Consider the following 71,313-nt stretch of genomic DNA (forward strand, 5'->3'; position numbering starts at 1 on the left):
ATACCCATTTTATTTCCAGTAGAAATTGCTCATTTAATTGCATTGTAAGTTTTATGGGGTATGCCCCAGGCTGCGTTCTTTATGCCAAGCTTCTCAGTATTTATATGTGGAATTGTGAGAAGGAAAAAAAAAAAAAAAAAAAAAAAAAGCGCCAAAAAAGTCATTCACGCTGCTAGACTAGGCTTCATGATACCAGCAATTCTCACTGCTTTAAATTGTATACAAGGCTTTTGGGGAATAAAACAAACGTATATATCACTGTCCAAGGTTCATCTGACAAATGCATTGTTTTTAACTTAATACTTTTGAGGTATCATCCTCTTTTTAGGAATGTAGTTACCCTTTCTTCAGTTCTAGTATACATTAAGTCTGGTAAGTGACCTACAGTACAACTTCACATCTAAGCAGCAACAAAGTTGGTTGGATGAGAGCCTTAGTACTACAAAGCCAAACCATTACTACTCAAGATGATAACATTATTTCATATAATACCGTTGTAGTGGAGTCAAAAATATTTAATTTCTTCCTTTTACTTTGCAAAAGGGATTCAGATCTAGCATTCACAGTTCTGAATCTTCCCAAAGAAATACAGAAAATGTGTAGTATAGTACAAATCTAGCATATTTGTGATGTGTGCCAAAACATACAAGATTTTAAATCTGATGCTGCTTAATCTATTTAATTAGTTAATTTAGGTATGAGGAAATAGCTTTGAATATTATGCCACACATAAACGGACAGACTAATGCTACCACCCTCTTTATTAGTAAAAGACAAATTGTACTCCTACAGCTAGCATTTAAGTTTGCAAGTCCATTAGATCTCTGTCAAAATAAGCAGAAACATTACAGGGTTTAGGAATGTAGTATCTAAAGAATCACACAAGGTAAGCTATCTTTTGTACATCTCGTAAATTAACAGATTATTTTAACAAAGAGGACTGAATTTATGGCTTGAAATATTTTACTTTGCAATGGAACTGATATATTAAAACACCATCATTGTGATTATGGAATTGTGATAATTTAGATTAGATCCATCATTCAGCAATAATGTGGATTCTTGGTCATCCAATCAGTTTTAGAAAGAAGGAATCCTTCTTTATGAAGTACCAACTGCCATGGAATGCTGTGCAAGGATTAGAAATCTGCATACAATTAGTAAAGTCTCAGATTCAAACCTCAGAACAAAATACTAATGTGGCATTGCAAGTAAAATATATTTATTACACTCTTACCCTTTAACATTTAATTAAGCTTACTCAGAGCTACATCAGCTGATTTTAAAATCAAGAGAATGAAGAAAAATATAAGTGATAAATATAAAAACAAAAGTATGATTGACAATAAAATTTTTGATTTTTTTTTAAACAGGATATAGAGGATAGCAATAAGAATTGGAGATACAATCAAAAATTGAAAATAAAGGGAAGGTAAAAAAAGAACTGGGCTGCAGTTCATCCATGAATAAAAATGAAGTAATAGACAATTTCTATCAAGACATCAGAAAGCAAACCTGCAAACAAAACTACTCCAGATTCTGGAAAATGCAGCTCTGAATCTAAATTTTGTGAAACAGGACATATCACTAATATAATGGATACAAGGTTTTGTGGAGAAGTTTTAGACTATTATATAAATATATTTCAGCAAAGTACTCAGAGAGTTTATTCTGATGTCATGCGCTCTAAGTTGATTCTAATTCTACTTGAATTATCATCAGCTACCTTATCTGTAAATACAGTCCCAGTAAAGTTCAGAGTCTGAAATTCACCAAGAATTCATATGGAAAGAAAACAAAGGGGTTTTGTTTCTTTCTGTAAACTCCCCCCCCCCCCCCCCCCCATTAAATTCATCAAGCCCCCTTTTTTAATATCATTTTCCTTTACTATATATAATTATTAAGAACAGGAAAAAAAAAAGGGTAAGGTATTCTTTCTAATTAGCTAACAGCTAATGGCTTTTTTTCCTTACTATCACCTTGACTTTCTTTTCTGAACAAAGTCTGCCTGTTGAGCAGTAATTGCTTGGGCAGTATTGCCAAAGTGACAAACAAACTGCATTAATATTTTAACATTCAGCTTAATTGCAATAGTAGCACACACATTACAACAACAACTAAAAAATCACAGTGTTTTGTTGTGTTTTGTTTGTTTGGTTTTTGTTTTTTTTTTTTTTAATGGAGAAAATATTGCTTTCCCCTTTTGATGAATGTCACAAATTACTGATAACAACATGTGGCACCAGAATAGAAATGAGCCAACAGCTGCAGAGATTTAAGTCATTTGTGCACTGCCTTTGTCTGACACCTCCCCTGCTGGAACTTATCATCTTCAGAAAATAGTAAGAAGAGAGGAATGTGGGCCTACATGTCAGCCACTTCACTATCCAACACATTAGATTTAGGGATGTAGGAAAACATCCTCAATTACCATAGCTGAAGTCACAACCAATCTGTCAGTAAAAACAAACAAATAAGCAAACAAAAAAGGTATTCAAATTCAGTGTTATGAAAACAGTGTTTTGACTGATCTTATTAGAAAGCGGCAGTTGTTTTTTTTTGTCGTTGTTTTCCAGGAAGTATGTATTATTCTATTATGTATTTATACATAATAGAATAGCATATACATATATATAATATATATATATTTTATATATATACATATATATATATATATAATACACATAGCAATTATGTATTATTCTAATTTTTCATAGTACTCATAATTCCATGTGTATTTGTGATCCAGTTCCTCTTAAAATGGTCAAAGCACTGCTGGTTGTCACAGCAAAGATAGAACACTAGCCTATTCCTCTTCCCACATCAGCATACTAGATTTAACCTTATAAGACTGAATTGTGATTTAGAAGTAACAAGGTGGCAGTCCTACAGTCTCATGTGGATTGCAAGTTTCCTATACTGTCCTCAGCAGAAGTAGGAATACTCACAGAGCTCTAGGAAGAACAGCAGTGAATGGTATACCCTCAGGAAGGCCTCAGCAAGGTCTAAGGAGACTTCTGCACGCTGGCATTCCTACAGTGGTTAATAATGTTGGTTGTTCTGGCATACTAATATAATTTATGTAAGGCAGACAAGAGAGGAACATGATCCCTGATATTATAAACTGAATGTTTGTGGGACTGTTATCGAACAAATAAGAACTGGCAGCATGTAGTAGTGACACACTTGTTCCAAACAAAACTGTGCATAATACCAAAATGTTTCCTTCTCCTATTTACCCTTCAAAGAGGAGTAATTCAGCAACAGTTGTTTTGTCCAATCATTTACTTCCAGTAAAGAAGACTGCTACTGTAGACATATAGAGTCATGGCACAGGTCATGGTAGAATGGACTAAAGTTTATGTTCTATTTTTACTGGAACACCATTGAAGTAAAACCCTAACAATGGGGTGAAATGTACAGTTATTTTTCTCCTTATGTACTGCAAAATTCCCTCAGCATCCTAAGACCGTGTATGTAAACCACTTGGCAACATACATGCTTGTGTTTTAGTGTAGATAGGATCTCAGATAGGTATTCCACACACACACACTCAGAAAGAGTTGGATTCAGAAGATGGAGTGTAGGCAAATTTTAGAATCAATATTGACAGATCTATTTCAAAGGTCAAAACAGAAAAATCCGCCTCGTGTTCACTGAAGTGAACAAAACAGAAAAAGGTTGGTGTTTCAGCAGTGCTGCAGTCATGTATAATTTAATACCCCATGACTGGCTAATAATACTCTCCTATGTGTTCCTATCACAAGTTTTGCAGTAATGGCCAAGATTTGCGGTTTCCAGCAGCCATCCTGGAACACTGCCTCATTGCTCCAGGCCTGATACAGTACTTCCACTTTTCCACTGGGATGTGTTATGTAATTGCATGTCTGCTTAAACACTTGGGAGGGTATTAAGCTTAAAAATTAAATAACATTAAAAAAAAAGGGGGGGGGGCAAGACAAAGTCTTTATTTGGGCATGGGACTACAGAACGGAAGAAAAAGTAACTTCAATTGGTTCTGTAACAAAGGGGAGGGAATAAAAACAACAGGTGTGCTGGAGGATTAGCATATGTCTGTATGGGAAGGTCACAAGAATTAGCTAATTCTCAGATAAAATAGCAGCTTTAAACATGTTTCAGAGAAATAGTCAGCTGTGTGTTTTCTATAATTATACTACAAGCACATTTCTTGAGTTTTTAATAAAATATTGTATCCTGGGAGACACCAAAATATATATTATAAAGCAAACAAACCATTTTTACCATTGGAAAATCTATAGTAAAACTACATCTAGTATTTGAAATAGTATAGCCCTCTGTTGAATAAACCTACAAACTTCTGAGTCACAGAGTCCAAGGTGATCCTTCCTCAAGTTGGTCCCACTACAGTGAAACAAACAGATCCATTTATCTGCATGTTTTATATACTAAGTCTCTGAAATTGCACCCAAAAAGAATATGGAAATGGATAATATCTGCAAGTACCTTAGGACTGCTTAGATTGTAGGCCTCATCCTTAGTCAACATAAAGTCCAAGGAATGTACATCAGATAAGAATCTGATTCCATCACTCTAAATCTTTCATCCAGATTTTTTTATACATTTTGGGGACATTGTGACATGGTTTGTTTAAATCCCTTAAAGACCACAAATTCAAACTTCAACTTTTACAAGATATTGTAAAAATATCTGGTACAAGGTATTGTAACCAAGTCCTCTGACATCTGGATAATATAGATCGATACAATACATGTCAAATGCAGATGATACAGCTACAACATAATTATGTTTACAAACATTAAAAAGGTGTTAGTGTCTATATTACATTTCAACAGGTTTCAGGGGAGGTCAAATGATACTCCACAAAAAAACAGTCATCTGTCTTTTTCCTCAAAGTAAAATGGCAACATTTAAAATGTGAATTGCTCCCATTTACATGACATCACTCCTTTAAAAGTTACAGCCTTAAAAATGAATACCTTTTAAAGTATTAGACAGTTTACCTTATGTTAGACTTCTCTTGCATAATCTGCTTATATTATTTACTATCCTCTTACTAACACATAGAAAATGATTAATTATATGTCCAATGAACTCAAGCCATGTGTGTCCCGAAGGCAGAATGTCATCATGTTATATATTGCCATAAACATTTCTACTACTCAGCATTTTCCAACTGTGTTTATTGTACATGACCTACAATATTTGGTAAACAAGTGTGTACAGCTGTTTCTGTGATGAATATTCTAGCATTACAGTGCATTTTTAAAATTTGTATCACAATTTTCCATGGAATACATCAGTTCATACATCTGAGGTCTCTGAATGTACAAATGACTAACTGTCAGCTGCAGTTTCCTCACCTCAGGCTATATTCTTTCAGTGGTTTCAATGTATTTTTCTTAATTAAGTGATTTAATCAGCCACAATGAGTAGGTTGTTTCTCGACATTCTGTAGAGTTTTATTCTACTTACCCAGCATCTTCACTGAGCTCCTGGTACTGATCAGTACAATCATTTTAAATGTAGCAAGAAAGAATTAAAAGATATGTAGCAGAAACTATAACAATGCTTATGATACTGGTTTAAATTACAACCGCCCATATTTTAGGGGATAATATTTTGTATTTAACAATATCTATTTGTAACTTAATACAAAATCTCTTTGTTAGGAAATAAAGAAGATACATAGCTTGTAAAAACATTTATGTAGACTTTAGATATATATATTTATTTTTAACAGATACGACTTAAAGTTCCAGATGCAAACATTAGAGCTTGTGGTAATACCCCTTGGAATTTAAACTAATTTTGGCAACTTTTGAAATGCATAATCTTATTCACACATGTTTCTTGCTATCCGTATGCAGAGGACTGTACATATGTTCTTACATTACAGTAATCTAATACAAATAAATGTTTCTCAGCAGCAACAGTAAATAATTATGTTAAAAAAAAAAATCAATTCTGTGTCTTTTCAAATATCTGATTTCCCAAGGAGGTGTAATAGTCAAAATTGGAGTACAACATGTAAACAGATTAAAACATAGCAACCCGTCAAAAAGCATGATCCTAGCATCCTAAGCATAGCTGGGAGAGTAAGCACAAGAAAGGAATCTTTTATGTAGCTGTTATTAAAAAAATAAAAAATAAGAAATAAACTGTCTGTGACAGTCCTTGGCCATGTAGTTGTTAGGGTAGCCACAGTGTATACCAGATAAACAGTTAAAATTATGTTTGATATAAATCACGATCTGAAGAATGTGTGCAAATTCAATTTAGGGAAAAATAAATAAATAAATAAAAGAGAGAATGGTTTTCATGTTTAGCAGCCAGAAAAAAATACATTTTGAGCTGCGCAAATCCACTGCCAGATGTAAGGCTAACTATTGGCTGAACACTGACCATGTGTTTGAGCCATGCAGATCTGAAAACCCCTCCCAGAGCCAGATCTGCATTGCAGTCAAGGAAAGAACAAGATTTATTTCCCCTGCCTTACTCTCTTGCACAGCTACATAGGCAAACAGGAAATCCATCTGCAGTTCCTCCCCTTAATAAAACATGTCCAATAATAATCGTTTAGCAGTACAACTACTGCTAACTAGTGTTTTCCAAATCATAGGAACAAAGAATGAACACTAAGGTCAAGTAAAATTATATACTACTTTCAAGAATTTTGGTCTCAAGAACAGCGGATATTACCTGCTATGTTCTTCATTTTTCTCCTTCCTCTATAAGACTTTTTCTTTCTGTAAAGAAAGCATGTACTCTTATTAAAATTCTTTCTAGATAGCTTGTATTTCTTACGTTTATGCATGCTGTGATTTTATTACATGTATTTATACCTCAAACACAGCATATTCATTTTTATTTTAACTGGAGTTTTCAACATGTAGGTGGCTATTACAACAGGATTAAAGCTGTTGAAAAAATGACATTTTTTCCCCTAATACATATGCATCTTTCTGTTTGATCTAGATTTAAAGAAAATATGTTTGCTAACACAAGAAGCCTAGCATAAACAAAGCATGTTCCTTTTAAGAGAGCCCTAAATTTACTCTAGAGCCTAGAGTAAATCAAGCATCAAGACGATGTTAGACATACATTATTTTATTGCAAGTAAGCTTCATAAATGTGATCGTTGTCACTTTAACATAACACTCTTACACTTTGTCTAGAGCATAATTGTGCTAGTAACAAAATTCCTAAGATCCAGACCATAAATGTAAATGAAATGTGCACAAAGTTACAGAGCCGGCCATGTTAAAATGGCATCTCAGTGGTCTTTCCTTCCCTGCTAGAAGTTTTATGTTTTGGTTAGTCCTCATTATCATTCCCAATAATAATTCTTATTTAATTTATGTCAGAAGGTTTCTAACAAATAAAATTTTAAGAAGAACTGAGATAAAAAAATAGACAAAGCAGTTTATGGAATAAAAGAATCTAAATACATTCAGATTTAATTAGAACCCAAAGAATGGAAAAACAATTGGGGGAAAAAATCTTTAGGACTGTATTAATTTCTACAGCAATCCCAAATGCAGGATTATTTTCCGTGCTACGTATCTGGCCCACATATAAAATATTCAAAAGAACAAGCATTTTATAATAAGATACAATTTGTAGAAAAAATTAATGCCACGTCCCTAAATAAAATCAAAATATACAAAGGGAAAGCAGTTGAGAAGTATTTCTAATTGAGGTTGTTGCTAATCGATCTGTCTCAATTCCTAGATCACAGCTCTAAGGTGTAACTCTTGAGGAATATAAGTCATGCAAAAACGACCTAAGTTCTCTGGCAGATGGAGTCTAATGGATTTAGTTGCAAGAGTTCGGTGTTATTTCTCCAATTGTTTGCTTGAGATTATTAAGCCTGTATTAGTCTGGTGGACCATCATGTGTGTTTTTCCTTCAGAAATGATGTCAATAGCCTGTCATGTATGTCATGTAGCCTGTGCTGCATACGAGCACAGGAACTGCCAACCTGTTATCAGAATTTACATGAATATATTATCCCGTCTTTGTTCAGTGAAGCTCAGCAATTTAAATGAAGCGCAGAGGTGAAAACAATTGTTTCTAAATGAAGAAGGTAACAGAAGCTGCAGTTGCTTGCACACTACTACACTACACGCATCTACAGTAACACCTATGTTTGAATATACTGTATTTCTAAAACCCAGAAAAAAAATGGAAAAAAAAAGAATAGAATAGAATAGAATAGAATAGAATAGAATAGAATAGAATAGAATAGAATAGAATAGAATAGAATAGAATAGAATAGAATAGAATAGAATAGAATAGAATAGAATAGAATGATAAATGATCTTTTGTCCTGAAAATCACTTGAACATTTTAGTACACAGCATGCAGGCCTTCTGAGCAAAATTGCAGTTGTGTCCTTTTCAACATAGGAAATTTACATATATTTAGACCAACTACATTTACAAAACCACCATCACAATACAATAATTTAATTAATAATAAGTCACTTTGTTTCTGCAATCTAAGAGGCTTATGAAAAACATACTTGGTTCACTGAATGGATTCTATTAACATTACTATTCTGGAGACTAGAACTCAAGATCAATTTCATAGTCACATTCATAATCTCTGTGTAACAATAAAAACAAACAAACAAACAAAAGAAAACCTTTGGACAATTTCACCAATAATATTTCTTTACACAAAGAATCTTTTCACAATCTAAAACCATGTAAGAGCCAAACAAAAATAAATAATTAAACAAACAATTAAAAGAGCAGGATGAAGACTGAAATTTCAGCCATGAAAATGTATGAAAGTTAAAGGCCTTTGTCACATTTTTTGAACCAGGTACAATCTACTGTTCCTATGGCTTACAAAGAGTAGATTACAAAGAGTACATTCGCAAACACTGCTAGAAAATAAATAAATAAATAATCACATCAATCATCTGCACAGATAACCAACGCTAGGTCTGCTACATAATGTGAAACTATATATAATGATGAAACTACATCAGCCAGAATAGATAGCAGTGTATTAAATGCCACATTTTCTCTGAAGGAATTGTGTGATCCAAGATATGAAGCAATATTCTTTTGGGTACCAACCAACTTAAAAACACTTTACCAGCATAAAATTGTTCGCCTGAAATCAAAAGTACAATTTTTTGTCTAAAACCTCAGACTTGTTTGTGGACAATTTTCATAAGCAACTGTGACTCTGTAAAATAAGCAACTCCTTCATGTATTGGTTTGCCTTTTATGCTAGTGTAGCTAGCACAATATTATAAAATGATTACATTATATACAGTTGATTACACACGGGGAAGGACGATCATGAACCGAAACTATAGAATTCAAATGGGATCTCCCTATGGCTGTGCAACCAAATCAGACTACAAGACAGTCAGCCTCCATGACTGATACGTAAGCGGTAAACGAGTAACATCAGACTAATGAAGGTCTTCTTCAAATTGTGAGGCAAGTCGAGTATAAACTAACAAGAATGTTTGCAACTGACAAGTATTTTAAGACACATATTGCCAGCGCTGTTGTCTGTCTCACAGTATTCAAGGCCAAGAGAACAAGGAACATAAGTGACACATACATGAATAATTTTATTTGAAATAAAAAGTTAAACTGCGCATTACACTTGGGAAGAAGAGAAGAGGATGAGAAATTGATGGTTTTACTTGTACCACAAAGATGATCTGGAGGTTGCTAAGATTTCCATGCAATGTTACTTTGTAAGAAGTCACCCATCTTCCGACAGATTTAATTCTTCAAAAACTTATTGCAACTGAGGTATGCTATAGTAGAAAGAACATTTCTAAACCTATTGTAAATATCTCTACATATTTAAAAAATCTTTTTAGAGAAGTTAAACAGGTTTCAACACTGTTGCATAAGTCAAAATAAAGGTGCTAACTTGAAAACTCCAAGACTGCATTCTCCAATTTTTCTTTGTAGTAAATGCAGGTTAACGACACAGAGACATGAAACTGCAGCTAATAGTGAACTTCCAGTGATTTATAACCCTTTCAGTCTAGTGCTTCATATGGGGGTACCCACCTAGGGGCCTTTTCCGTGAAACCACATCAGTTAGTGTGCTGATCTGTGATGCACAAAGATTCTTTGTTTTTTGTTTGTTTTTTTTTTTTTTTTTTTTTTTTTTGTATGTGTGTGTGTTTTAATGGGTTAAGTGCCAAAAGCTGGGTTAGGTCATTGTTCTGAAACAGTTGCTGAAACCGTGAGAGGATAGGCACAAACGAGACCGAAGAGGGTACATTTTTATGCCTTTGTTTTCCTCGTGTCATTTTCCAGATAAGGAAAAAACGCTTATGTTTGTGCTTAACTCTTTACTCTGTTTTATTCTCCATCAAATTGTTGAAGAAATCCCTTTCTTTTCACCTCCGTTAGTTTGTGGTGACAAAACCCATTAAAAGATACCGGCGATGCCCCTGCCCGCGGAGCTACAGAGATTAGTTGCGGTCCTCGATGCGACATAACCCACGCTAACCTAGCCCCGCTTCCCGAGGGCTCTGCACAGCCATCTTCCCACAGCACCCCCAGGACAAAAGCGACGCCAGGAGACACAAAGCCTCCCCCGGCGGGCTGGGGGCCCCTCACGGCGTCCCGGAGTCTGGCGGGGAGGCACGCCTGGGGCGCCCCGTCAGCACCGCGCCCCCCCCCCCCCCCCTTTTTTTTTTTTTTTCTTTTTTTAATCTTTTCCCTGGCGTTAAGCTCTGCGAGCCGCCTCCCTCCCTCAGGGACAGCGCCGCGACGCCCCTCCCTCACGGGCGCCTCTCTCCCGAGGCGGGGGGAGGGAGGGGCAGGGGAAGGCCGGGGGGAGGCTGTCGGGGCCGCCCTTACGTGAGGGGAAGAGGCGGTGCTCGGGCGGGCGTCGCCAGTAACGGCTGCGCGCCGGCATCTCCACCCCCTCAGCGGGCGGCGGTGAGTGCGCCAGGCCGGCTGCCGGCGTGGGACCGAGGAGAGGGCGGGCAGGCACTCGGGCGGACGCTGGCACGGTTATAGCTTTTCTTATCTCGCCTCTCCTCCCCCATCCCCACCTTTCCTCCGCGGCTGATCCTCGCTCTCCGCTTTCCCCCCCTCACGCGCTCTCCTCACGGCCGTTACGGCGGGAACGGGGCTAATGGCGCGGGCGGGGGGAGGGGAGGAGCGGCGGGAAAAAAGAAGCGGCAACGGCCGCGGCGCGCGCTGCTGCCAGCCCTGCACCCCCCCCACCCCCCCCCGTGCATTCAGCCCCTCTCCGCCCTGGTGGCGCGGAGCCCCGAGCCCGCCTTCCCGCCACGTGACCCCCCCCTTTCGCTCGGCTCCATATTGGCGCTGGCGGGTGCGTGCACAAAATGGAGGTAACCGCGGGCGGGCCGCACAGCCGCAGCCCGCCCTGCAGCAGCAGCGGTGGTGGTGGCGGTGGTGGCGGTGCACCGAGGCTGCAGCCCCGCGCCTGGGCGGGAAGGCGGGAGCGGGAGAGCTGGGGGGGGGGGGGTGTTGCTGCACGCCGCGCTGCAGAGCGGGCTCGCGTAATGGCGGCCGCGCCGCGCTCCTCGCCGCCTCCCTGCGGCGTGGCGCGGGCAGGAAGGGGGGGGAGCACGGGGGGGGGAGGCCGCGCTTCCGCCGCGAGGCCCCGCGGGCGCCCAGGCTGCGGCCGCCATTTCGTGCGCAGCTGGAGGGGGGGGGGGAGGGGGCGCTGGGCGCCGTGCCCCGCTGCACGTAGCGGCGCTGCCGCCAGCACCTGTGGGGCCCCTCACGGCCGGCAGCGGGGTGAGGCAGCCCGGATGGCTTCCCGCTGCCACGCCCGCAGCCGCACCGTGCGCGGGGGGCTCGGCGATGTCCCCGCGGCCCTGGGGGGAAGCACAAAGGAGCGGCCCCGCGCGCAGGCCTCGCCTCAGAGCTTCCCCAGCGGGAACCGAGCCAAAATCAGATCCAGGCCGGGGCAGTCGGCTGTGCCCTACCCGCGGAGAAATGCCGCAGCCACATCCCCCTCTTGCTTTCTTTCCCTCTCTTCTCAAAACCTTTTTTTTTTTTTTTTTTTTTTTTTTAAGCATTTCAAAGTAAGTTGAAATGCTCAAAGTATGGTGAGTAAAAACGGTGCGGTGTTCTTCCTGGGTTTGTGACCCGTCCTCAGGCCTTGTAGGACTGAGAGTAGAGACGTGACCGCTCACACTAGTTTCTGTTCCATTAAAAGTCGAGAAGAAACTGGATCCCTGAGCAAAACAGCTAAAAATAGCTCAGTTTTCCACGTAAGCAATTGTCTTAGTTGCTTCAGGGTTGTTGAACACTGACAAACTGGAGGGAGGATGAATTCAAAGCATTTGAACGTGCTTCAGTCAAGTTTGGTAACCCATCACATAAGTTACTAAGCTAATATATTGTTTTTTCTTCCCAGGAAATGTTCCTGTTGGTGTTGGGAATAAACTGCAAATGCACTTAGAGCTGAAAACCTATTATTTTGGCGCTTTAAATCTTACATTTGGCAAGATAAGCTATATGCACATTAGATCCAACTTTGTCTTTTTACAGAAAAGATCAATACATCTCCAGAGCATTCTCTGAATGGACAAGTAAATTTCCATCTTGGGAATGTCAGTTTCCCCTCAACCAGCACTTCTTGTCTCTCTAAGAGACAGGGTAGCATTGTAGTAACGAGGTAGTTCCTGGGAACTTTCTGTCCATTACAGCCAACAAATTTTTCTGATTGCTTTCATTTCTGTCATTTAAGTTGCAATATACAACTGCTTCAATGCTAGTTAACTTCAATTGATATTTGAATATTTTAAATCAAAGCGAAAAACAATATGTTGTTGTTAAAAATCATAAAAATGCTGGTATTTACAGTTGTTTAAGCTTCCTGCGAAACAAAGTGGGAACAAAGCTGCACAGGGCTGTGTACTGCTTTAGCTGATGGTACTCATCAGTAATGAAACAGCTCTTTTTTGTGCATCATGGCCTTCAGATGCCATCATGGCAGAGACCATGCCTACAAGCTTTATGGTGGCCAGTATGGAGCCCCACTGGGGAAAGCAGCAGGTGATGAAATCAGAGAGTGTTTGCATACTTTTCATTACTTAAAAAAGGGTATCTAGGCCTAGCCCTTCCCCCCCTAATAATTCCAAAAGATTTATTTCACCATACAGCAACATTTTTTTTTAAAGCCCTTGACTGCTGTGTGATTTGAGGAAGTGAGCAGTTCAGGAGGTATTAGGATACTAAGTCCTTCAGCTAAGTCAACCTAAGTTTTATTTGAAGGATTTCAAGAGCAGGTTAATACGGCATAGAGAAGAACTGAAGATAATACAAATACCTTAACATCAGTTCATAAAACCTTTAAGATTCTTAACACCTTCAATCATGATACTCATGATGTCACAGCTCTTTAATATGAAGGTCTTAATTTGAACCTTAATTTGAATTTAAACATGGAATTATATTATTTAACTTTGAATAAATGAGTCACACTACCTGTCTTTGCCTATGCAATAAAACTTCAAAAACAAAAAATTAAAAACAATACACTTAATCTTGTAAATATCAATTATTTTAATGCAGTACAAATGCAGTTTTACAGTACCATATTATTTAGTTGACTACTTTGACTACTGTAATGATTTTCAAGAAACACATGAACTAATAGTGAATTGTTTCCAAAGATAGTAATACAACATAATAAGAAATCACGTAACAATGTTTTTAGGAAACTTGATTTAAAAAAAAAACAAAAAGAAGTGAAAGCAAATATTTTTTTTGTTTGTTTGAATGCTTATATATGGATGCCTTGACTGACTTTATCTTGTGAAATACTTCTTATAACTTCATAAATATTCATTAATAAAAATTGGGCACGTAAATAGAGTACAAAGTAGTAATGGAATAAATAATTTGCAAGGAAAAGTAACACAAATGACCAGTGCTACAGATTGCTAGGGTTCAAGTGTTAAAATTTCTAGTTAGGCAAGAACGGAATCACTAAAGGGTCCTTCCACTGGTGTTAGTAAAAATATTTTTCAGTGCAGAAAACATTTCACATCCTATAATATTCCAGTTTTTAGGCTGCTGGATTACTGGTTTCAGTAGGTTACACATAAACATTTTGCAAATAATGCTTATTAAAATTACCTTCTTTGCAAAAATTTTGGATTTTAAATCTGGAGAAGTAGAATTTGATTTTTTTCTTATTATGTACAGATTGTATTCATGATAGTTACATGACAGGCAATATTTGGAATAAGTTGCTCTGCAGATTATAATTTAAGATTGTACCAAGTTATTCCAACACTTTGACCTGGTAGCAGATGTTCTTTTTGTGCAGCAACTCTTGGGCAAAATAGGCTGAGGATTTTTACCCTTTGGAATACTTTTTTTTTTTTTTTTAATACTTTCATTGCCCCTTTCCCCTTCTGTAAAGCCACACCTGTGCATTGCAGCCAGAGAAAGGCCCTACTTCATAGGAATTGGGGTAAGTACTGACTTATCCAACCTGTTTTCTAGGTTTCCTAAATCTAAAAGAAAGGCCGAGTTAGAGTACCCTTCCAAAATGGCTGCTATTAAGGAAGAGAGAGAGGTGGAAGACTACAAGAGAAAAGGAAGACGATCCTCACAGGTGAGATAATTGCTTTTTTTAATGAAAAGTAGCTTTAAGGGGAAGAGATTAATAAAAAATAGTAATACTTAACTGTTTCTATCTGATGCATTAATTCAGAACTTTTTTTTTCTACCTTCTTCATCCCCATAGTAGCAGAATAACTTTAAAGTGCTGTATAGTAGTTACAATTTTAAGGGGTGGGATGTTAAGTATAGTGGGGAAACTTTGCTTGCATAGTTTTCTGTTATAACTAAATGTGTAAATGTATGTTTGTGACTAAAGGTGTAATTATTTTTCTTTTAAAGAAATAGATGCATCCTCAGAATATTGGCAGGAACTCAATTCTTTCCTATTTTCACAATCTTTTTTTTAGTGGGAATGAAGACAGGTTCTTTTTTAATAAAAAATGGTTGCCTAATAGTCACTGCAAATGAAAGCGAGGCTGTACTAAGTAAAAATAACTGTTTTCTTTTGCTTCTAGCAGAAATACCGTAGACTGAATAAGGTGCGTAGTATAGAGAAGATGGTGGGGCTGTTCTGGGAGGATGGGAGCTAGTTACTTTGGGGCAGGGTGTGGAAGTGGGAGGGGGGAAAAGTCTTGATACCCTTCAGAGTATAAACTCAATTTTAAGATTAGCAAAGAGGGTATTAACTATGCTTGTATGCCTTGTAATTGAGACACTGTCTTATTGTATACTTTATTTGCTATCTAACGTTACTTTTCCAGGATGCCTGAATATTTTAGCTATTTAAGCCCATCTTTCTCTGGCGATCATACACAGCTGTAGTGCCAGAGCTTCTTAGAGCTAAGAACAAACCTTTTCTTGAATTGCATGTATCCAGTAGCTTAAGGTTACTTTGTATTGAAGAAATGCGTGTAAAGTCCTCTTGAAAAGGAATGTTTCAACCCTTTCTCTGCCCTTGGACTTCGGCTAGAATGTAACTGGGGTTCCTCAGCTGCTGCAAAATGAGCTTTTGTAGTTTACTGAAGTAGCTTGGCCTGGAATCCACATAAATGCTATTAAGTTTCTAGAGAATATTTCACAGAGAAAGTTGATTAACCCCAGTTGTCTGCAAGCTTTTGAGCTCCAGAAGTCAGTCTAGGGTTTAGCTGCACATAAACTTAGCCACAGTGACAGGCGTTTTGGGATTAGCTTGTTCCTAAAGATACAGTGCATGGCAGGACTTCATGTCAAAACAGGGCCTTTAGAGAGAAATGCTGCAACTTCAAAATGCTGATCATGCAAAACCCCTGCCACATGAAGGTGGAGTTTCTTGCAAACTCTGAATAAAGGCAGTGTGTATCTGCAGCAGTATTGTCAAAAAGAACTGATTTTTGCCCAGACTGTGATTTTTATGGGAATCACATGCGAGTGCTAGCTGCCTTTTTTTTCTCCTCTTCTAAGAGAGGTACAGGCAGACTAAACCGAGCATTCGGGGTTTTAGGTAGGATATAGAAGCCTGTAGTCTGATTTCGATTGTGAGAAAGGGTGGTGCAGAGAGAACGAGGCGCAGCCCCAAGATGCTGGCCTTGCAGCTGGCCGTAACGTGGCCCCCCCCCACCCCGCCCCATCAGGCCAGGCGGGGGCTGCAGGGCTGCTCCTGCGGCGCCACTGCGGCGCTGGGTCGTGGCCAGGGGCTGCTGGTGTGCGCGATCCCGCTCTGCCGTGGCCCCACCCCTCCGGCTCCATATTGAGTGTGGAGGAGACGAGATCAGATCGCTCACAAAATGGAGGCGGTCTGTGCCGCGCGGGGCTTTGGCTTCAGAAGGAAGTAGCTAGCCACGGCAGGAAGAAAAGCTCCCCGCCTCCGCAGAACCTATTAATACATTTGGGAAAGCATTTAAAATGCTTGAGGGGAGGAATGTAGTCTCCCTCCAGCTTGCTGGCTGCAAGCAGGCAGGGAATTACTGACCAGCTTCTCCTCCCTACCCCCCGGCCCCGGATGGAGTGTTGCAAAATGGCGTGCTGGCCCCCAGCCTCGAGTGGGAGGGAGCCTACTGATCCTGCTGAGGCAGTGTCGTAGTTAGGCTAGGGAGAGGAAAAGCCATCGTGCTGTGCAGGGCTTGCTGCACAGGAAAGGCTGTTGCTGTAACTAGTTTGCAGCGGAAGGATTGAGAAACAGCATCCTGTGTGACAGAAGAGCACTCTGAAAACCCTAGAGATGCTTATCCCCAGTGAGAACAAAATGCTTGAAAAATAACTTGTTCCTAACAAAGTACCACCTTCTGTTTGTCTGGAGAATTCCTGTAACATAGATGTGTTCTGAGGATAATCATTTCTGATGGAAGAGAGAAGTTGTAACATTAAGTGTTTTTCTTATATGAGAACTGAACTTTGTGTGCGTGTAATAAAATAAGTGCAGAAGGACTTCTCTTTTCCTTTCAGGAGTGACCTGAAGAGTTCTGGGGTCATTCTTTAAATGGAAATTCAGTCTGACTTGCTAATTGACAATGCCACAGGCTTAAGGAGCGTTAGAGAGCAATAAAAAGATATTTTTTCTTCGGTTTCTGGTTTTGGAGAAGTCTAAATTCAATAATAATAGTAAAGTCATAATAGATTCCTTTGATTTAGAATAGGAGAGTTTAAAAGAGCATTCCCAGCTTTAACATAACCAGCTAAAAAGTAAGTAGTGTAAGTACATTTAAAAACAAAAAAAAAAAGTTAGCAACAGAAAATAATATTTCACTGAACCTAAAGCAGTTTCTATATACAGTAAGTGTATTAACCCTTTAAAATTTTAAGTTTACATGTAATTAAAAAGGAGATTTTTTAATAATACTTCTGTAGTTCAGACCATTTAGGAGACCACGGAAAAGAAGTTCTATTTTAGTCATGCCATTGACTATCAGATAATCCTGTAGTAATGCAGTTAGTGCCTTAAATAAAAAAATTGTTACTAAAAATGCTGGGGCTAGCTCTTGCTCAGTTTAGAAGGTATAAATAAGAGTGAGGATTTGTCCTAGCCAACTTTTCATAATCCTAGGCATTGTTTCCTGTAGTTCAACCCAGAAGTTATAAATCAGTGGGTATCTAAAGCAGCATATAATTCCAAAATTTTCTTTTATCATGTATCACATCACAGTATTTATTGCTCTGTAGGGTGGTTGTGTAGTACTCAAAGGGATACACACTTTCCTGACCAACACTAGCACTACCACCACATTTATTTAAACTTGTAGAACCTAAAGCACTTCACCTGCAGGCTTGAAGCAAGGCATCTATATGTAGAAGTCTGCAGCTGGTTTTATGTAGCTCAGCTCTAAGGTTTGTGCTTCTTAACACAGCACAGCAGAAACAGTGAAGCCTGTTCATTCCTGCAGCAGAATTGAAGTCATATGTGACGTAGCTGGCCAGCACTTTGTTGCAGGATGTCTTACACTCACAAAAGTACCAGATTGTAAAATAAGATCTTAATATGATTGCTTGTTAGAAGAAGACTCCCCTCCCTTGGGGATGGGAGAATGTTGTAAAATGATTTTTGGCAAGGTCCTTTCACATGCACACTAAATAAAATATGTAACAGAGCAGAAACACTAATGCATTTTTAAGCCCACTTTATTTGTTCTGTAAAGATACCTTTTTGATATTGTGAAGAGCTTCAATTAAACTGAAGTTTTAAGTTTGCTCGTTAAGTTACAAGTCTTATTCTAGTAGTTATCCCTATTCCTGGTCATTGATTAGTCATCATTCAAGATATTTTTTCTGTAAGACATAAATCCTTCTTAATTCAGATGTAAGAGGTATTGTCCACAACACTGAAAACCAGATTGGTACTTCTACTTTCTTGATTATGTGTGCTTAACTTACAAATTTATCCAAGTACAAATTTGCATTATCAAATAATTTGGAACTTATACGTTTTCTTTAAAATGCATAAAAATAAACATATAAAATAGTTTTAAATCAGATAGTCCAAAAGACTTAAGTGCTTGATTTGGTCAGTAACCTTTTTTTGCTGTTTGCACACTATGCTCCTAATTTTTTGATTGTTCCTTATGATTGTGCTTCACGAAGTGTTAGAACTTCCTTTTATCTAGCAGTGCTTCATTGCTAATCCCTACAGAGCAATATGCAACTCGAACATAAAATGAGCATAAAACAAATGCACTTCTTGGAGAGGAGGAAAGTAAGCAACCAAACTATTTAGTATATTGAAATCTCTTTACTGTTGTTTGCATTTGAGCATTCTTAAGTTGTTAGTTAGTTACTGTTTAATTAAAATCACACCTCATTAATTGTTAAGCTTATTATGCTGCTGTCTACAACCATTAGAAGACATTGTTTTTACGTAAATGTGTTCCACCTATTTGTAGTTATGTGCACAGATAAGCTTTAGTAAATCTGTGAAATGTTAATTCTGTGGTTTGTATTCAAAATATGTATTTGATTTTTGATTTTGTAGGGCCATGAGCCTAAGGAGCCAGAGCAGTTGAGAAAGCTGTTCATTGGAGGTCTGAGCTTTGAAACAACAGATGATAGCTTGAGAGAACACTTTGAAAAATGGGGCACGCTCACGGACTGTGTGGTAAAGTGTCCAAAATTAGTTTGTGCTTTTGAAAAGATATGGGTACTTAATCTAGTACAGAAATGCAGAGTGCCCCGTGTATTTTTTTTTAGGTGATGAGAGACCCACAAACAAAACGTTCCAGAGGCTTTGGCTTTGTGACTTACTCTTGTGTGGAAGAGGTGGATGCTGCCATGAGTGCTCGACCACATAAGGTTGATGGACGCGTGGTTGAACCAAAGAGAGCAGTTTCAAGGGAGGTAAGTTAGGGTTTTAGTTAAGCTTATTTCTTAATTTCTACCTAATTATTTAAAATGCTGAATATAATTTTTGGTGTTGCAGGATTCTGTAAAGCCTGGAGCGCATCTCACAGTAAAGAAAATATTTGTTGGTGGAATTAAAGAAGATACAGAAGAATATAACTTAAGGGAGTACTTTGAAAAATATGGGAAGATTGAAACCATAGAAGTCATGGAAGACAGGCAAAGTGGAAAGAAAAGAGGATTCGCTTTTGTAACTTTCGATGATCATGATACAGTTGATAAAATTGTTGGTATGTAATTCTTTAATGAGAAATGACTTGTAGGATAAAAGTGTAACTTGAGCTTTCAGAAAAGTAGTGCGAGCAATATAAGATGTCGGCATGATGAGCTATTTGACTGTTATGAGCAATGAATGGGGTGACTTTAATATTCCTTTGAAAACTGGGGTCATGCCTTACAGTAGCTTTCTATGAAAGTTGTACAGCATATTGCTTTCAATTATTTGAATTTCTAATGCTGTCCTTTTTCTCAATTTTTCTCTAGTTCAGAAATACCATACTATAAATGGACATAACTGTGAAGTGAAAAAAGCACTCTCAAAACAAGAGATGCAGACTGCTAGCTCTCAGAGAGGTAAGTTTAGAGTTAGGCAGGGTTATGTTACATAACTGGTTTTCATTTAATGTAATTTAAGCAAAATATTTTGTAGGTCGCGGGGGTGGCTCAGGCAATTTCATGGGTCGTGGAAACTTTGGAGGCGGTGGAGGAAACTTTGGCCGAGGAGGAAACTTTGGTGGAAGAGGTAAATGACTAGAATGTTTCTGTAGAACATAACTTCCACATTTGCTGAGTCTTTTTTCTTGAACACGTGCTAAGTGTTTAAGCCAACAATCTCATCTGTTTTGTGTTCCAGGCGGCTATGGGGGTGGTGGTGGCGGTGGTGGGAGCAGAGGAAGCTTTGGGGGTGGTGACGGATACAATGGATTTGGTGATGGTAAGTGTATTGCTCCTTCTCCCTGCTTCATGCCAGCATATCCAACTCTGAAGTCTTACCTCCACCTTGGACACCAACTCTACTTTAGTGATAGTATACGTTGTAGTGCTGTGAAGAGTTGAGGTTTTTGTTTTCCCTACAAAATCATGGGTGAAAAAATACTCCCCTATATTTAACTTTTGACTTCATGTCATGAGGTCATGTAGCAATTGTTTGTCATTGAGAAAATTGAAGATACTGGTGTCAGCTGAGATTACTAAAACTAAACAAAGCAGTGACCACCTGGCATACCAGAAGTCTTTTCAGTCAACTCTAAGACTTGTTCATTACTATCTTGTCATGATCGAGTTGGTGTGAGTATTCAAAATCCACCTGAAGAGAAGTGTGGAAACTGCCAAACAGCTGTGATAGCAGCATTTTTGTGTGTGGGGGGGGAAATAAGGGAAGCAGCGAGTAGTTGTTTGTCCTGATTCTGTAAGGAGATACACATAGTCATCCTGAGTTCTTTGGGACTGTTTCCCAGTTCACAAGTACTCCATTGATATATCTGAGAAAAAGTCAACATCTGGAATATTAAGTCTTGGGTACTCTTGGTGGCTTGGGAAAAAAAGCAATCTGGTAGCTTAGACACAAGTGTAAATAAAATTGTATGTCTGGATAAAAAATATAAACCAGAATTATTTTGAGAGCTTTGTCTACTGAGTAATTTTAGTTCAGAGGATTAAAGAGGATGGTTCACAGTAGTGACAGCCACTTGCGCGAAGAGGTGGCTGTTACATGTTGTATATCTATGTACTGTGCATGAGCTAGGAAACTTCAAGTATTATGCTTCGAGAGTAGACATAAGCTAATGCTTTTTTGTTTGTTTGGATTAAACAGTTTAGGTAAATGGTGCAAACACAATGGATACACAGTAGGGGAAACACTGGGACATTTTTGTGTGCTTGTGTTTTTGTTATGTGTGTGTATTAATGGTCTTTTTTTAACCAGTATTTAGCTTTGATGTGCTTAGTTTGACTTTTTTTATATTCAAAGGTGGCAACTATGGAGGTGGTCCTGGGTATGGCAGCAGAGGAGGTTATGGTGGTGGTGGAGGACCAGGATATGGAAACCCAGGTGGTGGATATGGAGGTGGAGGAGGAGGATATGATGGCTACAACGAAGGAGGAAATTTTGGAGGTGGTAAGATGACAGCTGTAATTAGCCAAAACTCTTTTAGTCAGGTTTGAGTAGTACAGTGGCTGAAGTATGGTGCTGCATAAGATGAGTTGTACAATTAGGTGCTAATGTAGATTAGTGTGTTAAACAAGGAAAATTCTCATCCATCTGGGTCAGCTTTGCTTAAACTATAGAATATTACTTTGCCTGTAACTTATTTTTCTAAAAGCAGCTGCTGTAAACCTGTGTGTGGAAGTAGAGTAGAAGAATTTAAATTTTGACCACTTGAAATATGGTGGTGTTGTTGGGTATCTGTTCACACCGCGTAGGTCATGTCCTTCATGAGGATTAGATGTCTAAAGTTACGCTTTTTATTGTTTGATTGTTAAACAAGGTACTCTGGTTAATTTTTTTCATAAGAGTGGTTCTTTTGCCAATTGCACATTCTAATTGGAGTGACTGTATGCCATTTCATTACAGTACTCTTTTACAGTGTTAATTAGTGTAAACCCTCAATGAGTAGATACTATCAAGGAAGACATTAAACAAAATCAAAATAAATCTAGCTATGTGCTGCTAAACGATCGGTTTAGCCATGTTCCTGTTTTGTGTTATCAGTGTTAATTTCCTTACAGGAGTTTCTGAATGCTAAGGTTATTTTTTTAGACCTGTTGTAACTTCTTTAGAGACCTTTAATGGCAGATGTTTCCGATTAGAATGTACCACAAATACTAAAACATACAAGATTCTTACTGCTTCTTCCCCAAGAATTCTAGAAAAGAACTTCCATGGACCTAGTGGAAGTTCGGGCAGTTTAGCTGCAAAATCTGCTGCGTATTTTATTAATACTCTTTGATGTAGTGGGTATGCAGCGCATATACAGCTCTGTCACGTTTTACAGCAAATAAATTGAATATTTGGCTTGTAGTTTGCATGGTTACCTGCAAAGCACTGAGCAATGTTAGTAGAATGGCAGTGAAACTACTGTGCTTTCCTGAGTTTGGAGGCATTAAATTTGTCCTCTTGGGGTAACTTCAAACTGCCGGTCAAACCGGTATGAACTTTCTAATATAGCCTGCTACTTCTCATTTTCAGTGAAATACCAGTTTCTAATCCTAAAATGCTAAGGGTTTTGTGTAACTTGCACATTGTGAGTAGAGCTAGCATCCACAGTTCTATTTTAAAATGATGTAAAATACTGTTAATTACACTGAAATTTCATAATCTTACAGACTTACTAAATTCACACACTTGCTTTTGTTTTAGGTAATTATGGTGGCAGTGGAAACTACAATGATTTTGGCAATTACAGTGGACAGCAGCAGTCTAACTATGGTCCCATGAAAGGTGGTGGCAGCTTTGGTGGTAGAAGTTCAGGCAGTCCCTATGGTGGTAAATGAAATTCTGTACAGAAAATACTTCTTTTGTTTAATATTACTTGTTATTAATCTTTAAGTTTCAATATGTACCCTGTTTTCTTTGTAGGAGGTTATGGATCTGGAAGTGGAAGTGGGGGCTATGGTGGTAGAAGATTCTAAAAATGCTACCAGAAAAAGGGTAGGTGTAATTCATATTTATGATGATGATGAATAATGTACAACTGTTCACTGAGAGTAATAATTTTCTTATCCTGTATTCAACAGGCTACAGTTCTTAGCAGGAGAGAGAGCGAGGAGTTGTCAGGAAAGCTGCAGGTTACTTTGAGACAGTCGTCCCAAATGCATTAGAGGAACTGTAAAATCTGCCACAGAAGGAACGATGATCCATAGTCAGAAAAGTTACTGCAGCTTAAACAGGAAACCCTTCTTGTTCAGGACTGTCATAGCCACAGTTTGCAAAAAGTGCAGCTATTGATTAATGCAATGTAGTGTCAATTAGATGTACATTCCTGAGGTCTTTATCTGTTGTAGCTTTGTCTTTCTTTTTTCTTTTTATTTTCCCATTACATCAGGTATATTGCCCTGTAAATTGTGGTAGTGGTACCAGGAATAAACAAATTAAGGAATTTTTAACTTTTCAATATTTGTGTAGTTCAGTTTTTCCACATTTAGTACAGAGAACTCTATAACAGAAATAAAATGTAGTTTAGGGTGTTTCCTTGTTAGTTAATAGAGAGGATTAATGCATTTCTCAATTACTATTTTGTATTAATTTAAAGTTAACAATAGAAACACCTATTGATTTACAGTCTTAAAGGGGTCTAGTCTCAGTGTATATATGTAACTGTCATTGATATGAGTTACATAGGCATACAGAGGGAAAACATCTGTATGTTGCATTATAGTTTGTTTAGATGTATAACTAGGATTGAGTTACTCAAATTAGTGTTTGTGAATTATAGAACTAAGCTTTACCTTCAAATGAAAATTTCAAATTACTTTTTGGTTTGTGCATATTTTTTTAATTTGTAGTTCTGTATTAGTACTAGCGCTTCAAGAAAATAAGGCATGATAAATATTTTAACAAGACCAACTTTAGTCACATTCAAGCTGTCTCCCGTCTCCTTTGAGATGTGTAAGGGATAACTGCAGTTGCTCAAGTTCTGGGTGAAGAGAAAAAGAACCTTGCTTTTTACCTTTTTATTTATTGTAATTCCCGAGAAGTTAAGGTGGGGTGGGAATCAAGTGCCTGTTTCCTTGGGATATACAATGACTCTGTTTCAATAAAACGATATTTTGGGGAGGGTGGCTTGGAATTTTCATCCCCTTCCTTTCTCCCCATTTCCCTCTCCCTCACACCAGATTGTACTGTTTCAATTAAACAAGGCGTCATAGTGAGAGTAATAGGTATGTTCCTAAATAACTTAATGGCTATATACTTTCTTGCATGCACCCTAGGCAATTTTCTGGACACATTCTTCTGACTGGGAGCCAAGGGTAGCACAGGTGTAATCACTGACAGTCCCAGGTAATGCGTTCCAAAAGCCCATTTTCAATGGGCTCTCTAAGTAGCATAGTCCTCAAGCTTTTTCCCTTATGAATATCTAAGCTCAGGTAAGAGCCTGAAGATGAAACAAAACATGATCTAGTTGTATTTTACTGACCAGAAACACTTCCCACAACATAGAATGGTACAGTCTTAAGTTTCCATAGACAGAATGATAGTGTTTTACAATTTGATTTGATGCACTGGAGTAGCAAATCTTATCAGCACATATGGCTAGAAATTGTACTTGATTCTCACTTCTGACCTCCAAATTAAGGCACTACAGTCCGTGCTTTTGTCAGCTGATGTGACTTCTCTCAACTATTGCCAGGACAGTGCTTTCTGACAATTCAGAATCAGAAGAGTAGGGACACAGTCAATAGAAGAAATGTTCAGACACTTGACAATATGTGATTGATATTGGAATTACTCACACCTGTTTCACTTCTGGGTCAATGTGCAGTATAAGGTAAATGCAATTCCAGTGTAGGAATGAATCTGCAAAGATGTATGAAATGACTCAAGGCATAATCAGTCATATTAATTATGAATTATAATTTTAAGAAGTATTAGAAAAATGAGTGTGTTGTTTGAAAAAATTAAACAATGTTATTTAAACAATGTTATTGGAGTGTATTTAGACTGCAGTACACTAAAACAAGGAACCGCTGTCAAGATGGTAGCCTCCAAACTGGATTTCAAAGTCTTCTTATTCTTTTCTGTGGAGTTTTAAACTATAACTTAAAGCAAGAATTGCTGATTCAGTGAACACTTCTGTTGTTGTACATAATTTGGGATTGGGTTGGGGTGGGGGTGGGGGTGGGGAGGTTGTATGTCAATAAAGGCATTTTTTTAAATGACCCCTTTGGAGTTTGAAAACACATTCAAAACCAAAACACATCTCACTAGGGAGTGAGACACCTAACTACTGACCTGCTCTGTATACTACTACACTTAGAAGATGTGTAGACTTGTAACTGGGGCCTGCATCTGATTGCAGGGACAACTGGAGGTTGGGTTTGATGTCCCTTCTGAAAATTGATCTGGTATTTCTAAAATTTTTTAGAATGTATTGACAGTGTTCTTTTTAACAGGGCCTCTTGTAGCTGTACTGTGACAACAATGTTAACTTTGAAAAATAGTGTCATAATAAACTTTATGAACAAGATCTGTATGCAACCTTTTAAGAGATGGAGTGTGTAAGTGACCGCTTTGTAGGTGGGTGGGGTAGCTTAGCTGTTGTTTGTGATGTGGAAAAAGTGTAAGCTGTGAGGACAGTGATTAACCAGTTTTAAAGAACCTAGGATGTACTTCTTTGATCCATACTTTGCTAAGGAGACTCGTAAGACAGGACTTCAGCAGCCTATTGAGTATGGAGAAGTCAGCATAATTAAAGAATGACAAGGCAGCAGGAGCAACAGCTTCAACTTCCAGAAAAGTGAAGGCATAAGATACTGTGCTGATAGTGAGCAGCTTTCCAAAGGCTAGTTAAATCCGCTTATCACAGCTGAAATGTCGAGAAGAAAGTCTAGGAAGAGTTCTTCACCTTTTGGAACCTCCTTGAGTGATAGCTACTTGAGTTGACTCAAAATCAATAGGTCTAGCATTTAGACCTGAAAGGAAGGGCAATGAGAATAGGTAAGGTTTGCCTTTAAATTTTTCATGAATTAAAAAGAGTACTGGGAGGTTTTTTAACAAGGTAAGAGTAATTTCTTTAATTTTCAGGTTGAATGAGAAGCTGCTGCTTGACAAAATGGGGAATGTCTTGCACATCCTCTTCAATTGAAGGTTTCTGACTGGGTAAGATTTGTAGTGCATAGTAAAACACGTTTAATGCTCATTTCCTTCTTAGGCTTTCCTTTACCAGCCTTTTGATAGTAGGGAAAGCCTTAAGTATAAAGGAAGAGGTATTCCCGTGTATGTCATCCAGTGTTTCTTGTTCTGGATTAGGGGTGTCTGCTGACATAACTGCTGTTCAAGAATCTTCCTTTCCTGGCAGGTACAAAATTGCTGTGTGTCAGAGATCAACAAAAAGGAACGATAAATGTTTTGAAATACATTCTCTTAGTCACCATGAAGAGTGTGCAGTCTGCTTTTGAAAAAAAATGTAACAAATGGAAGCCTTACCCAGTGTGACATGAAAAGGTTATGACACTCTTAAGCAGCTCATCACAATTCACAGATTGTATTGATTCTGCAGTAATTCCATAAGCACGTTTTGCATTTATTAAAACAGGTTTCCCTCCTGATAAATGAATTTTAGCTTGCCAAATGAGTTTGTATTCAAATGTAAATATCTAGTTCCCATTCAGATGTTTGATGCTTTCAGGGTAGTTTAGTGGAGGCTAATACTGACAAGTGATACCCGGCTGAAAGCAAAAGTGTACATGGATGAATGGCAATAAAATAACTTTTCATGGAATCTGCTTTATATGCATATGGGTTCTTAACTCTTGGAATGTGTATTTCCTGTTCTTCTGTATCATAGACTATTACAGGTATGGGGTATTTTCATTCCTTTTGGGATAGTAGTTACCTATTTTAACTTACCAGCATATATTCACATCTGTGCAGTATTCCTGCAAAAATCTGCTTCTATTTTAGTGTTGGTTATGCTTAAGTTACTCAGAAAAAGGTAAATTGAATGCATGCATTTCAGTTTAACTTAGGCCTGAGGAAAATTTGCAGACTGACTCCACTAGTGAAACTTGTTACTACTGGCTGGCTGTGAGTATCTAGAAAGCAAACTTCACATTGTAACATGTACAATCAGAAGTTAACTTGAAGTATTTTACAATGGTAATGTGCAATTTCCATATAATTAGGAGCTACTTACTAAACGGAAATCTCACAGACAACCAACTTAAAAATGTTGGCAAGTACTTTTACTTAGCCAAAGTTGAGCTAAAATTCAAACCTGCTGCAGTGAGGTCCCGGTCTCTCCTTTGTGTAGTATACTAGGTAACTTGTTGCTTAGATGACTAGCTTGCTTCCTCACCCAGAGGTGAAATACTTCTTTGCTATGCAGAGGTGCTCTTGTGAACTCATCTAGTCATGTACAGGTAAAAATATGTAACAGGGAAAGGCATTTATGTGGCTAATGCTTACTCAGTTACAGGCAAATGCTTTTTGTACTACAGGGAAGGAGGAATGTTACTTTTTTTCTTAAAGTAAAGCAAAATTTTCTGGTTTGCATCCCATTATGAGGCCTGTGTGTAAATTTCCTTTACATACTGTGCTCTTGAGGGTTCTTTTTGCACTAAGTGTGTAACTAGATACTCACTTTTAGAGTTACTTTCACGCTAGGCTTTACAGCTCTTACTGATTTATTTGCTTCATTTCAATTATATCATTTTTTTTCTCTCAGAAATAAACCTTGTCAAAGATGAATACTTAAGCATTAATTCTTAATACTGAGGAATATTTGGTCAAGTATATCTGTCCAAGAGGCACTTCCAAGAGTTAAGAATATTATTTAATGACTAGGTTTTTCTGTAGTAGTTGCTACTGAAAATAGCAGCTGTAAATGGAGATGCGAATAAAATTACAAAGCATTGGTCCTCAGACTAGAGTTCTACATGACCCTATTTAATACCTAGAGCTACTAGGCTGATGCAGATTCGATAAACATTTTGTTACTAGATAACAAATTAATCATAGTATCTTAACTTGGATATCCTTCGAATATTTTAAGGTGTGGGAAGGGGAATGCTCCTGGTCTTTCAAGTATCGCTTGTGTGATGTACTGACTTGCTGCTGTCTTTGGTTCCTGTATTAACTTTTTTTTAACATTAACTTTTATTCATATACTGTCTATACTGCAATGGAATATTCACTTACATATCAATCTGTGATCTCTGACAAATGTGTGTATCTTGTGTGGAGCATGAAAGATCTTGAGTATCACTAAAATTCAGATATCTGATGGATGATTCTTTTTCTGCTGTGGGTACTACAGGTTGACATCTCTATCTAAGATTAGCTTTTTCCTCAACTAAAGTAATCCAAGTATCTCCGTAGAAGACAAATGACCTCCATGTAGAAGATAATATCGCAAGATTGGAAACAGAATAACATTTTAATAACTGGCAAAGACTTGAAGAGCAATGGTGCTAGTATGGTGAAATCTTACAACTTGTGGTTAAACAAGTTTAAAAATATGGAATTTAAAAAATTCAATATAGTCCATAATGGATTGGAATTTGTTTAAAACTATTTCACTTTTGTATCAAAATAAAGTGTACATTGTCAAATGACTTAAAATCTAAAATGTGTTGCCATCACCTTTTTTTTGTTTAGTGCTGTGAAGAGCACAAATTGATCTTAAATTGCAACACAGTGGCAGGATCATCTTTCCAACTGGGAACTGCAAGTCAGAAGTTAACCTTGATTCAACCCAGCTCCTGAACTTTAGTTCTAGCAGCTTCACAACTGAATGATTTAATAAAGAAATAAATGGTTTGTACATGTCAGTGTATGAGGGCAGCATTGGGGTGCATTACAACTTACAGGACTTGGCAATGTCACTGGTCTTCCCCAGGTTTGGGAATACATTGTACATTAGTTGTAGTAATAAAATGAAGGCTACAGTTCACAAACTGATATTGTCATGTATACCAAAATGATTAATGTGGAATACTTCTTTAATGATGTTGGATGTTTGGATAAAAGTACAACCAACTTTGTGTTCATATGAAAAGTACTGCTTTCAACTGCATGCATGTTGTTGCAGTCTTGAGTTAAGACTGATTCTTTACCAGGTGGAATTCAAACAAGTCTTCTGCATTAGCAGCAGTTTGGGAATATATATATATATTTATTGCTCTTTTCATGTTGGTAATGGAGTAAGTATCCCTACATTGTTTTATAAATGTGTGTAGTACAAATACAGCAGCCTCCACAAAGGCTGCAAGCATGTTTGCCATAGGCTTCTGTGTTAGTGCTAAAATAAATACCAAATTAAAATGGGGGGCAGGGTTTTACCAAGGGCTGGTTTATACCTAATTTGTGATTAGAATATTTATATGGTATGTAAGGAAAACATTTTCTCTACAAGATGAAGACATAGCTTAGTTAATGGCTGTGTGTGTGGAATATTTTCCTTTTTAGGCTGTCAAATGTACCTGTGTGTTAGAGCTGCTGTGTATCGCTATTGAAAGATGGTTCAGGGCCATAGCTCAGCATGCTTTTTCCTCAATGCTTATGCTCTAACACATTAAGAATGACAATTTTAGATTGTCTTACTTTAAATGGCACTGGAATCTCACATTCCTCGTGTTTCAGACAGGCTTGGTAACTGCTAGCAGTTTCTTCCTGCTTTCCTAGGCAGTGTTGAGTGCAAAGCAAACAGACGCACTTGAACAAGAGCAAGAAAAACACCCCTTACTGCTGCAGTATCTTTGATTTAATCTGGTGACTGGCTGTGCTATCTGGAGCTAATAAAGCTGCTTCATCTATCAAATCTAAATGCTGTTTTGTTTTCAACCATTGGTAGTTAACCATTTGCTCCAAAAAGAGGAGTCTTGTGTTTGGAGTATGTCAAGGACTGTGCAGTGGGATGGACTGACATGCTATTAGCAAGGAAGAAGGTTGGTAAAGGTAAGTAGCCTCAAAGTGCCAGTTAGGTCACCGAGATTTCCCTTGTTTTTGCACATGACTGAACTGTCTCAGTGCCCTCACATTACTACAAGAAAAGTCTTGTCTTTCCTGCTTTCTATGTATGGTTGTATGAGCTTGCAATTGTTGCAGTATGTGTAAGGACTGTCTGCTTTGCTCCACCAGTGTAGCCTTCTGGAGAGTTAGTAACCCAACTCAGCATCTAACAAATTACAGTTAGCATGAGATTGGGAACGTGCAGCCATCACTGAGGAGAGGGATGGAAGCCAGTTCTTCCCCTTTTGGTAGCAGTGAGCTGTTAAATCAAGTGCCATTTCAGGGAACTGCAGAGTGTTGCAAAGGTTTGCTAAGTACTGCAGGGAATCTCTGCAGTTGGGTAAGCCTGGAGTGCCTGATTAGAGCAGCCAGGCCTCTCCAAAGCTGCTTTGCTTGGAGACTCAACTGAACGAGAGCATTTTGCCAGTACAGTTATTCAGGGCTTAATAGCTTCTGTTCTGTAGGATGAAAAAAGACAGACATACCTGTTGGGATACTCTGTGCTATTCTTTATCTGTGTTACATGAGATTAAGACTTAGGATAGTGTTTTTCTTCCCTCCAGTTTTGAACTTTCCAGAGGTGCTTTTGAGAATTAGTTATTCTTCCCCTTTTTATAAATAATGCAGAGTGAAACTACCATTGTTTTTGCTCAAGGACTACCCTTCCCCCTGCCTGCAGTCACAATGGTAAAGATCATGGATGTAACAAGTGAAATCATTGTTTTCTAGCAGAAGTTTTGACTAACATGATGAAGTACTAACGCAGTTGATGTGTTTGGATTCATCTGCTGCTGTTACAACACCAAAGCAGAATTTAGGTTAGTTTGATAAAATGGCACTACCTGTTTTCATAGCATTAAGTTGAATTTCCAGATTTTTAAAGAATTTGTAAAATAAAGTTTCAAGGAAGGCATTTTTTCTTGTGTATCTATTGACCCCTTCATGACTCCTGTGTCTGTTGTCTCAGATACATACATTTAGATGCAGGACCTTACTTTAAAAGTCCTGAACTAACACAGTACAAAAAGTTGTGTGAAACTGTTACCTGTGCTCCGGATCTTTAAGGACAGGGTGGACTGGAGCCTCTGACAGCTGCATGCTGAAGTGATGAGGACTGTCTCCTGGTACTGGCACTATGCCATTACCTTGTCTTTTAAAGAGGACACAGTCAATAGGATCATGGTTCCAGCCATCGCGTAACTACCTTATTGGTAAAGCTGCTGTAACTGATCTGCTCTCCTACTCCTGGCTCTTCTCTGGTTAGCTAAAAGTTGCACTGAAGATGAAGCACAACAGAGACCGTGTGTAGCAGAAAGGCCTCTTAGGCAGAATCTGTAAATGAGAACAGGAAGGTAAATGACCGGGTGACTAATTATTTGTAATAAAAATAAAAGCTGACTATGAAGAGTTACACTGATATTATTGTGACCAACTAGACAAAATACCATGCTCCACCATTCAGTGTATAAAGGGAAAAACAAAACTGGTAACTACATAATATTTGGGCAAGAGGGCTTGGAGTCACTGGATAGAGTTGTATAAAACCAGCAGAGAACAGTAGAAAAAAGGAGAACTTCCATAGCATCCCGTGATACAATAATACTCATCGAAACTATAGCTTTCTGTACTAGCCCCCATCCTTCTTCTTTTTTGAAAACTTAAGCCCTTTCAAGTGCATTTGAAGTTGCTCATTTTAAGTTACAGACTAAGTTCAAATGAAAAACAAGGCTGGCTGATTTCAAAAAGCTCTTTAACTTAAAAAAAAAAAAATGATGATCTTCATTTTAAGAAAATGTACATTAGGTCAAGGTTTATTGAATGAAATTATGCAAAATATTTAAGATATAAAATATACTTAAGATGATACAGAGCACCTGTGGCAGAAAAACATTTCAGAGTAGACGTTCCTTTTAGATGTTTCACAGAAAAGATGAAGATACATTTTTATTGTTCAAATCAATGTGTATTTTAAATTAAAAATTGCACATTTTCTGTATTAAAAAATTCCACAATGATCAACTACAGTGAGTCTATTTGAAGGGTAAAAGAATCAATATTTATTTGACCAATTTTTAATCTTATTTCAATTTCAAACTCCACAACATTTTTTCAATTAACTGAGAACATGTTCCAAATAGTGCAGTTGCCTCAAAGTTAGTATGTCTCTTTGCATGACCTCAAATGTACTAGCAGTGACAAACAATGCTTGCTGATCAGAGATGCATAATGTATTTCTGGAACAATTGCTGAAAAACATACAGAATTTTTTAGTTGGAAAAATGCATAATGCTGACAAGGTTTATTTCACAGATTCTAATGACTTCTAATGCCTTTGGAGGAAAGATCTCATCGTGAGCTTTTAGGTAGTGTTCAAAGAGCAAAACAAGTTATGTAAACTTAGCATACACTTGAAACTTAGATTTCACAGTCCTTCCAAACAGGAGTTAAAATTATGATTAAGCACTAACAACAATGACAATGTCGTGTGATACATCTCTGGTTATTAAGCATATTTGCTGCAAGAAGACTTATCCTTGGAAAACAAGTGAGAGTATCTGAATCAGCAAATAATCTACATAAGGGAAATAAATGCATACAAAGTAGAGTGGAAAAAATGTTTAATGAACTGGTAAGACAAACCAAAATCAAACACTTAAGTATCAACTTTTATACTAAATTAAAATCATATTAAATATAAATGCGTAAGAAAAAGGGGAAACACTATTGCATATTTATTTTTTTAAAAGTGTCAGAAGCCATACTGTTTGTCTTGCAAGAAATTATATTTAGAGGCTAAAATCATTTTATATATATATATATATATATATCAAATCTATAACAAGAGATAGAAACAGTATATAAATATGGTATCTTTAAATATTTACACATACATGGAAACTACTCAAAGTGGTGCTAAAAGGAAGAAATGCCTGTTAAAAAAGTGAGATTACAAATTTTGCATACATACATCTGCATTACACTATTAAACTTGCATCTTCCTTAAACTTAATTTTTAATTTTAGAATCATCATTGCATAGAAATTACTTGAAAAATATTACCTAATTCTGCATTCCACCTCACAGTAAAAGCTATCAGGATAATGGTACAAAAATAGTAACTCGGAGAACACTAGCCAGCTGTGCTGCCCTTCAAAGTTTAGTCTCTGACTTCTTGCTTTTAGGAACAAGAAAGACATTGCCGTCTCTAGTTTGCTGCAGTGAATATTCACTAGGAGAGTAAGATTTTCCATCTTCATCACGTAGCATGCTGAAAACTTCAAGGTATAAGGTGGTTAGTTGCTTTTTCATTTGACGAAGGCTTTTGTCATTCTCCCCTTTTTCTTTAAGCAGCTTCTCTCTCTCATCTTTTAGGTTACTCAAATCTTGCTCCAGTTCCACTATATTTTCCAGTTTTCTTTTACGGCAATTTTGAGCAGCCACTTTATTCTTGCCTCTCCTGCGTATATCTCGAATAAGAGCAAGCTGAGCTTCACTGAACTGCTCCTTAGACATCATTTCATTGAAGTCATCGACAGGGAGATTGATGATTTTTTCTACAGGAAAAGGGATCTGCAGAGCTTTTGCTCTTTGCTCATCTCTTGTGAGATGAGCTTCAAGGCGGCCTGAAGGCTTATCTTTTGTGAACGGTGCTTTGGGGTGGCCTGGACCAGCAGGAGGGTCTTTCTTTGGTGTGTTTGTACATTGTAAGCTAGGTGGTTGAGTGCTTGGCTCCACGGAAGAAAGTACTTGATCCTGGAATTGCAGTGGGTACACACTAGCATTGCTCTGTGGCACACTTCCAGGAGAACTATCCACGTCTTCCATTTCAGAATCACTACAACCAAAAGTCTTATCTCCACAGGCAGATGATTCAACAGAGTGTTCAGGTGATGCTACCCTAGAATTTGCATTCAGTGAAATACCGGAGTCAGAATCATTGCATTCTGGTACAGTTCCTGAGTGTTCATCATTAAAAGCTCTCCACAGTGAGAAATCAGAAAGATCAATAGGTTCACTTAAAATTTCTGCAAGTGATTGACTGATAGTGTTTGTCGTTGCTACATCACTGTCCCCCTTTGAATACAAAAAGGTGGTATAGAAATCCTCACAAAAATCGGGGTTTGAGGTGGATGTGTTATTTAAAGAGTTCACCACCAGCTGGCTGCTGTCTTCTGTTTGCAAAATGCTGGGAAAAGGGCTCTCAACAGTCTCCAGGAAATCCGGACCACAGTTAACATCTTTTCTCATGATGGGTAATGAGTTGTAGTAATTATAGCCGTTGTGCATCTCTGTTGGCTTGGTTTCAGGGCTTGTGATTGTGCTTACCTCAGCCAGGTTATCATTTTCAATGTTAAGACACTGCATGGGAAATGTAAGAGAGGAATTGAGCAACACATCACCGATTGATGATAAAATCTTTTTACAGAATCCACAACCATTAAATATTTTAGCCATCAACGTGCACATGGGGTACTGTAACACTGCTGTAACCTAGATGACTAGAACGTATTTGTACTGTGGGGAGATAATCTAGGAAGAATAGATACCTAAGCAGGGTATGAATCAACTTATTCTGGACAACACTATTTAGAATAAAACATCAAAGCCTCCATCCAGACATCTATCCCAACACACTCTGCTGTATGGAAACTGCACAGAGCCCTCCTGTCATGGCAAGATGCCAGTGGGGATTGTGGGGCAGTCAGGTCTGAACTTCTCACAAGCACCACTGCAGTAATGGCCTCAGTAAAGCAAATGTAAAATAATTGAATGAGACTTACTCAGCATTCGTAGCAAAGTATTTTTAGCAATCTTTAAATTAATTTTATGTGATGATCCCTTTTTCTTGATAGACAAGATTCTTTTAGGATTTACTGAATGAAGCAGCTGTTCAGTGCAGAGAAATGTCATTCTCCATGAAGTAAAAAAGTATGAAACCTTACAAACATTAACTCACCCCACATACTCTTAGTTAAGCTGGCTAACATCAGTGCAAGTGTCTAAGGCTGTTACATTAATGGGCTTTTACTGGCTACAAGGCCAATGTTCTTTCCAACAACGTGGCAGTTTCTTAACTGAAGCTGAAGTGAGTGCGCCTGCTGTCCCCAAAGAATTGGGCAACTACCAAATGTTTGTTTCTTTTAAGAAGAGACCACACACCAACTATTTAACCAGAGATCATACAAGGCTTAAGCTAAGGTTTTGAATGAGAGCTTTTTTTTCCCTTCAAACACAGCTCATAAAGGCAACACCCTCAATTTAATTATCTTACTTTCAGAAGATTATTGAACTACTATTCAGAATTAATACAACAGACAATTTTAGTTTGGTTTGTTACAATATTTTCATCTTCCTCTTCAGAGCCAGTTCCTTCTTGCAACTTATCTGGGGCTTTTAAACCTACCGCAGATTAGAAAACTAGGAAATTTCTGAAATATATGAAAAGACTAACAGGAAAATGTAGGATGGCAGGAAGAATGCAGTTCCTGTAATCACTTTTTCCTCTAAATTTAAATATGATTTGGGTTCACAGGCATTCCACCAAGCATTCACCTCATGATAACAGCATAACATAGGGCAACATTATGCCAAAGAATGGCAATATTCTACAATAATATACATGAAAATAAATTTGCTCAACTTTATAGTCAAATCTAAATAAAAGAGAAATAGAAAATACTGAAAAAAAACAGACTAGATGCCCTCTGTAATACACAATTTAGTAATGTCAGTGATTTTCTAGCTGTCTATTGTTCCTCTGAAATATTCAGTTCATGTGTGTTATACATAGCTTTTATATTATATAGCTTATATATATATTATATTTAGCATTACATATAGCTATTGCTTACATGTGTTAAGAGTCAAGTATAATTATACGTCTAACTATATGTTCTATTATTTTTCACAAAATCTTTTCCTTAGATAAAGGTTGTGTAAATCATTTACGGTTATTTCTGCATTCAATCTACTTAAACACTGGAAAAAAAAGACATTTACAGTAATGCTTGCAGAAACAATTCACATTCTATAATTCAGAAATGTTCCTTTTTAAGCAGCTGAAATTTCAATTATGATTGTGCAATAACAGCTTGCTTATAGATGCAAACAAGGGTTTGTCAAATATGGGGAAGTTCTGGCTGGGAAGATATATTGTGTTTTATTAAGGCCTTCTGATGAAACACTATTTCCTTTGCCCTATAAATTCTTCAATTTATTTTTTAAAATTAAAGGTCATATTCAGTTACAGACATACTACAAGTATAGGGTGCAACAAGTTAGCGATAACCACCACAGCTTAAGATGCTATTTTACTGTATTATCTGACATACCATACTCTATTGCAATAACCTGCAATTTTTTTCAGATGCGTATCATACTAAACGTTTACCTGTAACTCTGGAAGGGACAATAATTCTTCCCAGACTTGCTCTATGTTCTGCATATTCTCCGCATCAGTAAGTGGAACTATACCAGGTGATTCAGGTGGCTGAGTTTGATTAGAGGAAATAAACTCTGGGTCACTATCAATCTGAGCAGGAACCATTGACTGAAATGCAGCTGAAGAAGCCTGGAGCATTGAACAAACACACATACATTTAGAATTTCCCCAAACAAAAATCTGGTTTTGCTGTTCAGCTATTTCTGCAGAATAGACAGGTGTTTCTTAACAAAAGCATTTATTGTAAATAATGGGGTAATATAAAAGTGTTTCTGTGAAAGGTTTTATATTAAAGACAGAAATGGGAAAAAAGTACAAACTGACCAATGAAGAACTTATCTTTACACATCATATAGTCTGGGTCAGTACATCAAAATACAGCAACCCAAATACACTAACTTCAAAGAGCTGAACTAAGCTCGCTGCAACAAGCTGCAAAACTGCTATTGTTATTTGCAGTAACTGGCATGACTGCCATCAGCTGGTACTATACACTGAATCCTGGCAGTAGGACTCAGCGAGCACAACAGCACCATGCCACCCGCGCCTGATACAGCCCTAGTTTAAGCCTACTTCGCTGCTTTATTCTAGTCGGAGTTGGCTGGGGACAAAACAAATCATATCACAAAATAATATTACAGTGAAGACAAAATGTGAAACTGATCCCCTGGAAGACCACCCACGAAACCGCTGTAGTGAGCATTTACCTCATTATCATCTATAAACGGGAATGCTTCTGCCAAGAGCTGCATGCAGTCATCAAAGGACAAGGCCTCTGCTTCTGGTTTTGAAGTATGCGTGCTCTAAATAGGAAAGTTATGAAAAAACATGTCACTATCTTTGAATAACTGAAGAATCTTCCATTACACCAACGAATGCAAATTCATTTTAGGTAACCATTACCATTACGTCTTCCTGTGGATGGAAAGAGATTGAAACACACTCACAAACACAATTAGAGTTTACCTGTGAAAAAGTGATTGGTGGCTCAGTGTTTTCTGACTGAATGCGCTGAGCTGGCTGAACTGGAACAAATTCACCTGTCTCCTCGTCTAACTCCAGCTGAGCCAGCAAGGCTTTCTCCTGCTCCTTCTGGAGCTGCTCTTCTCTTTCCTTTTCAAGTTTCTTCTGTTTCTCGAGTTCATACTCCTTCTGTCGTTGACTAAAATCAAAAACTTCACGCCTTGCCCCAAGGTCTATATCTTGCCTCCAAAGGATGTCAATCAAGTTCATGTCCTGTAATAGAAATGCTTTTTTGAAGCAAGCCTCCTCCCCAGAAGAACTCATTTAGAACAATAAGAAAGCTTTTAAATTCTGTATTAAACATGTAGACTCATGTATCCGACATTTATTCTCTTAATCCTAAAAATTTATCTAAATAAAAGATGTCTCTATACGACCTTAAGTGTGTGAACTGATGATGATTTGGTTGCGGTGGCCCCCACACAGGCTCACAGAAACTAAGCAATTTGTTAAAACAGATAAGGTGATATACAAACTAGCCAGAGGATAAATACATTCTTCTTTAATACATTATCTTATAGGAAACATGAAACTATAGGAGGAATTATGTCACATTAACAAAGTTAAAAAAAAAAAAAAGAAAGAAATATAAATTAAAAAGTTTGCCTGTGTAATTTTTTTTCAGCACTATCTAATGAAATAGTAAAAACTGATTAAAAACATTATAGGGGGCTGTCTGAAGTAGCTATAATAACCATACTGCAAAACACATTTTAAAATATTTATGTTTGATGCTGGTATTAAGTATTAATCTCAAAGATCAAAAGAACAGGGCTACATAGTTGGAGAATAACCTGGTTTCAAAGTCACCACTTGACATACTATCACAGTAAAATTAAACACCATTAATAACACTGTTACTAAAAATTTGTAGTTTAAAGCTTAGTCTAAATTGACATTCTAAGCGTGGTTGGTTTGGAGCTGAGTATAAACTTGGTGTCAAATTTTGTTAATCAACTGGGCTCTGTCCTATTTATTTATTTTTTTTTCTTGAACTGTTTAAGAGCTTGGTATTTTTAAGGGCTGACGTTTGGACTACTTTCTTCTGCAAGGTAAAAACAACATTCAGAAATCATTAATCTGGATGTTAGCTGATAGAATACTTTAATAATTGGTAGCCACATTTGTCATTTAGGTAAATGACAAGAAAATCTAGCTGGTGCCTGCAACATTGATTTTTTGGCATAATTTGTTATTCTTAAAATTACCCTTTAGCAGCAACGCACAAAAATGTTTAGTCTCAGGCATCTTTACCGGGTTAGTACACTACAAATAATACAGAATCATCTATGTCAGAAAAGACCCTCATGATCATCAAATCCAACCATGAACCTGACCTACCAAGTCCTATCACTAAACCACGTCCCTTAGTGCCACGACCACGTGTCTCTTAAACACCTCCAGTGGACTCCTCCACTTCCCTTCCACGAGAAGCAGGAAAGTCCTCAGCTCTGTGTAAGCACTGCTCTGCAACAACGAAAAACATCGCTGTTATCACTGCAACTTTCATCAAAAATCCAAAACACAGCAGCTACAAAGAAAATTAACTCGATTCCAGCCAAAACCATGACAGCAGCCAAGCCTATTCCAACACTTGGCCACCCTCTCAGTGAAGAAATTCTTCTTAATGTCCAATCTACACCTCCCCTGGTGCGACTTGAGGCCAATTCCTTGCATCCTATCACTTGTCACCACAGAAGAGGGACCAACACCCTCCTTGCACATTTCATTTGAACAGAACTTTACTGACCCAGTTAACAGTTCTATACTAACAAGAGATTTAATTTTGCCACCATATCAAACTAAAACATTCTCTTCTCTCAAGAGTATTTTCAAGTAGAGAAGCCAAGCAACCTAAGTGTCACACCATGCTGCCATCCGAAATGACCACTTCTATACAAGAGTTACAAACCAAGGCAGTCTTCTCTTCGTTACAAAGTCTGTACCACTAACACTCGTATGTACACGTCACATGAATTATTCCATCAGTTATTAAAAAATGACTTTTCTCTAAAATCAGGCAGTTATGTAGAGTATCTATGAAACAATGCAATTATCAAGCCTAAGACATATTAAATATACCTTGCTGGGAGAGACCAAACTTAATGGCCAGCCATGAAGAAGCTGAAATAATTGCAGTGGCTGCCCAAGACAATGTTTGGTCTCTCCAGATTGGCAGGGTAAAATGAACTAATTAAGTTCTGCAGTAATTGGAGATGCTGCAATATGGTATAGCTTCATTAAGGGCCAGTAGTTTACCAGCTGCTCACTGTCTCCTTCTGCAGCAGATTCAAAACTGTTTCCTAGGCTCAGAGCATTTGCAATATGTTCTGGATAAAACTGCAGGATCTGGATTTTAGGACTCACTTCTGAATTATTCATTTACAAGGCACCATTACAAATGTGACTCAAAAGATTTGTGCGTGTGTGCGTGTATAATGCATGAGGTTGTGAATTAAAGGAGCTGTTTTTCTCCGAGTTGCAACAGACTATTGCACAAAAATAGCAGAACTGCTGTGCAGTTTCACTTTAGATCACAAAACACACAAGCGATCAAAAAAGAGGTACAGAAGGCATAGCATGTTTTCCTTAAGAAAACCACATTGCCTTAATACAAAACCTTAAGGCACAGCATGGCTGAAGGATTTAGGAGCTACTGGATGTATTCATTAGCAAAATAAGGAGCTCTGGGGGCTGCCTTGTTGGGGGGGGTGAGAGCACTCCGCAGACGGCAGCTGGACAAGCGGAATGGTGCAGCTGCACGCTGCCCCTGGAAAGCTGCAGCACCACACTCAGCACTGTCCTAGAATCGAGGGAAGGAAGCAAGCACGCTTGTCTCTCTTCAGGACCCAGGGTTGTTGCCTGAGGAATGTCACAGCACTGACCAACTTGTATTGCCGCCCTTCAAGGCCCCGTACGAAGCTCAGTATCAAACCTCTGGCTAATCTCAGAGCTTTGCTAAGCAGCGCCGTGGCTCTGCACTTCAGAAAGATGACTGTCAGAAGCATTTTATTTTATTTTTTTAATGTATTTCTTCTTGTGGCACTTAGACCAAAAAAGTTTGTTTGCTTTTAATGATCACCTTATAACTGGAAACAAGTCCTGCTGTTTCCAGCTTGGAGAATTCTACACAGATACAGCAACACTGGCCTTGAATTCTAGTAACAGTGCGAGTCAGTACTCTTCACATGAATGGGTTGCATGGAGGAAGTGTTCTACTGCTCAGAAAGTTAATATTTAAAATCATCAAATTGATTTAAATATAACCTGTCATCTAACACTTATCTATAATTTCAGCCAATGATTTTAGCCCTTTCAAGAAAATAAAAAATTCTGGGCACTAGGCCAAAGCCCCAGGTCAAGGTTAATGGAGTCAACATTGACCAGTGATTCACTGATGGGTGACTCACCACCCCCAGCATGAGGTGATGGCAAAGAACTAAAAAAGAAATTGCAGTCTGAAGAAAATATTTTGCAATTTTGTTCCTTTGGCCTCCCACAGCCTTCCACTTCCAGTTATTTCTCAGCCTTGAGAACACAGATGTATCCGTGTTATGCAGGCACCCTGTTTTAGGTTATCACTGAAGCATTTGTAGCCTTTCACCGTGAAAGCGTCACAGAAGTGACCGTGTATTCGATGCCCGTTACTGTATTTAGTGTGTAACTAAAGCCAGTAAGAGGTGTTTTAGTTCTTGCCTGTGCAACAGCTGCCTTCTGATTTTTGGATGACTCGACATGAGGCGCTGGGCTCAAGAAGATTCACAGGGAGGGAAACCCCAGCAGAGGTTTGTAGCTCAGCTCAGCGTGTGCACGAGGAACTCTGGAGGATTTACCTGAACAGCTGCTGGCTACTGTACTGCGAAGCCCCGCTCACCACTTCCCTGAATATCCCACGTATTTACTGTAAAGGCGCCAGCAGCCCCTCATGTGACTTAGTCCACAAGTGCCCGTTTGTTCTTTCCTCCGTTGTGTAATTTCTTGAATTGCATCAGAGGAAGTGGTTGTTTTGGCAGGAGCCAAAGGAGGCCCAGGAACAGCCGGCCCTCCCCAGCACGAGGAGCAGGGGTTCGGCTGCACTGCTTCCCCCTGCACCACAGCTCGGCTCCTTCCCCCTGAGCCCCGGGTTCTGAGGGGAAACACACAAGGGTATTTAATGCACTTACTGCTGCCCACTATTCCAATCTTCTGGGAGAATAACATGTGCTTAATATTTTTCCTGTGCAGACGAGCAGTGATTTTATTTCTAGTGTTTTCTTCACCATTTTGTAAACGGAAGACGACCGCCTCCCAGCAGAGGAGGACACGCGTTGCTTTCCTGTGATCCACATAAGAGGTGCCTCGAACTCATGGTTTGCTTTTTTGTTCATTTAGTGATATGCTCTTCCCACCACATTGATAGCTTAGTTTGGACTTATAAAGGCAGTTTTAATAAGATAAACATAAATGTTAAACAATTCACATTAAGCCACCATCTGGCCCCCAATGGAAATTTTCATGTTTTAGATTTACATATCAGCATTTGCCATCTGGGCAGAGTCTGTTATACATTTTATGAGAAAATCTCTGACTACATTGTAAAGTTTGACAATTAACTCTTATTGCTCCTAAGAAAACATACTTGCAGTATGAGTAAACAAAAACAAAGGGACCCTGTGTTATTTTATTTTTTTTTTTTCTTAGATTTACTTTTGTGGTTTAAAATAAAATGCTAATCTTTCCATTTCATGCCTGTTTGTTTTATCTGGCTGGTTTCATTTTTGTTTGGACTATAAGCCACTTACAGGTAGTCATCAAGGTGGAAACATCCAGCGGCCCAAGTGTCAGTAGAGAAAATCTGCTATCTCTGACAGAGCTTTCAACCTGTTCACTATCCCCTTAATACAGAGCACATCCATGGGTTTGGCACATTTACTTTTTGAAGTCATGCCTTTTGCAATATAAACTGGGACATTAGCAACAGCTCTCAACAGACAAAGATGTTTTTTTTCTTTCCCATGATCCACTAGCACCTAACTTTAAGAGAAAAATTCACATACCAGCATGAATAAATAGAAAGAGCAATAGAATTGATGGATATTGCATCCAGCAGGGAGCTCAGAAGATCCCAGAAGAAGCAAGAAAACACTCCTACAGCTTATTCACAGAAAGAGCTTGGCAACATATAACCCATTTTCCATTTGCTTTCCAGAAAGGGAAAGGAACAAACAGAAAGCATGTTAAATTTTTGCTGTATTCAAAACACTGTTGAGGAAGTAAAGATCAAAGTCCTGAAATACTTCAAGACAAGAATGAAAGGGAGGGGATTAGGTAACAATGCAAGTCCAAGAGACAGAGCTGGAAGCATTCTTCTTGAGCATTCACTCAAAAAAAGCAGTGGGAGCAATGGCTGAACATCTTCCTTTCATTATCCTCAAGAGGAACTGATTTTGCTCAAGTAGGTTTTAAGGATGGTTTATAAATCATTTGATGTTTTCAGATGACCTCCAAAATCACTATAATTACCAATTTGTTTTTCTATATTCCAGATCTTCCAGTCTGGCAGTTCTTCACTGAGTTAAACTACTTAGTTAATTGCAAGTCAATTACAGAAAAAAACCCTGTACACACAAGCCCCATGACTCAGACAAAACACAGAAAGCAGATAAAGTTACCCCAACACTTTCAGTTTTTACAAACAATAAGTTTTGAAAGCTAACCCAAAATTTTCAATGCCTTACAACTGGAAACATGAAGAACAGAAGTTAATTTGAGACATGAAAAAACAGCACTTAAAAATGGGGAAAAGAGTGGCAGAAGCTATTTATGCTGGAGGGCAGAGGGACAATATCAATTTTAGATGTCTAGATTTAGGATTTGGGAACGTGACAGGACAGACAGCTGCCAAAGAATGCCACATGACTGCAACCTGTGATTCGTGAATCCACAAGGTCAAGTCCCTGACCACCCTGTGGAACTGCCTGCTGTCCCACATTCTTCACCAAGACCTTTTTCCAGGCAGCGCAGGGGCAAACCGCATGCTTGGGTAGGAGTGGTCCTTCTTCTGTCCATACCTGTGCCGCTAGCACTACTAGTATGCCCAACACTAAACCAGTACATCTCAGGCATTGCCTGCATCAGCTTCTTGATGCCTATTTGTCTTCCTAGCCCTCATTAATCTTTGGCTGCCTTAAAAAGAGTTTGCTGACCAAGATCTACGCCCCAGAAGGCTGGCTTACCTGGAAGAAAAAAAAATTACTCTAAAAGGATTGGAAAGCCACAGCTTTAAAGAACAAGTGCTATAAGAGAATTTCCATTCCATGTCTATATAAGCAAGCCCATTGAAAAATGCTGGCCATGTTTCTTGCGACATTCTTCTGCCCCAACAGAGACAGATGAAATAAGCTCAGTCCCTGAAACATAAATGTTTGTACACAAATTTCATTTTCTTACCGAAGAAAGCTCTAGTGTGCTTTGCCAGGCCAGGAACACAAGAAGTTCTGGTATTTCATTAGCTAGAAGTGTTTAGCCTCTGTCTTCTCCTAACATACATCTCGTATTTCAGACTGTAGCTCCCACTGTACTCGAGCAAGCTTTCCTAATAAATGCCAAATCAGCAGAATATACTCTTATAAATTAAATCACTTGAAAAACTACTCTGCTAGACTGCCCAGCGTTCTTAAGAAAGCTTCAGTGAGTGTTGTCTTGGGATTCTTCTGACACGGACCAGGAGAGGTTCAGACAGGCAGGAAGGCAATCTGCCTCCGCAAGCGATACTCGGCCACTGCCCCTGTACCACCCCTGGCCCTGCTACCCTACCAACCCCTGCTCCAGAAATAACTCCTCTGAGAAGTGGATGATTTATATATTTCACCTGATGTGCCTTCTTGCAGGAATGGTATCAACAAAGGCAATGATTGTAAGACCTGGTTTTGCTTACAGCTGTCAACGTGATGGTTTTCCCATATGATACATGCTATGGCAAGCAAGCTTTCCAAACTGCCAGGAACAAAACATACCTTATATATTCTCTAACAGTTGTGAAAATACAGCTAGCTTTCTTTAAGCCTGACGAATGTAAAACAAGCGAGAATGCAACTGCCATAAAGAATAACTGTTTTAGGATGTTTATGGTCATTAATGCATAGGCCAGGTCTACCTTCATTCTAACCCCAAAAACTGCAAACTCCTAACGCAAGCAGTAGAGTAAGCCCACCAGTGATGAAAATCACATCACAAAGACAGCAAAGAGAAGGAGAAGGGACATACATAGCAGTTTACTTCAACAATAGCTTTCTCTTCTGCAAAATCCATCCACCCCCACCTCCATGCCCCTCCTTAAAACACTGAACACACGCAGAAGGCCGCTGGCACCCCTTCACAGTCCAGTGCCCAGCAGCAGGAGGAGTGGTGGCATCCTCCTCTCCAGCTCATCCACCTCCATAGTCACAAACACACACGCATCCTTTGCCCCCCATGCCTGGTCCACCTTGAGGTGGCCATCTCTGGTACAACAGCTGAGGGGATTCTTCCTCAGCACTGCAGATCTCCTTGCTGGAGATATTTGGTACTCTTTCTTGCACGCTCCAGAAGCGTCTGTGTTTTTCTAACTTGTCTAGTCAATTTTTAGAAAGTAGCTTTACATTAATTGAGTTTAATATAGAGGATGTGATTTCCAGGGGCTGAATTATCCCACTACTGATCATCCCTCAAAATCTTAAAAATTTCAAGAAAAAATATTGTCCAAGAACACTCATTTCCATGGCTTGCAGCACATGGAGTCTTAATCTGAAAAATCAGATATTATACAAACAAAATAAGGAGTGATATCAAAGTTATTCTCTAGTATTCATGGCCAAATCTGTCTTGCATTCTATCCCCTTATTTCTGCCTAGCCTAAAGGAAATGACAGAGTGAGGTCTAATGTTGTAAGCTGATGACAGTAAACTTTTCTTACTAACTCTAACTATGCCCATATTTATAAGTACTACCCTGGGTACGAAGCAAAAGCCAGAAGTGGTTATGGGTGTCATCCAGCTTCTTCAAACTTCATCCTAAATCTCTTGGAGTCCCACTCTCCTTTCTGGAACATGAGTGTCTAAAGCAATGAATCTGACATGTTCTCTTTGCTCTGCTGTTTCAGTCAGATGGTTTCCATTCTTCCCTTTTCCCCCTTTAGATCATAATTACATTGTGTTCATCTAAATTTCACTTTTCTGCAGTGTATTTGGCTGGTATACTAGTGTTGTTGCCCCCTCTACTCAAATTGTGAATCCCTTTCAACTTAATAGAGCCATTTACTTGCAATTTCTTTACTCTTTCACCAGCAGCATTACAAAATGATTAAGTCAATAAGCACACAAAGTATGTATACAAGTTACAATCCATTGCACAAGTTGCATAATGAGGCTGGGAAAAAAATTGGATTGTTTTATAAAAGAGTGGGTTAGGCTGTGTATTTGTTTTTACATGCTTGATCCATCAACAAAACTCTGCTCTGCTGCCCCAGCAAGTAAAATGAGTGATTCTGTTGTGGCTTAATTTCTAGCTGCTGTCTAATCACCATGTACTGCACCACGTAACCCCATTTTGAAAGACATTCAAATAGCAGCCAGCCAGAAGTCTATTTCATTTCAAGAAAAGCTGGTCCTAATAGCTTTGCTTTTTTTCCCACAAGTTAAAAACTTTACTGTAAAAAAAAAAAAAAAGGCATTTGTTGGATTTTCTCATTCATACAGCAAAAATATCCTTAACAGGTAAACAAAAGTAACAAATAATGTAAAAAAAAATAAACAGCATCTGAAAGTACTGCTGATCTTTCAACCATAGTAACAGAGAAGTCTTTGTGTCCTGATTCATTTTGTATATGGAACCTACAGTACTTGGAAAACAATTACCTGTTAAACGATTATCTTCAAGCTATCCTGCTGTTCCCAGCCAGGCATGTACTGTGAGCGGACACTGCCACAGGGTACTCATTAGTTTATCTAGTAGAGGATTTGCTTATAATAATGGCTCAGTCATCTGGGAAACCCAACCCAGTCAAATTATAACATGCTCTTATGTCCAATGAAACTAATCGGGAAGTAAGAAAACATGGACACAGAAACAGAGAAAAGAACCTAATTAAACTGTAAATAACATTTATAAGGTTGTATTAACCTCAGGTTATAAACTATTAGCCACTATTAGCCACTATTTTGCTTTCACTAGGATTAAATTTTTTGGAAAAGTGTGTTTCAAGCCAAACATGAGAACACAGTATCTGTTATGGGTCAAAATACTCTCAAGGATTACTTATACTCTTTCTTGAGCTGTAAGTTTTTACTCAAAAGCAATCTTACTGTTAGGCCCACACTAAGCTGTCATTTTTCTGATGGCTGGGCAAGTTATGGGGACAGGCACCAGATGGGTTTTTACAGCTACACAACAGCCTGGATATGGAAACTGTATGCTCTAGTATTACAAGAAGCTTGTCTCACCAAGTTTCCCTCCACTGATCTCATAAGCAACTTTGTCATTGTTGTTTATGGGCCAAACTAGAAGGGCAAACAACTGGGATATCTGTGTGGGTTAGAAAAGCAAGGAGGTTCACTAACTGCAGTGCCAGCACGCATCCATCAGCCCTCCTTCAGAAATTGACCCTGTAGGGCTGCATCACAAAAACTCCTCCATGCTTCCAAACCCAGCCGACGAGGAAAGAGCAAGGATGCCTTCAAACTCAGAGAACTCACCACACAAACAGCTCATCAACCTAGAAGTCATGCCTTAAGAATATGAGCCTGAGAATAAAAAGTAATAATGCAAAGGTACACAAAAAATCAGAGACTGTTTTATGTTAAAAATACTCCATTAAGAGAATATTAATGAGGCACTGTACTCTTTTAAGGACTAAGTAACAAAAACATTAACTGGACAGAAAGAAGCCTGCCACATCTCACAGGATCCCAGTCCTCTATTTCTGAGGCAGGACTGGTCTGTCACCCTCATCCTCAGAGCAGCCTGCAGGAGTAGCCTGGACACAAAGCGAGAGCTTTTGCTGTTCTGTTGAGATTGGTAACTCCCAAGTAAATTCACTGCTTTGCAAGTTACCAAGATGTTCTCTGTGATCTCAGACGACTTGTACAACAGTACTGCCCAACAGTACCCAAGCCTGACCAGACCCACTCTCTGTATTGCCTTCCCAGTTCAAAGCTCTACATTGTCCTTGTCTTGTTGCTTCTTCCTTTTTATATTTAAGTTACAGTTCCAGAAAATGTGTCAATCAGCACACAGTAATGCCCAGCGTGCCCACGCACAGCAGACAGTAACACTCAGCACCCACACAGTTACGCTGCTGCAGAGGCGTTGAGCTACACTGTGCTACACACCACACACAGCACCCCACATCTGGCGGTGCTTCAATGCCTGCCTCCCACCGAACTGTGCGGGGCACGGGTACAAAACACCTTTGTGGGTCAAATATACTTGGAAAGGCAATTTAGTTTCTGTGAGGGAACAAAAAGACAGAAAAGGCCAGAATACATTGCTATGCAACTGCTCACCACTGGGAACAACAGAATCACGACAGGTTTGAGAAAGGGAGCCCAGCATGGCAAGTTTTTCTGTGGTAACACTTTACCTTTCCAACAAAGTAATTCACGGTTAAATGGTGTATTTGACACCATGCACAACCTCCATTAATGACACACTGAAGTTTCAGTAAATAACCATATAGCTCAACTTCATGCTGATGACCAAAAATGCCTTCTCCAAATTTACAAGACATCATAGAAATCATGATTAAATTTGCATGAAGAATTAGTACAGCTTTTCCCATTCCTTCAGCCACAGAGATGCATGACGGGAACTGTTTTCCTACAGAATGAGGCAAGGATGTGTTTATTTGCTCATTTTCTTAAGCACTGTCATTGGTATCTCTCAACAAAAAGCAATCCTCTAAAAATCACTAATCCCTATGAAGGTTTCTGAAAACTCTTCCAAACTGAAGGTCTTACACAGTTAAACTAAAACAAGAGATGCCAAGAAGGGCCACCATGCCACACGTCCATGTGACGATTTATTATTTTTGAACACAAAGATGGCTTTTGCTTAAACAAGGTAAACACTGAGGAACTGAACACTGTACAAGAAAGTAAAGCTATCTGTGCTGTGCAATCCACCCCTCACTTCTTAAATTCCTGTGTAGTCCTCACATTATAAACTCTGAAAGCAAGAGGAGCTAATTCATCTTCCAGGACATGAACCAGAAAAGGTAAACGGTTTTAAAGCTCTTACCAAACACCATAAACACAATAATTCTTCATGCCCTCGAAGAACACCCCCTCCTACCCGCCCCCCCCAAACACAGCCATCGATAATTCTGTCCTTCCACCCAGACCAACAGCTCACTGGCTCTCAGCCCATACAGCAAGCTTTAACAGGGCTGCCTCCTTCAGCCTTCTGATCAAATAGATGTACCTGAGAAACCAAGGTGGGTACCAATCCCTGACACATTTTGCCTCATACCCTCTACCAGCAGCTACAATGACCAAAACAAGACTGTTTGTCTTGAATAATAAACATCGATACACCTCTACCACCTATAAGCAAACATGCTCCTGATTAACAAACATTAAATATTTGGGAGGATGAAGGGCAGAGGAGATAGCTATTCAGCTTGCAAGAAAACCAAGAACTTTTAAATTCAAAGCCATTCAGTGTTGCCTGTTAAACATTTATTTTTAGTTGATAACTGGGTTTGTTATCTGAAAAAAAAAAAAAAAAGAACTGATCTTTTGAACATTTATAAAGCAATATATTTACATAATAAATGTTATCTTAGTTAAAACCTTAAGCATGTGCTGGTGGGGTGCTCTATACAAACAGTTTGGAGGGCAACACAGAGCATTTTAGATATTTTCTAGAGCTGCAAAGTTTTATCTCCCATGCCCACAAGCTGCAGCCTGATAAGGCATTCCACTGCAGCTTCTGAAAGGAGAATGTTGAACTCTGATAAAGAAAACAGGTTGCCAAGAGTATTAGGGAGAGTGCTAAACTTCCTTTTTCCTTCAGAAAAGTTCTACACTTTCAATTACTCTGTATCCAATGAAGCAGCATAGTAAATCTTTTATCCTGGAACAAAAGCAAATAGTTGAAAACAAACTATTTTCATATCCTTGGCTTAAGCATCCAAACTACCTGTGTCCTTTCCCCTCCACCATCACAACAAAAATTACTGAAGTTTAGATCAAATGCCCTCGTGAATTCTTTAACGTCTCCTGTAACATGAACCGAATATACCTTTGCTCTCTGTTCCTCTACTCTGCCATCAAGGTATTCCCAGATCAGCACAGAAGGAGGTGGTGGTGAGTCAAGGCAGAGCCGTCCCAACAGCAGACCAACCCCAGAGACAATGTTCACAGTTCTTAATTCATTCCATGTGTTCCTTCTGTTTTCCTGGCTTTGTAGAAGAAGGACTTTCTTCCTTGGAGCTGTGGGTCCAACGAGGTATCTTACCTATTTTTGCCTCTAAGTTTCTGCATGCCATCTTCTGCAGCTGGGCTTTGGGGTAAACTACACTAACGCCATTCGAGTAAGACATGTTTTTTGTTGTAAGAGTCACTCTAACCAGCATAATAAAATGAGAAGGAAATCCTTAACAACAATCCCATTTGGAATGCAGAAGAGGTTTTGAAGAAACCGACTTACCTTGCTGCCTCTGAAGAAAGTGTCTAATCTCTAAAGGCAGGGTGAAACATCCCTGCACACTGCAGGCGTATCTATCAGCAGCTGAAGGGCAGCAACCGGTTGGTGTGTCAAATAGAAAATAAGTAACTGTCCTGCATATCTGCCGCCAAACCGGAATTTTCATGCCAAGTCCCCCAGTTAAACAAAATAAGTTTATTTAGCACCCTGTTTCTAAAATCAGCATTTACAGGTGACTTTTTTCTGGTAAAAATTACAGAAGATTTAATTGCTTTCCAGATATAATTGAAATCCATTTGTTAAGCAAAAAGGAAAAATGCAGATCACTTCAAACACATGAAAACATGGAATTCAAAGAAAGTGTCAGGTTTGGATCTCAAACAGTTTTCAGTCTTTGACCAAAACACTTTACTTCCTTATGCCTCAGTAACTACTGGGAAAAACAGATTGCAGCAAACTGCCTGTAAAAAAAAAAAAAAAAAAAGCAAGACCATAATTTCTCTACACCAGAATTAATTCAGACAATGAGAGACTGCTATCTTGTTAGGGTAAATCATTACTCACAAAGTCAGATATTAAGTGTTAATTCTGTCATTACTACTTGCATTTTATAAGACCTTGTTCATCATCTCTGCCACATACATGCACAATTTATCAAAAACTCTCATCCCAAACTTCATTTTGAATTTAAAATAATTCTATGGCTCTAATCCTAGCAGCACACCATTTTTCAGAATAATTTAAAGTACTTCAGTGATTTCTTGTATCTCCCTTAACAGTTTCATTATTTAATTAGATTTCATTCTTCAGTTTACCAGCAAAAAGAAACAGAGATGATGAGAGATATCTAGAGATGTTCGCACTGGTTATCAGATGAGCAAGGATTCCCAAGTGGAATTTGTGCAGCCTATATTTTTAACGTGGCAGATTGCAAAGTATTACAAATCAAGCTGGAAAACATTCCACAGAACCACAGAAGTCCAGAGTCACAACACCTTATACAAGCTGAAGAATTAACCCAATAATACTGTATTATATTCTAGTTCAAATAGCCAAAACAAATTACAAAGCATAGTATCAGAAGTTACTGTTTCAGCACATGCAGGTATGAGATACTTAAGGATAAGGATGTTTAGGTATCTTAAATCATACAAAAAAAATTGAAACTTCTGAAACAAGTTTTGTTTTAAAAAGTATCAGCAGGACAATCTCCCAGAAATTCCACAGTTGACACCCAGACCTGCTTGAAGCCCACCTATAGCAGAAAAAAAATAATGTGCCAATAAAAACTCAGCATTATAAAACAGCTTGAAGCAAATGTGCCCATGCACCTCACATTAAATAAATCACAGATGACTGCACCAGGACCAGTACACTTAATGGCTGCATTATCTGCACTGGGATGTATCTGTCACTACTTCTGTGATACTGGTGAAGATGAGTATTAGTGTAAGAAGCTAGTGTGGGGTACACTCACCTTGACACCATGGCCTCTGCCTCTAAGGTTCCCATGTTCTCCTGTTGAAGCTCCTGGAAATCTTACCCAGTTGAGCTGCATCAACCCGCAAAGCTGCCTGCCCAACCCCACCACCCACGTTTGCCCCTCACTTTGTTACCCAACTGACTGGGGAACTTGTGTCTGGTCATACAACTGCACACGATCTAACTGGAAATACCCTGTTTTAGGACAGAATTCACCCTTCTTACCCAACAGGGCACAACTCAAGGACACAATTCCTGAAGACAGAAAGAAGAAATGGCCGAGTGCCCGGGTGGCACAGAAGCAAATACCAGCTGTGGAGCAAAGGCCGCCATTTTACGTGGGACCAGCAGACCTGCATCAGCCACGTGCTGCCTGTGAATTCACGGCAGGGATCTTCAAATAGCCAAAGCAGTACAGGAATTGCTCCACTCTAATTATAGCAGTAAGTAGGGAGATACTAATTTTACCCTAAGAGTTCAAACAAGCAACCCTCCTGGGGATCTTTTTATCATAGCTCTTTATGGCTTCACACAGTGATAACCTGAGCAGGAAGCAAATCGAAGTCACGGCAACTTTTCATGTAACTCAGTTGTAGAAAAGTAGCTGCTTCAGTATTTAATGGGAATTAATTTCAAACACAGCAAATAGGCACACCCTTAAACACAAAACAAACTTCTCAAAGGCAGGCTATCAACCAAGCTCCTTCTGAGTCAATTTCTCAAGTATGCAAACTTTGTTTTGCAAGCGGTCTCCACGAGTGGGTTTTTTCATACTTACAAGAGACAGCATGTAATACTAATACAGCAAACAGCAATAAAACTTTGAAACTACAAGACAGAGGTGAGGCCAAGGGAGAAAAGTTTGTTATTTTTATGTTTCATAGCCATACAGAAGATACTTCCTTAAAAGGTTTGAAAGCGATCATTTCAAACTGATCGTACACAACTTGTTCCTAAAACATCAAACTTAAGAGAAGTTTTTCCTTTCTCATCTTTTTTAATTTCACTGCTTATAGTAATACTGCAGAAGTGGGACTAAAAGTCTTAATACTCTGCAAAACAAGTGCAAAGTTGGGTGGTCTCAACTCCCTCACTACTGTAATATCATCAAAAACAAAGACATAATTATTGAAGTGATTTAGTTTAGCTGGAAAGATAGGAGACATTAACAGTCACTTATACTGCTTTTCCAATTACTTTACTAAAAATAAAGGTTGTTATATATTCCTTCTTCCCAAAAATCAGGCCAAAATCAGAAATCTAAGCTAAGGTAATTCTTCAAACATATCTGTAGTATATAAATTGTACCCACTAACTATTTTTCTCAAATACCATCTTGCCAATCCGTATTTGCACTGGGGATTACCAATACACCACGGAGGAGCAGTTATACTCTGCTGATAAAACAATGCTAACTTAACTTTAAGAGCTCTTAATACTCTTAATAGCTTCTGTAAGCTTTCCAACATTTCTATGGTCAACATACTGAAATATTTTAACTCTTTTAAACTGAATATTAAAGTAGAAATTAGCAGCTGAACACAAAGCTCATGCATAAACACAACACTTGATGCAAAAGGCAGGATCTGCTACAGAAAACTGACCAAACATTTTACCAAGAATTCAAAAGGGCTAAGGACAGAGAACAGAACACGCTTCATTCTGTGTGATTCTGTGTGATAACATGAAGACAAATCCTCTTCGCTGAAGGAGTCAAATACACTAAACATTTTTCTCCTTACTTGACATTGTTATACATTTCTTGGTTATCCAAATTAATATTTAAATATACGGTGCCAATTTAGATTGAGAGAGTTTGCTTCTATTTGAAACGCGCACTGATGGGCTATGCATATCATGGTAAAACTAAATTAATATTAAAATGGCATACTCTGCTGGGAAATGTTTCTTTTTTTTTTCTTTTTCTAAAGGTGGTAAAGAAAAAACTTTAAATTTATATCTAAAAACCTCCACAGCAAAGAAATCCAGGGACAGAACTGCCCCTGTGCTTGCCTGAGTACTGTGCTACACAGAGTACCAGCACTGTTCTTACACAATAGAAAAGCTCGCACACTATCCTATTAGTTAGCAAGTACTACTACTACTTCTTTTCCTGTGCAGAAAGCAGGTACTGGGTAGGAAAGCAAAAAAGTAAACGACTGTCTTTACTTGAATTGCAATTGCCCATATCTGTTTCAAATAAGCCTTTCATGTTTTAACAGTTTTATACACTGCAGATAATTTTGCTGGCTTCATTTCTTATTGGATGCTTTAATTGTTTACCTTCATCAACAAATATGCCATAAAGCTATTATTGTTGAGCAACACTGAACAGGATTTCAGTTTACCACTGTATATCAGTCATCTCTGGATAACACAGCATTAAAGTCATGACTTCCAACTACTCCCACCAGACTTCTCATTGGTTTATGGAAAAAGACTTGCGCAAGTAGCAGATGAATTGTTTCCAAAACCAGTTAAACTAGATTATTGCAGAAAAACAACTAAGCTGACCAATGTGTTGTATTTTCCCTTCACCATAAGTTGAATTCCATAGCACAAAGTCCAACTTGGATATAATATCCTGTAGCAGAAAAAGCAGTTTGCTGTCAGTTCAGTTAAGTTCTCTAGGAATGTGTTGTATTAGAATAACAGGTTACTTAGGGTTGGAGTGAGATGGAGGCCAAAACAAACTTTAACTAGGTGATTAACCTGGAGACTCTGGAGGGCTTTTTGCTGGCTGGAATTCAACCACAGCATCAGGGGATTAATATTTAATCCATGCCAACAGGTTACTGCCTAGACTTGTTCTGCACTAGCCTCAGCCAGCACAATTACTGTAAATACAACACACTTTCACAAATTGGCCTAATTTTAGTGAATGGTTTAGTCACCATAGAGCTTATCTTTATTAATTTCAAAGAAAAAGGGAAAGAAGCAATGTTCTAGATACAAAAAACAAACTCCTCCTTTTCAATGAAGGATGCATATAGCGCTATAAACATGCACACGGTATCCTCTACTCTTCTGAATTTTCTACAAGATTTCCTGCTCCCCTGTGTAAGCTCACCCTTTTCTGGACCTGCAATCAACTTCTTTCACCCTCCTTCAAAAAAAAAAAAAAAATCAATGCACTGCAAACATTTTTCAATGACAAGTTGTGGCAGGATTTGCTGTTTTGGGGGTTGTTTACTTTGAAGGACCAAATCTAACAAAATTTGAGTACTATATGTAGGAAAAAAATGATATTAACCAAGAATACAAATTGCTTTGACTGAGAAATTGAATTAAGAAGTATTTCATTTAGCTCCTTCCACTTCTAGGATAGAATCATAGAATATCCCGAGTTGGAAGGGACCGATAAGGATCATCAAGTCCAACTCCTGAAATCGGACTAGTGCTCCTCATCATCTCACAAACCCCAGCATATTCCACAAAGGTATCAGAGACTTCTTTAACAAAGTACATTCAATGCACTATTGCTACACTAATTTTAGTCAGGATCACAGAAGTAGCACTGCCTATCAACCAAGTAGTATTTTGTTTTGCAAATTTAAGATATAGAACTTGAAGAAAAAAGAACTAGGAGAAATCAAAAGGGTATTCAAGGGCAACAACACCTATAATAATCTAACACAATTTTCACAATATCCTTGGCTTTCAGGAGTATATATAGCCTGCTGCATTCTTACTTAGGATAAATGTTGTACCATCTTTATTTTCTCAATTAAAAAAAAGTTATGGACAGAGAGACAAAATTTATTTTTGCCCATGAATGCTGGTGGGAAATGTACACAAACCTTCCTAACCACCCACATAGTCCTATAAAAACGTCTGAAGTTCTTTAAAGCACACAAAATCATCCAGCTGCTCTCTGCTTATACTGAATGTTCTTTTTCGTTCCAGTTTGGTCTCTTTCACATATTTTTCAAGCAAACTTCCAAAGCCAAAGTCTTCTCCAACTTTGGGTTCTAACCACAAGCTTCTTCATGTCTCATTTTCTGACTCAGCTAACTTCTTGCACTACCACCAATTTCCAATATAACTGTAAATTCTTAGCTCATTTCAAAGAGAGCGTGCAGAAGAGTGTCCATATGATGGACGTTTATTACAGTTACAAAAAATACCCAATTAGTTGTTCTCCTTAAAGAATTGCCATGGTCATCTCCTATTATTCTACATTTGTTTCAGCTGAACATACTGCATTGCATTACATCTACCACTAGTTTAACTGAAAGGCATTGTTTTGTGGGTTTTGCTGAAACCTTTTTTGGTGCAGCATCACGCCAAGGTTAATCACGTAAGAACTGAGAGGGTCTGAATAAATGCATTCATAGTTAGGACAGAGCTTGTGATACTCTTATCTACCTCCTCAGCCACACTTGTCTGTAATTTTAAGAATCACAGAATCATTTATCTTGGAAAAGACCTTTAAAACCATCAACTCCCACCATCCACCCAACAAGTCCATCACTAAACTATGTCCCTAAGCACCACGTTCACCTCTCTCAAATACGTCCAGGGGGGTGACTCCCAGCACCTCCCTTGGCAGCCCACTCCGAGGCCTAACCACCCTTTCCCTGAATTTGCTGATACCCAATCTAAACCTCCCCTGGTGTAACTTGAGGCCTTTGCCTCACATCCTATCACTTGTCACCTGGGAAAAGAGGCCAACACCCTCCTCTCAATCACAACCTCCTTTCAGTAGAGAGCAATAAGGTCTCCCCTCGGACTCCTTTTCTTCAGACTAAACAGCCCCCGTGCCCTCAATTCTTTCAGAGATAACAATAAAAAAATTGAGGTATTTTTCCATACTGAAATGTGTCTACAAAAATAGATTATTATCTATGATAATAGATAATATCTATGATAATAGATATTTCTACAGATACCATCATCTATCAATCGATGCTTCTATTCAATCTCATTATTAAGAAACAACAAAAAAATCAAAGGCTTGTTGCCAGGCCTGAGCAGCACACTTGTTTGTCATTGCCTACATAATCTGTGTCATGTGGAAACGATAGGCCATTAGGGAGTCAAAAATAAACCCATTCACTTGACAACTTAATGTAGCACATCATAAAAACACGTGTGTAATATCTGCTTAAAGCCCTCTAGACTGAACAGATCACTAATTGCACTAGAGACTCTTTGGGCAGTTCTGTAGGTAGGAAAACCCTAAGTATATATACTCAATTACTCGCTTGCTTGGTTATGTCATACATTTGGTGTTACTTCAGTGTAAACGCAGCTCATAGCTTCATTCTTTGTGTTGGAAAGTAAGTTCTTTTTGGTCTGTTCTTCTGACAAGGCTCAGCACTGAATTATAACTGATGAGCTCATTGCTCTGTCTTACAAGGTTAAAAGCAGCACACATAGCAATTTCAGTAACTTCAAGTTTACTGAAGAGGGAAACAACTACTATGAGAACACAATGGTTTTACAAACTTGGTTTGAAACATCTTGACACACGTTCCTGTGCGTTTTTTCTTAGGTGTTTCAACACCTGCATTACTAGTGTGTACTAGGCAACATCCCATTTCAGCTCAGCACACAGAGATGTGCCTTATTTACAGGAAAAGCGCTACAACAAAGGAGTATTCTCACCCAAGGGTATTGCAGTTGTGCTAACTCCCACCGAGGCATGTAGCAAAAAACCAGCAATATTACATTCTGGTTACAGAGCTAGAGCAGTCCCAGTCCTCCATGTTCACCTTCACTGCTATGACAACTGCTGCCACGCACACGAAAGACGAAGGGCCGGCACGGTGTTTGTAGTAGCGCACACCCCCCCAGTCACTGCCTCGCCACATCTGAAGGACTAAACACGGTGTTCCCTGTCTTTCATTCTAAGGGAACAATTTATGATAAAATATATTTGAATTCCCCATTTAACAGATACGTTTTAAGTTACATCTAAAAGAAGTTAACCCATTTACCACCCAAAAAACACACTGCCTTTTCAGAATGCATTTGAGAGGAGAAGCCACCAACTCTTGAACTCAGGGAGGAAAGTCGTAACGGGTGGCTCTGTAAAGAGTTTGATAAGCCAGGCAAATGAGTGACAAAGTCTAGGTGTGCTGGCAGAGAACTCCTGGTAGATGGGGCAAGGTGGTACAAAAGCAGGTACACGGCAATCAGCAGCATCAAGATTAGGTCAGAAGTGAGAACAAACTTGCTGTGGCTGGATGGTATGGGCAAGAAGAAATTAATGGAGAATCCAGCCCATGGGTTTGACTTTTGCTGTTGTAGATTCCCAGAAGCCACTGAGGGAAGGCACAGGCCCGGACTGCACCACCTGGGGCAGAGAAACCTGCTGGCAGGTGGCACCGCCACGGCCTAGGGCCTAGGGCAGGCAGTGGTATTCAGCGAGCTGCACGGGGCTCACATGGCACTGTTAAGGACTTGACACCGCCTGTGGGAACCACTCACATTACCCTACAGGCAGGGCAGCCGGTATGCTGGAAGTACCCTTGGTGTTACAAAGCACGGCGTGGCACCTACTGCACAGGTACGCGCTGAAGGCACCTCAGAGCTCTCCAGCTTTGCAGTACTACAGAGGAACCGCTCACGCTGCGGCTGCCAGCACCCATCGCTAGACCTGGCACCCGCTGATGGGGTCCGCTGCCCGGCCCCAAGCCCGAATGGACACGCAAGAGGTCACACGAGCTGACCTCTCAGCCCCCTCTGGTGCCACGCCGTGCTGCCCCCGGCCTGACCAGGCGACCTCTCAGCCCCCTTCCGACCCCAAAGCGCCCCGAGGAGGCACCGGGCACGCGTGGGGTCACACCCACGAGGGCAGCCCCTCGGCCGCGCTGCTTCGGGCTCCTTACCGGGCATCCCGGGGGGAACGGGCGGGCGGGCGGGGCCGCCCACGCAGGTCGGACGGACGGACAGACGGACAGACGGACGGACAGACAGACCTCGGGGGGGCGGAGGGGGGGCTGCAAGCGCCGCGGTCCCGCCCCCGCCGTGACTCAGCGGCCCGGGGCGGGGCGGTGCCATGTGCTCCGCCGCCCGCGTGACCGCCCCGCCCCGGCCCCCCCGCTGCCCCCGGTCCCCCCCGGCCCCCGGCGCGGCCCCGCTCCCGCCTCACCTGGGCGGCGGGCGGCCGCTCGATCTCCATCGCGCGGGGGGAAGCGGCGGCGGCGGCGCGAGCACGGGGAGAAGGAGGAGAAGGAGGAAGCCGGTGCGGTGCGATCGCGGCTCGGCCGGCACCGCCCGCCCGATCGCTGCGGCGCCCTTCGGGGACGGGGGCGGCCCGGGCCGGGCAGGGCAGGGCAGAGCCGGGCCGGGCCGAGCCCAGCCGGGGGCCGCCCCCCTCCCCGCCCCGCCTCGGCCTGGCCACTCAGCGGCGGCGGGAGCCCAGGGGGCGGCTCCTTCCCGGCAGCGCCGGCCCTGACGGGAACGCGGCCCGGCCCGGCCCCGGGGGCCCGGCAGGAAGGAGGGGCTCCGGGCTCACGGCTTGGGGGCTGCCCCGGCTGTCTGCGCGCCCTGCCCTGGTGTGTCGAGGTAATGTCTCCTCCGAGGGTGCCCCCACTCCCTCGTCTCCCCTGGTGCTTGTATTACGGCCCCGGCCAATGCTACAGGTGTGGTGTAACTGTTACAGTGGGTTGGCTTACACACTTGAATCTCCCACATGGTGTTTTCCAGATAGATGTAATAGGAATGCTCATGGCATCCCATTCCAGTGATCATCAGCCAGGTGTTCAATTGGTATGGATCAGATTAGGAGAAAACTTCATCGCTATATACCCTACTCAGTCTTTCGTGAGCAGGTTCTTGGGCTTAGCACAGCTGTGTACCTGCGGATACACCTCTGTGTATGCTTCATGTAGCACTTGCTAAGTGCCCGCAGTGTCCAGTTGTACAACAAGATGGAAGTCACATTAAAGCCCCGTGCAACCCAGACGTAACCTACAGCTGCTGGTGTTCAACGGTGGGGAGGTTTGTTAAGAGTCACAAAGCTGGAACAACACTAACGGCATTGCAGACCTGCTTACATATCAGCCTCCTTCCTCATGGTAGGAGAATTCCAAACAAGTGACCACACTTGCAAACCAGCCAAAAGAGAGATAAGAAATCAAGGGTTTGATACACAGAAATTGTTTTGAATTGATACCTTTAGACTCTGTCCCCCACACTGCAGTAATGTCAGCGGTGCTGATAACGTCCCTGTCAAACACGTCAAGGATTTGACTTCTACAGCTGTTTAATGAACATTCAAGAATTATAGTATCTCTTGGGAGGAGTGACACACCTAAAAGTGGGGGGGGAATGCTTTAGAGCTGGTGGTCCACAGGCTTCCATCCCTGCTGTGTCGTAGTTACCAAATTATTGGAGTGTTTTATCTTAAATAACCTGCTATGCTTGACAAATGACATGCATCAGAACGCAAGCTGAATTCTTCCTGGAAATTCAAGTGGCAGTCAAATGCTTGATCAGTTCAGTGCTCTCAATATGGGTCTGAAAGGGCACAGCCACTGCCATTGTGTTTGCAGGCTGCCCCGCAGTACACTGCACGAAGGGTGAGGTTGGCAGGGACCTCTGAAGGTTGTCTCGTCCAATGCCCTGCTCAAGATGTTACAACACCTGTAGCAGGTTCCCCAGGGAGTATTTTCTCAGGAAGTATTAATTTGGGAGTAATAAATGAAGTGTCAGCAATTTTTCATTCCAAAGCACATTTTGAAAAAATGGCTTCCCTAAGTTTTACGTGTACAGCTTTCAAATGATCCTTGGATCATCCTTTGTGCCCATTTTTGAGGTTCCTTTCAGTGATCTAACATAACCAAATAAGATGAAATTGGGATGCTTACAATCTTTAATAAAAAATCTAACTATTCCACTACAGGCAATTATTTAGCTTCTGTGGCTTGAAGCCTGGGTGTTACTTCACACTGGTGCAAAACTCCTGCATTGGGTATTCACAATGCTTGAGCTGCATTAGTTCAGCTTGCCAATGTAAAACAGGGCTAGTATTAAAATATATATATACATTTGATAAATCTGTAATAATTTTAAAAAAATTCTTAGCACCAGCATGTTGAAGGTGGGTGTTTACCCAAAAATATAGAAGGTGCTTGCTGCAATTATGCAAAATTAATATCCATTTGTAGAAAGAACCTGTGATATCGGTAGATTTGTAAGATGCATGTTTGATAACTGTACCAGATACAGTGGAAACACTTGCTTTACAGCGAAAGTTTAGCTAAAACACATACATAGAGCCACTAAATATCTTGTGGAGGTCCAAGCAGAACACGTGCTGCATGACTGAACAGACTAGGCATACTGAAGTAGCTCTTATGATACTGTGTCCTCAATTCCATGGAGGGATAATGCATGGCAACAATAAATCATCTATAATGGAGAACCAGCAGCAAAAATTTAAGTATATTTCTGTTTATTATTTTTGTACTACCAATTTATTATATGGTCTATAAGTGAACCCTGCGGAATCCAACTGAAAAGACTGTGTTGGAGACTCTGGAGAAACAGGCCTCTAAAACACAATTTGGCTGTCACAGTTTAAAAAAACCGTTTGGGTAGAGCTGCTCCCAGCTCAGGGCTCCTTGCAAATGATGTCTTTTGATTTTTTTCAGTATTATAAAAGAAACAGCAATCAGAAGACAGAATGCATTCATATAAAACGAGTAATACACAATGTCAGTTAATGAAAAATTGCCCTGAAGCTATAAAGGTGTCTTTTCTACATGTTTTATTTAATAGAAAACAAAATAAAAACAAACAGGAATCTTAGGCGCTGGTGTAGATTGTATCGCAGTGCAGAAATTCCATGCAAAGCTAAGCAGCTTGCTTGGAGCCTGGAGTGAAAAAAAAGCAAGGACTCTTGCTGGCCAGGCCAGATAAAAGAATATTGACTATATATTTCATTTGTGTTCCTTGCTTAATTTCTTTTCTCCTTTCCTTATCTTCATACCCTGAGCTTAGGCAGACCAGCGTATCATTTCTGATGAGCAAAGCAGCCATCCAAAACCCAGCTTAATGAAAATGCTGTATCTTGCTGCACTGTTCCTCCCATACACCACCACTGAGCTGGGTGTATGGCATTCAGAGCTTTCTGAATCAATGTAAGCAATGCATTTACCGTATTGTTATTTTCATTTGTTTAGATGATCTGAAATACCTGGAAACACATGCTTGTTTGTTAGTTGCCCTTCATAGCTTTTAGCATGGTAAGGTTTTGAAAAAAATGTTGTCAATTAATATTGCATGTTTCTGATCCGGGAGTTGTTTTGGCATATAGTAGCATCATCATATTGTATATAGAGAGGATTATGGGCCTACATATAATGCTTTGGTCTCCATGTGAGATATTCCTGATACTCTGTGTTCATCTACCTTGACACTCATTATTGTGATATTATAGTTCATACACTAAGATATATATAATTTCCAGGAAATTTGAAGTAGCTCTGTACATGAGCTAATTGTATTTAAAAGCAAACCATAGTGGTACTTTACTGAAGAGTAACAAAGAGCATAGAGGATATTTTTACGACATTTTAAATTTTATTAGTTGCCTGTTTTTATATGTGACATTCTTGTTATTCCTATTCTTGTTTTAGAATTTGTCAATATTTAGAAAAGCATTTATTTTGTTATCAGAATTTAAAATGTCTTCCTGTTCTTTTTAAAATGAAAAGAAAAACGAAAGTTTGGGTAGTGTTTTTAGATGGAGGACTATTAACATTTTGATGAAGCTCTTTCTAACATATCTGTATAACATTTTATATAATTTTATATTAGAATAATTATGAAGCTAGAAACTTCACAGTGCCACCTACCGTTGAAATTTTTAAAACCTTGCTAGTTTGGGTATCTTCAAGTAAAAGGGCACTGGAGGAAAATTTTATCCTGTTGTTATATTTCAAACATCCGGAAAATGTTGGAGACGCTGATTTGCTGAGTGAATTTCAGTCACACTAAATTTCTGAGCTTTGAATCGGTGACTATTCTGACTGAGGCTGTACTGAGAAATGACTTTCAGGATCTGGGATTTTGTGCTAGAACTTTTTCTGATATTCTTAACAAGGACTTTCATTTTAATATTAGTCCCCATGATGAAACTAGAAAAACACTGGTGGAAGGATTCAGTGAAACAAAATTTATTTTCAACTGAGAGTGAACTTTCATCTTTCAGTGATAGGGACACATCCTCTCTGTTATATAGAGGTCTGCATGAGATGTAAACCGAGGACCTGGAATGAGCATATGTGCCACAAGCTCCATTCCTGTCTTAGATTACAAACCCATAAGATGGACCATGGATCGGTGCTTGGTTGTTGACAGAAGAGCTGGTATGTCCCCAGCCACGGTGGCTGGAATTCATCTTCCCTAACCCTTACCATCTAAAAGTTAGATGAAGTTAATGTCCTGTTCAATGTACAGTATCTGGTTCTTTCTTCACTTCTCAAAGAAGACTCTATCTCCGTGGTTACCAGAAAAGTAACTGTATACCTATAACCTTTTTCTGTGCCCTAAACTTTAAGTTTTGGCTATGATTTCATTCCCTGCAGCCATGGTAATAAGAGAAGTCATAGGACTTTGTACATGAGTATGAACAAGCAGAGTACAGACCTTTGCTTTTTCTTCCTGAGGAAGGCTCAATTTATAATTCAGGTTCAAGGAGTCAAAAATGTTTTATCTTCTGCTGGTACGTGTCTGTAGTAGTACTTGTCTGTACTGTAGAATAAACTGACACTGTAATGCTTTGAATTCATGACGGTCAGAATTTCTATTTTATTAAGGCTTGATGGCTTAAACTTAGAAATTAAATTCCTTTCAAGTTGAGAAATTCTTGAAAATAATGTGTTTAAAACAGATAAAAGAGCTTGTAAGGACAATTTGGCCATTTTGATTTAGTATTTTAGAAGACTTTGATCTGGAGGACCCCCCTTTTCCATTCACAGTGGAGAAGGCCTGCTGTTGTGACAGTATCACTCAGTTGTACTTAATTTTGCTACATCAGGCAGATCTACTCAGCAGATAACAATTTTCAGAAGAGTTTTTTGTAATGCTTATGGACATGCAGTTCTGGGTGCACGTTTTACCAATGTTATACCATAAAAGTTTTAAGTTAGCGTGATAAAAAGCAAAATAAAGGACATTTCTTAGACTTTGGGCTTATTATGTATTATGTCTTTTTTACAGTGAATATACAGTGAAAAACATAATTTTGGGAAAGGTCAATGAAACTTTTTTTTTTTTTTTTTTAATTTCCATGATACTTTTAGCCTAGTCAGGCTAAAAATTGTTCAGCTGTCTTCCATTGCTCTCTAACTCCTCTACAGATCAGGGAAAATCTACAGAGTCAGGAACTGAGCATTGAATTTGTAGGAGAAGACAAACAAACCATCAAAGCTCTCCTAGAAGACCCAGTGTGGCAGAATAAGTAGCCTGTGGCCTTTCTTCCTGTTATCTGTCCAAATACTTTAAAGCTGTGTCTTTCCAAAAGAATTAACAGGCAGTGGTTAGGGCCACTCCTCTGAAAGGAGTACAGGAGCTCCTTCCCAGTACTAAAGCTCTGCATTGGTTGTCTACCCCAAATTCCTGTTTTCCTGCAAGGGTGTTGCCTGAGACTGCTGGTACTCACTCTGCTTCTTGGGTCAGTTACAGTCCACCCAGTTCTTCTCGCCTGCTTATCTCACTGTGCACTATGAACTTTTAGTGTTAATGTGTATCAGACTAAATAATTAAAAGCAATGCATAGTGTATCCCAGAAAATTAGAAAGGTTGAAAATGTGCTGCTTCTTCCTTAAAGAAAAGCACAAGCTCAGATCACAGGCAGCAGGAAAATGAATAAGCTATTTGGTGATACAATGTACAACAAAATAGCGTAATAAAAGTGAAATTATTTAAAGTAATATTCAAATCATGCAGTCGTCATTGATTTATTTTCCAATTATACAGATGTAGTTGTATTAACGAACTGCCTCATTCAGTTTGGTGGGAAAACAATTGAAAGTTTTAGCGTCCTGGCATCTGTAGATGATAAATTATGTGATCTGCACTCCTAACTCAACTAGAATCCTAATTCTTGTTTTACCCAGGGCATACTGCTTTATAGGTGTGTCTGATGAAAGATGCTTCCATGACTTTCTGGAGCCAAGATGATTCTGGAATAAATCCAGAACAGAATAACTGTCCCAGAATTAACTGCTGAAGTAAGCTAAAATAGGTGAAGGAACTTATTCCAGAATGAATAACCTTGTATATATAGCAACTTAAAATCCAAATTAACTTCCATGAATAGGAACTTTTTCAACCTGCATTTCAATGAATGTATTCCAAATAGTTTTGAAAGGCTAGGTTTTGCAACATCAACCACTGAAACTGACCTAACTATAAATAAACATATTACAAAGAGTTTGAAGGGTAGCACGTGCTTTGTAGTAGGACTCACATATTTGATAAGTTATTGAACTTGCCACCATCCTCAAAGTTTGAATACCTTTATGTCATAAGTGTGCTGACCCAGCTGCTGCCCATCTTTCCCTTTCAATTTTCACGTGTTCTCAGGAACTCAGAGAGCCTAGGCATCTCACAAATGCACACTATACTTGTTCATGATTTTTTTGTGACACCTTCCACTCCCCAAAAATAGAAAATGTGAAAGTAAGAACAGTACTGAGTTCTCTTTGACTTGCATTTTGTGATGCCAAAGACAAGATAAGCATTGGTTAGAATATCTGCCCTATCAAAGTATTTTAGTATACTGGATGTGTCAATAGAAATAGCATTAATAACTCAAATAGTGTTTAATCTGTGATAATATTCATAATCCTTTCCTAGATAAGATCTTATTCTCTAAACTCAGTATATCCCCTGCTGTAACAAAAGTTTGCTAAATAGGGCAAAATCCAAATTATTTACTGTTCCAATTTTCAGATGGAAAGGGAGAATCTGGGTGTTCTGTAGCCCCCTTTTTTTTTCCTCCTGATAGTCGTACTATGTGGGAATATGATCTGTTGTTCACTACTGCACCCTCTTGTCATGCCCCATGTGTTCTGCTAACCCAGCAAGCAATCCTTACCTACTACGTTTCAAATAAAAGCAGCCTGCTGACTATTCACGCTGTTCTGAAAGAGCTGCTCTTGGAGCAGCCACATGCACAGGATGCTCTGCTTCTTGTCCACAGGACCGTTATGCAGACAGCCTGTTAACTATCAGCAGCTGTCTATGGCAAGACTATCCTGATGGATCTGGTGGAGTACAGACTTCTACATGCTCATATTTGTGAAGGTTGGCACAGACAGGAGAGCAGACTGCTGTTCTGCCCAAGAATGCTTTTCCAGTCTCACTCTGAGCTAGGCAGTGTAGGTAATAGGTAATAGCCTGAACAAGTTGCATAGACTTGCTTCCAGCATCAGGGTATTCTCCATGCCTTTGTCTGAAAAAAGTGGTTAGAAATGCAGAATACTTGGAGTCATGACGTTTCTTGACGTTTTCATGACGTGTTTTGCATAGTTATCTCTCTCTCTCTCTTTTTTTTTAAACCTTTCTTTATCTTAAGGTACATCCTTTTGTCCTGGCCTAAATATGTTATTACGTAGGTGGTGTTGCTACTCATCAGCATCTTCTGTTAGTGTGCTATATGGAGAGTGTAACACATAGGCCTTGGTATGAGTGAGGACTGTGTTTTGAATGCCAAGTAATATCAAGCCGTCAATGTGATCCTCCGCACTATACTGGAGTGTGTGTGCGCGCCTACTACTTATTTAAGCATAAGGTAGAGACAGGGAGGTTTGTCTCTGAAAGTGAGTTTCTGAGGAAATAAAAACTAAACTCGTTTCTCAGAATACAAATGCAACCCTTATTTTTATGCATTGTTTTGGGATTTGCTACTAGAGTGATTTGGTGGCTGCTCAGAAGCAGCAGCTAATAAAGCAGTATTGGGATCTCTGGCAGTCCACTATCGGCTAACCTTTTCTTTTTTTTTAACTTTGTATTTCTAAGTGCTCTGTTCCAGAAGAAGATGTCCAATACGAGTTCGCCTTAACCACCCTTAAAAGCTTGGACAAGTTAAACATATGCACACATTTCCAAGTAAATCTGGCCCTCTAGCCACTGATTATTTTCCTGGCTTTTTTCAGAACTCTTTCTCATTTATCTTTGTCTCTTTGATAGTGCTGTGGATGGAACTGAATATTTAAGGCCAAAATCATAAGGAAAATGACTTAACCTTCTGCTGTTACAGCTTCTCATATGGAGCCAAAATTACATTGTTCTTTTGCCGTGCCATATCCTGTGCAAACTTGCTTGTAGTTGCTGGGGGAGAAAAAGGAGAGTTTCCCATCGTTCTCTTTTCCAATTCATGCTTTTTTGAGGTTATTTCTTCCACTGGAATACTATTTGGATTTTTTGTACAATATTTTCAGTTTGCCTTATTGTAGATCAAAACTATTACTTTTTGGGTGTTAATTTCTTTACACCTCATCTATAATTCTCTCTTCACCGGTGTTTGAAACTAGAGTTTGCTTTATTTTCCCAGCAAAGACATTTAAGAAAATTAGACCTCACACCCATATCTGTCACACCACAAACACCTCCTCACAGTTCAACATATCCTATGTCTTAGCCACACTGTATTGAGGTTCCCAGTCTGTGCTGGGGTTTCCAGTGTACTGTGAGCCAAGTTCCAGAGGGAGAACCCTACATGAGAGCAGAAGCAGCAGTTTGGTGGCTGGCAGGATGAGGCAGCTGGGTTATAAACAGCCTGGGAGCTTCACAGGGAAATGGCTTGCTGCTGGCAGGGTGTCATTAGTGGCAGCAGGAGGACATAAGGAGGCAGGAGACAAAACAAAACTGCATATGTGACTGGCAGAGGACTGGTGTCAAACGTCCCCAACAAGACCCACCCAATACTGTCATAACCCTCATTTGGGTTTCATCTGCAGGGCTGGTAATGCTGCCACTGTTACGAGTTAATTGTGCTTAAGGGAGCTGCCCTATTTGTTCTGAGAAAGCCATAAAGCAGCCACATTGCTTCTGCAGACCCTGTGTGTTAAATGAGGACACCCTGGTAACTAGAGCCTGCAAAGTGCCGTGCCAGCAACACCTACAGCGCTTGGCACGGAGCTGGGGGGACCCCGGCTGATAGGAGACGCCTGCTTGCCTGCATTCAGGGGACAGGTGGTCTGTAGCAGCAAGCCAAGTTACGGCTTTCTTATCAAAGCCAGTTTGAATTAATTTTTCAACTAAGATTTTTATGGAACACGGAAACTAAAAAAAAAAATCTGCTATGCTACATCTGCTGCCTTCTCTTCAGCTATTCCTTCTATAAATCTCTCTGAACAGATCACAAGTTTGCACAGAAAGATTTTTATTTCATAAAACCAAAATGTTTCTTGCTTGTGGTCCTAAACCTTCCAGAGTGTGAGTGCTGTCTAGTGTTTCTAGTATTACTTCACTAGGAACAGAAACTCTAAGAGACTGATGCCAAGTATCACACTTTTTTTCTCTGAAAATTTGTGAGATGTTCTGTTAATAAATGTCCCTTAGTTTCACACATCTATTGTGTTGCTAATTTATGCTACAATTACAGTAGGTGTAGCACATACATTCTAGAAACCGTAGCAGAATGCAGCCAATATTCCTTGACTCTTCCACTGAATTCCTGCACAGGAATGTTTTCCTGTATTCATTTGTAAATTCTTAATCAAACCATCTTCAATCAAACCATCTGTTTTCAAGGTCACAAAGGATGTTTCTATTAGAGTGTAGTGTGTGTTATGTTAGCTTTCACAGTTTGTAAGTTCAACAAGAGAGCTAAAGAGACATTGCTTCATGTAAACAAGTCCATAGGAACACGTATGATTTACTTAGGTGTGCTGACAATACCAAGTAGAAAAAACAGGCACAAAGTAGCCTAAGTGCTATAACTTGTGATGTTCAGGAGCTCTGCCAGTCTTTTTATGTTATTTTGTGAATTTAACAAATTTAACAAAAATAAGAACTTTTCAGGATGTGAGATTTTTACTGTAGCTCAAGCACAGAAATTTGTCTCTTCTAATATAGCCAGTAAGTTGGCTATATTAGTTGGCTAGCATCTCAACAAACCGAATTCCTGGGACTCCGCCTGACTTCCTTGGAAAATTTGAAGCTGTTTTTAAGGAGGTTCTGTGAGAAAACACAGCAGAGTACATTTCACTAACTTTGGCCTGCTATATGGGAAAGGCTTGCAGTTACCCTCAGGCATGAACTTGATTACATAAAGAGTAAGAAATAAAAAATAAATCATATTCTTTAATTCTAAATTACATTATTTGATGTAATAAGAACTTCCATACCAGATCAAATCTAAATTAGTTGTCTGACAATAGTAATTCCCAGATGTCGCTGAGGAAATTGCCCTATTCTTCAACCTCTTCCCCCCCCCCTCCACCACTATAATGGATAATTATATAACAACCTGACTATAGGGGAAGTTATTTTCTAACCTCAGGCTGGTGGCTGATTTATGCCCTGAACTGTGAACATTTATATCCATTATGAATTTTTATCAGGTCCAATCTAATTCCCCACATAAATGTATGAATATGTATGTATAACCTTTTACTAAATCCTGCTAAGCACTTGGCCTCAGCGATACCATTTGCCAGCATGTTTCATAGGCATATTACTTTTGCCAATTTTAAATGTATTGCCTTTTACTTTTAACAATTATTACAATCAGTGCTTACCTGGGGAATGTTGGGGCAGCACTAACCCCCAGCATCCTTTCTTCCATCCACCCCCTGCCCTGATAGCTCTAAATTCTGCAGCCCCAGCTGGAGCCTGGGTGCCTCTTGCTGGACCAAAAGGTAGCAGTCTTCTGCCCACTCACATTTCCTGCTCCACGCCTTCATAGACCAGACCTAGTCTTTCAAATTATGAGTTGATGAAAGGCAGAGAGATGATGCTTTCAGTAAATGAACAGGTTACAGTGCCTCTAGGACTGCTATCATTCTGCTGCACCACAGCTTCCTGAATTCGCAAGTGTAATCAGGATTTAATGTTCAGAGAAGTATTTATTTTGGAGGGAAGAAGTTGTTTTGGACTCCAGGAAATAAATTAATTTTGATTTATGTAGGGCTACGTCAAAGAGATGATTTTGTGAAAGTCCGGGGAGGAATGGATCATTCATGGGGTGGGCTCTTAGAGCAAAATTTTATTTTGAGGGGAGTGGAAGTTATCTCTGATTATAGTTCCCTATAATCAGAAATCAAAAATTGGTTATACCTCGCACAAGAAGGTTAGCTTAGGATTAGTTCTGAATAGAAAAGTAAGAACTATTTTACCTAAAGAAGAAATTTCACTGTATGTCTATGTGGGCTGACAAATAACATAAAATGGAATGGAGTGGAGTGGGATGGGATGGGATGGGGTGGGGTGGGGTGGGGTGGGGTGGGGTGGGATGGGATGGGATGGGATGGGATGGGATGGGATGGGATGGGATGGGATGGGATGGGATGGGATGCGGTGGAATACTCTTCCCTGGCTCAGCTTCGTGCCTTTGCTGTGCATCCTGCCATCTGTTCCCAAGGAGCAGAAGCTGCACCTCCCTCTCTGCTTCCTGTCCTCAGGAAGCTGCAGACAGCAGTGAAGATGGCTCTCAGCCTCCTTTTCTCCAGACTGGACAACCCAAGTGCATTCGCAGAAACTCAGAAGTTAATTCCCATGGTTGCTAAAGGAAGACGTACTCTTGAAAATCAAATCTTGAATAAGAACCTGAAATGAAAAGGAGGCCGTGAGACCAACTTCAATAGTTCATACATGAAAAATATTTAATTTGTGAATCATTGTAACATACGCTTAGAGAGGAAATACCATTAGGTTAAAGACTAATATACATAATGGCGTAACTTCTCAAAGCCAGCAGAAACATTCAGAATGGTTGTATCAGACAGCAGAATCTGAGAGGCACTAATTACATACAAGAACTTCCATGATGAGGGTCAGTATAGGGCATCCATGGATGAAGCCACAGAGTTTAAATGTGGATGTAAATGTTTGAGAGTGCTGAGAAATGGTCTTTTGTTGGTTCACTTAATTATATAATGAGCAGCTATGAAGTTTTTATTTGGATTAAAATTTCCCTGGAACTCAAGGTAATTTAGATCTGAGGTTTTGGCTCAGGTCCATTCTCGGCCCTGTACTCAATATAAATTACTGCCCTAAAACCATGACACGTTCAATTTATCCTCCATTTTAGATGGCTGAGAAATACATGCATAATTCTGTGCATACCACACATACTGTAATCTACTGTGATAAATAGACCAAGTGACTGAAACAGCTAGGTTAGATACTTTATTTTAGTCATGAGCCCACACCCAGCCTTAGTTTAAATACCAGGCAAAAAATGATGTTTGAATTATTTGACCTGAATCAATGCCAAATGCAATCTTATGCAAATTCAGAAAGAGAGGGGAAAAAAAGTCTTGAAATAAAACCAATGGTGTTGAGTTTTGATGATCCAGGTCGGTTTCACTTGTCATTAGCACTGTGAGTTCAGATGTAGGGAGGTAAGGTAACCTGAGCAGCACCTATGGGGAGAGCAGGGCTGCCTGGAATTTTGTCAGTGTTACACATCTGCCCGGGATAATGCCTTC

General features: G+C 39.4%; 2 protein-coding genes across 28 annotated transcripts; one reads left to right on the top strand and one right to left on the bottom strand.

Moving 5' to 3' along the window:
- The first annotated feature begins 10,745 nt into the window (after positions 1–10,745).
- On the top strand, positions 10,746–29,030 carry HNRNPA3 (heterogeneous nuclear ribonucleoprotein A3). 25 transcript variants are annotated; one of them, XR_011097635.1, is made up of 14 exons: positions 10,855–11,011; positions 14,493–14,604; positions 15,068–15,091; positions 18,991–19,113; positions 19,206–19,352; positions 19,435–19,645; positions 19,899–19,988; positions 20,050–20,157; positions 20,269–20,349; positions 21,385–21,531; positions 22,774–22,899; positions 22,993–23,064; positions 26,158–26,232; positions 28,732–29,030. XR_011097635.1 is itself a non-coding variant. In XM_068685787.1 (13 exons), exons 2-12 carry the CDS (start codon positions 14,539–14,541, stop codon positions 23,043–23,045), a joined length of 1,173 nt encoding a protein of 390 aa, XP_068541888.1. In that variant the 5' UTR covers positions 10,746–11,011; positions 14,493–14,538; the 3' UTR covers positions 23,046–23,064; positions 23,151–25,600. The 25 variants fall into 25 exon arrangements, 21 of the variants coding, with proteins under 21 accessions (XP_068541888.1, XP_068541894.1, XP_068541895.1 ...); XR_011097634.1 differs by lacking the exon at positions 28,732–29,030 and adding an exon at positions 28,391–28,702 and having other exon boundaries at positions 26,158–26,577; XR_011097632.1 differs by lacking the exon at positions 28,732–29,030 and adding an exon at positions 26,432–28,702.
- A 3,087-nt stretch (positions 29,031–32,117) lies between these two features.
- Positions 32,118–59,024, bottom strand: NFE2L2 (NFE2 like bZIP transcription factor 2). Of its 3 annotated transcripts, none has more exons than XM_068685776.1 (5): positions 58,794–59,024; positions 37,493–37,762; positions 37,234–37,329; positions 36,476–36,655; positions 32,118–34,443 (listed from the first exon to the last, which is right to left on the bottom strand). In XM_068685776.1, exons 1-5 carry the CDS (start codon positions 58,821–58,823, stop codon positions 33,235–33,237), a joined length of 1,785 nt encoding a protein of 594 aa, XP_068541877.1. In that variant the 5' UTR covers positions 58,824–59,024; the 3' UTR covers positions 32,118–33,234. The 3 variants fall into 3 exon arrangements, with proteins under 3 accessions (XP_068541877.1, XP_068541878.1, XP_068541879.1); XM_068685777.1 differs by lacking the exon at positions 58,794–59,024 and adding an exon at positions 58,531–58,679; XM_068685778.1 differs by lacking the exon at positions 58,794–59,024 and adding an exon at positions 50,216–50,360.
- Positions 59,025–71,313: the final 12,289 nt, after the last annotated feature.

Source organism: Anas acuta, chromosome 6, assembly GCF_963932015.1.
Source record: "Anas acuta chromosome 6, bAnaAcu1.1, whole genome shotgun sequence".
NCBI classification, from domain to species: domain Eukaryota; kingdom Metazoa; phylum Chordata; class Aves; order Anseriformes; family Anatidae; genus Anas; species Anas acuta.

What these genes read in the sequence shown, in the direction of transcription:
- HNRNPA3 (XM_068685782.1), top strand. Translation starts at nt 14,539, where the DNA reads ATGGCTGCTATTAAGGAAGAGAGAGAGGTGGAAGACTACAAGAGAAAA. An exon ending in GACTGCTAGCTCTCAGAGAG is followed by an intron (nt 19,989 to 20,049) that starts GTAAGTTTAGAG and finishes ATGTAATTTAAG; the next exon opens with CAAAATATTTTGTAGGTCGC. An exon ending in ATACAATGGATTTGGTGATG is followed by an intron (nt 20,350 to 21,384) that starts GTAAGTGTATTG and finishes TTATATTCAAAG; the next exon opens with GTGGCAACTATGGAGGTGGT.
- NFE2L2 (XM_068685776.1), bottom strand. Translation starts at nt 58,823, where the DNA reads ATGGAGATCGAGCGGCCGCCCGCCGCCCAG. An exon ending in AGCGGCCGCCCGCCGCCCAG is followed by an intron (nt 37,763 to 58,793) that starts GTGAGGCGGGAG and finishes TTTCTATTACAG; the next exon opens with GACATGAACTTGATTGACAT. An exon ending in TGTCCCTTCCAGAGTTACAG is followed by an intron (nt 34,444 to 36,475) that starts GTAAACGTTTAG and finishes TTTCCCATGCAG; the next exon opens with TGTCTTAACATTGAAAATGA.